Below are 61,473 nucleotides of genomic sequence, written 5' to 3'. Positions count from 1 at the left end.
GCATCCTACAGATGCAGGAAGGGTCAGACAAACCCCATGAGCTGTATAAGTTCGGATGTTTCTCCCACAGTATGCTGTCGGGCTGAGATAAAACTGAAATATTGTTAAAAGCAGGTAAAACCAAAAACCCCTCGTCCATAACCCCCAGTCATGTGTACTTGTGGATTCCTAACTTACATGTAGTTGTCTTTACTCCACTGCTTGTCTCGCTGACATGTTGTCTTTGTTTAAATCATTAGTCTAACGAATATTTTAAAGTTGAGTAGAGGTGACCGCAACGTTAACATCATCGCGTGAAAGTGCAACAGAGTACGGCAACAATATGAACACAAATATGGCATGTGTGTGACACAAGGTACGGCAACAATATGAACACAAATACGACAACACCATGGCAGCCCACTGAACACCATGACGCAGGTACGGTAACAATATGAACACTCAGACACGGCATACTGACTCTGATCCGTACAGGCAACAATATAAACATAAATATCAAGCACCATGACAAGGTAACGGCAACAATATGAACATAAATACGGCAACACCATGGCAAGGTACGGCAACAATATGAACACAAATACGGCAACACGGCGACTGGTACGGCAACAATATGACAAACGGCAACAATATAAACATAAATACGGCAACACCATGGCAAGGTACGGCAACAATGTGAACATAAATACGGCAACACCATGACAAGGTACGGCAACAATATGAACACAAATACGGCAACACCATGACATGGTACGGCAACAATATGACAAGGTACGGCAACAATATAAACATAAATACGTCAACACCATGACAAGGTACGGCAACAATATGAACATAAATACGGCAACACCATGGCAAGGTACGGCAACAATATGAACATAAATACGGCAACACCATAGCAAGGTACGGCAACAATATGAACATAAATACGGCAACACCATGACAAGGTACGGCAACAATATGAACACAAATACGGCAACACCATGACAAGGTACGGCAACAATATGAACACAAATACGGCAACACCATGACAAGGTACGGCAACAATATGAACACAAATACGGCAACACCATGACAAGGTACGGCAACAATATGAACACAAATACGGCAACACCATGACAAGGTACGGCAACAATATGAACACAAATACGGCAACACCATGACAAGGTATATATAACTGACAAACTGATAAGAAACATTCAAATTTAACGTTATATCGTATATCCGTAAGCGGAGCCGATATAACGTTAAATTTGCGGCTATATAACCACCGGTATACGTCCCCAATTCGTCAAACACATTACAGTTAGCCCCATTCTAATTCAACTCGGTTTACGCTGTTTTTCGTGAAAGAAATTCATTATTTAAACCAGGTCAAAGTTCCTCTAGGTCAAAGGTTAATCATATCACTCCTTGAACTTACACCATCGCCAGAAAAAGTAGTTCCCTATTCAAACTTCAACACGTTTATTATGTGCACACTGTCTAAATCTGATAATGATGAATAAATCATAGTGTTATAGATAAAATGGACGGAATTATGATGAAACCACTCTCTACGGGCCTTTATCAGTTGTGTTGTGAAATGACGTCACAGCAGGTGACGGCATGCTCCATAATGACGTCATAATCTTGTTACTAACAGTGTTGTTCAACAGCCCGTTGCGAGTAAGTTGTTTGAACTTAAAATTAAATTTATGATACTGTTTTGTCTTTTCTAAACACACATTCCACCCATTTTAGCTGGATAGGGAGTTAATTGGCAAAGGGCTTCTGCAAAATGACAATGCCCTGAAAACAGCGTTCCCAATTGTGTAGGAATACAATCTAAGATTTGGGTGAATCGGTTTTCAAATTGCGACCGTATATGCTGATTATACGGTCGGAAATGTATAGTATTGACCAATCAGAACTCGTGTTACATTCTAAGTTGAATTAGACATTAACATTTAAGGGACTATATGTAATACGTTTATTTAAGCGCTAAGAGTGCCATACAATATTAACTTACGACTATCTTAGCGCTAAGAGAGCCAGTATCGCAATACAGTTACAGTAATTTTTAGCCACTGGTTTGTGAGTAGAGTTCCTTTGTGTATTCACATTTCAAGGCTATTTTTATTATAAAGGAAACTACAGTCAACTACGTTTATGAAGAACACGCTTATAACGAACTGTCGGATATAACGAACTGTTTTAGTTGTCTCGAGCACTCTGCGATATATTTTAGTCGTCTAACGAACTACGGTTACTGAATGCCGAAGTAGTATCAGTGCTCCCTTTAGGACAAGTTACCTGGCCCCCTTACCTACTCTACCGTAGTTTTACAATTTGAAACATGCCTCAACTGAATTTTTTAGTCTCTTCCCAATGTGTTCTTAGTCTCTTTCAATGTATTAGGACAATCATTTACCTGCGGACTCTATCAGAGAAGCAGACTTAAGTTTGTTTGAAATGACTAAAACTATGTGAATGACTGAATACTCTCAACTGTCTAAGATCAACACGACGAAAATCCCTATATCTGTGTTATTAGTGTCCATCTGTTTGCACATTTGGACGGGAAGCCCTAGCGGTGGTCTCAACGTCATGGTATTTCAAGCCCGAGTCGACAACATGGCTTAAACAACCTACCATACTTGTACTTAAGCTTATACGTAATGGGCACTTTGGCCTGGCACGTGGCATTCTATACTAATATGTAGATGGCTGCATCCAAGGTTGTGGACGCTTTCATGCTGTCAATAATAAAGGAAGTCTGAGTCTGTTGATATGATGATAACGAGAATATTGACATATTCCTTTATATTTCTTGGTTTCTATTTTGACCAGAGACTAACATGGGGTTCTAACATATCTCATGTCTCATTGTTATATATCTGCTGAAATGTACTGCCACAAAGTTGCAATTGGATGCTAATAAACTATCTCTGTTGTTGCCTTTTAAAACATTAATACTATCGAGGCTTGACTATACCTGCCAAATGTCATCTCTCCAAACTTGGCCGTTTCTATCAAAGGCTTTGCGAATCTGGGCGGTGCCTTTGCAACTACTCAGTTTTAGCTCTCCAGGTTGAAAACTTAGAAATGCTGCTCGGTATTCGTCGTGAACTTATGTCTCTCAAATATTATCTCAAACTAAAATCTGAAAAGTACTATAATTCAGCTACTGATGCGGATAGTCTAGTGGTTAAAGCGTTCGCTCGTCAACCGGGGACCTGGGTTCGATTCCCCATATTTCTGGTGTCTCCCTATTGCTGGAATATTGCTAAAAGCGGCGTAAAACCCAAGTCACTCACTCACTCAAATGATTCGGCCTTGGTTCGAACTACTGAATCATACTGAATTTCAGAATTTGACACCTCAACTGTGGTCAGTCTAAATGACCATCTCTCAGCTGAACTAATAGCTATTCTTCAATCTATAAAGGTGGGTTAATGAACATGATACACTGAGGATTGGTGGTTACAGCAGTGTCACTGATACACTATGGATTAATGTTTACAGCAGTGTCACTGATACACTGTAGATTGAAGGTTACAGCAGTGTCATTGATACACTGTGGATTGATGGTTACAGCAGTGTCATTGATACACTGTGGATTAATGGTTACAGCAGTGTCATTGATACACTGTGGATTAATGGTTACAGCAGTGTCACTGATACACTGTAGATTGATGGTTACAGCAGTGTCATTGATACACTGTGGATTAATGGTTACAGCAGTGTCATTGATACACTGTGGATTAATGGTTACAGCAGTGTCATTGATACACTGTGGATTAATGGTTACAGCAGTGTCAGTGATACACTGTGGATTAATGGTTACAGCAGTGTCATCGGTACACTGTGATTGATTGTCAATGGTTACAGCAGTGTCATTGATACACTGTGGATTGATGGTTACAGCAGTGTCATTGATACGTTGTGGATTGATGGTTACAGCAGTGTCATTGATACACTGTGGATTGATGGTTACAGCAGTGTCAGCAAGTGATACACTGTGGATTGATGGTTACAGCAGTGTCATTGATACGCTGTGGATTGATGGTTACAGCAGTGTCATTGATACACTGTGGATTAATGGTTACAGCAGTGTCATCGGATACACTGTGGATTGATGGTTACAGCAGTGTCATTGATACACTGTGGATTAATGGTTACGTTGGCAGCAGTGTCATTGATACGCTGTGGATTAATGGCTACAGCAGTGTCATTGATACACTGTGGATTGATGGTTACAGCAGTGTCATTGATACACTGTGGATTGATGGCTACAGCAGTGTCATTGATACACTGTGGATTGATGGTTACAGCAGTGTCAGTGATACACTGTGGATTGATGGTTACAGCAGTGTCATTGATACACTGTGGATTGATGGTTACAGCAGTGTCATTGATACACTGTGGATTGATGGTTACAGCAGTGTCATTGATACACTGTGGATTGATGGTTACAGCAGTGTCATTGATACACTGTGGATTAATGGTTACAGCAGTGTCATTGATACACTGTGGATTAATGGTTACAGCAGTGTCATTGATACACTGTGGATTAATGGTTACAGCAGTGTCATTGATACACTGTGGATTGATGGTTACAAGCAGTGTCATTGATACACTGTGGATTAATGGTTACAGCAGTATCATTGATGGCAGTGGATTAATGGTTACAGCAGTGTCAGTGATACACTGTGGATTGATGGTTACAGCAGTGTCATTGATACGCTGTGGATTGATGGTTACAGCAGTGTCAGTGATACACTGTGGATTGATGGTTACAGCAGTATCATTGATACGCTGTGGATTAATGGTTACAGCAGTGTCATTGATTAACACTGTGGATTAATGGTTACAGCAGTGTCAGTGATACACTGTGGATTAATGGTTACAGCAGTGTCATTGACACACTGTGGATTAATGGTTTTAGCGTTATGTCAGTGATACACTGTGGATTAATGGTTTCAGCAGTGTCATTAATACACTGTGGATTAATGGTTACAGCAGTGTCAATGATACACCGTGGATTGATGGTTACGTTAAGTGTCATTGATACGTTGTGGATTAATGGGTTTACAGCAGTGTCATTGATACACTGTGGATTGATGGCTACATCAGTGTCATTGATACACCGTGGATTGATGGTTACAGCAGTGTCACCGATACACTTTGGATAAATGGTTACAGCAGTGTCATTGACACACTGTGGATTGATGGCTACACCAGTGTCATTGATACACTGTGGATTGATGGTTACAGCAGTGTCATTGATACACTGTGGATTAATGGTTACAACAGTGTCATTGATACACTGTGGATTAATGGTTACAGCAGTGTCATCGGTACACTGTGTATTGATGGTTACAGCAGTGTCATGGATACACTGTGGATTAATGGTTACAGCAGTGTCATTGATACACTGTGGATTAATGGTTACAGCAGTGTCAGTGATACACTGTGGATTGATGGTTACAGCAGTGTCATTGATACACTGTGGATTAATGGTTACAGCAGTGTCATCGGTACACTGTGGATTGATGGTTACAGCAGTGTCATGATACACTGTGGATTAATGGTTACAGCAGTGTCAGTGATACACTGTGGATTAATCGGTTACAACAGTGTCATTGATACACCGTGGATTAATGGTCACAGCAGTGTCAGTGATACACTGTGTGGATTAATCGGTTACAACAGTGTCAGTGATACACCGTAGATTAATGGTTACAGCAGTGAGTGATACACCGTGGATCATCGGTTACAGCAGTGTCATTGATACACTGGATCAATGGTCACAGTTTGGTGTCAATCGGTACAACTGTGTATTGATGGTTACAGGAGGTGTCATGGATACACTGTGGATTGATGGATTTACAGCAGTGTCATTGATACACTGTGTATAAATGGTTACAACAGTGCGATTGATACTCTGTGGATTAATGGTTACAGCAGTGTCATCGGTACACCGTGTATTGATGGTTACAGGAGTGTCATGGATACACTGTGGATTGATGGTACAGCAGTGTCAGTGATACACTTAATCGCGGATTATCGGTTACAACAGCGTCACTGATACACTGTGATCAATGGTTACAGCAGTGTCATCGGTACACTGTGTATTGATGGTTACAGAATTGTCATGGATACACTGTGGATTGATGGTTACAGCAGCGTCAGTGATACAACTGTGGATTAATGGTTACAACAGCGTCATTGATACGCTGTGGATTAATGGTTACAGCTATGTCAATCGGTACACCGTGTATCGATGGTCAGCAGTGTCATTGATACACTGTGGATTAATGGTCACACAACAGTGTCATTGGTACACCGTGCATTGATGGTTAGCTTGTTAAGTGTCAGTGATACACTGTGGATTAACGGTTACAACAGTGTCATCGGTACACTGTGTACGGTGATGGTTATGATGTTAGTGATACACCGCGTACTGATGGTTACAGCAGTGTCAGTGATACACGTGGATTAATGGCTACAACAGTGTCATTGATACATTGTCAGATTAATGGTTACAGCAGTGTCATCGGTACACTGTGTATTGATGGATTACAAGCAGTGTCAGTGATACACTGTGGATTAATGGTTACAACAGTGTCATTGATACACCGTGGATTAATGGATTACAGGTGGTCATCGGTACTGATGTGTCATTGATAGTTACGGTCAGTGTCATGGATTAACTGTGGATTGATGGTTACAACAGTGTCATGGATTACCATGTGGATTGATGGTCACATGATTGTCATTGACAATAATCGATTGATCGATTTACAGCAGTGTCATCGATACACTGTGGATTGATGGTCACAATTATGTCATGGACGTACACTGTGGAGCAGTGTCTATGATCATGCGATTTTATCAGTCACCGTCATTGACACACTGTGGATTGATGTCGCTGCACCGCATTGTCATCGATACACTGTGAAGGAATGGTTACAGCAGTGTCATTGATACACTGTGGATTAATGGTTACAGCAGTGTCATTGATTAATACACTGTGGATTATCGCTTATATCAGCGTCATCATTGACACACTGTGGATTGATGGCGTACAGCAGTGTCATTGATACACTGTGGATTTTTAGTTACAGCAGTGTCAGTGATACCATGGATTGATCGGTTACAACAGTGTCATTGATTACACCGTGGATCAACGGTCAGCAGTGTCATCGGTACAACTGTGTATTGATGGTCACGGCTAAGTGTCATGGATACACTGTGGATCGATGGATTACAACAGTGTCATTGATTACCGCTGTGGATTGATTTGGCTACAAGAGTGTCATTGATACACTGTGGATTGATGGTCACAGCTAGTGTCGATGATACGCGTGGATTGATGGTTACAGCAGTGTCAGTGATACACTGTGGATTAATGGTCACAACAGTGTCATTGATACTCTGTGGATTAATGGTTACAGCAGTGTCATCAGGTACACTGTGTATTGATGGTTACAGCAGTGTCATTGATACACTGTGGATTAATGGTTACAACAGTGTCATTGGTGGCCACTGTGTGATTGATGGTTACAGCAGTGTCACTGATACACTGTGGATTAATGGTTACAGCAGTGTCATCGGTACACTGTGGATTGATGGTTACAGCAGTGTCAGTGATACACTGTGGATTAATGGTTACAGCAGTGTCATTGATACACTGTGGATTAATGGTTACAGCAGTGTCATCGGTACACTGTGTATTGATGGTTACAGCAGTGTCATTGATACACTGTGGATTGATGGTTACAGGATTGTCATTGATACACTGTGGATTAATGGTTACAGGATTGTCATCGGTACACTGTGTATTGATGGTTGCAGCAGTGTCATGGATACACCGTGGATTGATGGTTACAGCAGTGTCATGGATACACTGTGGATTGATGGGTTACAGGATTGTCATTGATACACTGAGGATTGATGATGGTTACAGCAGTGTCATCGATACACTGTGGATTGATGGTTACAGCAGTGTCATACACTGTGGATACACTGTGGATTAATGCTTTATCAGTGTCATTGATTACACTGTGGTTTGATAGTATCGCAGCATTGTCATCGATACACTGTGAAGGAATGGTTACAGCAGTGTCATTGATACACTGTGGATTAATGAATTACAGCAGCGTCATCGGTACACCTGTGTATTGATGGTTACGGCAGTGTCATGGATACACTGTGGATTGATGGTTACAGCAGTGTCATTGATACACTGTGGATTAATCGGTCACGCAGCGTCATTGATACACTGTGGATTATCGCTTGCTTATATCAGTGTCATTGACACACCGTGGATTGATGGCTGCTAAGCGTCATTGATACACTGTGGATTGGTGGTCACAAGCGCTGTCAACCGATACACCTTTGATTGATACGTTACAGCAGTGTCATCGATACACTGAGGATTGATGGTTACAGCAGTGCTGTCATCGATACACCGTGGATCGATGGTTACAGCCGGTGTCATGGATACACCGTGGATTAATGCTTTTATCAGTGTCATTGACACACCGTGGTTTGATGGCTTCAGCATTGTCATCGATACACCGTGAAGGAATGGTTTTAGCAGTGTCATTGATACACCGTGGATTAATGGTTACAGCTATGTCATTGATAACACCGTGGATTAATGCTTCATATCAGCGTCATTGACACACCGTGGATTGATTTACCAGCAGTGTCATTGATTACACTGTGGATTGTTGGTCATTGCTATGTCAACGATACACTTTTGATTGATTTTATCCGTTGCGTCATCGATACACCGAGGATTGATGGCTACTGCAGTGTCATTGATACACTTTTGATCGATTTATACAGCAGTGTCATCGACATCAACTGTGGATTGATGGATTCAGCAGTGTCATCGATACACTAATTGTATTGATGGTTACAACATGTGTCATTGATACACTTTTGATTTTTGGTTACAGCAGTGTCATTGATACGCTGTGGATTGATTTGGATTTACAACAGTGTCATTGATACACCGTGGATCATCGGTCACGTTGCGGTGTCATCGGTACACCGTATTGATGGTTACGGTGTCATGGATACACTGTGGATCGATGGTCACAGCAGTGTCACTGATACGCTGTGGATTGATGGCTACAAGAGTGTCATTGATTAACCGTGGATTGATTTATGCTAAGCGTCACTGATACCGCCGATCGGATTGATTTACAAGGTGTCATTGATTAACCGTGGATTGATGGCCAATGCAGTGTCACGGATAACCGGTGGATCATGGTCACAAGTGTCACTGATTACGCCGTGGATTGATTTTACAAGAGTGTCATTGATACACTCGTGTATTGATTTACCGCTAAGTTGTCACTGACTGATACAACCGTGGATCGATTGTCATAGCAGCGTCAGCGATAACCGTGGATCAACGGTCACAACGCAGTGTCAATTGATTACCACTCGTAGATCAACGGTCACTAAGCTATGTCAACGGCATTACACTGTGTATTGGCGGTCATTATGATGTCACTGATACACCGTGGATCGATTTTGTCACGTTAAGCGTCACTGATTAACTGTGGATCATCGGTCACAACAGCGTCATTGATACACCGTAGATTAATCTACATCAACGGCGCCCGTTCAACCGCATATCATGGTCACGTTAAGCGTCACCGGATACACTGTGGATCGATGGTGCGTTCAGCGTCACTGATTACGCCGGACTGATGGCTACAAGATGTCATTGATAACTGTGGATTGATTATACAAGAGTGTCATTGATTACACTGTGGATTAATGGTTGCAGCAAGTCATTGATACACTGTGGATTGATGGGTTACAGCAGTGTCACGGATACACTGTGGATTGGTGGTTACAGCAGCAAGTCATTGATACGCTTTGTGGATTGATTGGCTACAAGAGTGTCATTGAATTACACTGTGGGTTGATTTACTACAGCTGGTGTCACAATGATACACTGTGGACTGATTGGTCATATAAGCGTCAGCGATACACCGCATGTGATTAATCGGTTACAACAGTGTCATTGATACACTGTAGATTAATGGTTACAGCAGTGTCATCGGTACACTGTGTATTGAATGGTTACAGGAGTGTCATTGACAACACCGTGGATTGATTGGTTACAGCAGTGTCATGATAATAACCGTGGATCAATTGGTCACAAACAGTGTCACCGATACACCGTAGATTAATGGTCAGCTGCTAGTGTCATCGGCGTACACTGTGGATCATCGGTTACAGCAGTGTGTCACCGATACGCAATCGTGGATTAACGGTTACAGCAGTGTCATTGATACACTGTGGATTAACGTCTTATATCAGTGACCATTGAACCGTGATCGATTGATGGCACGTTAAGTCAGTGATTGATGCACCGTGGATCGATTGGTCAGCAGTTGGCGTCAATGATAACTCCTGGACTGATGGTTAGCGTCAATCGATACACCTGAGGATTGATTTACCGACAGCAGTGTCATTGATACACTTTGGATTGATGGATGTTACAGCAGTGTCATCGATACACTGTGTAATTGATGGTTACAGCAGTGTCATTGATACACTGTGGATTTTGGTTACAGCAGTGTCAGTGATACACTGTGGATTGATGAGGTTACAACAGTGTCATTGATACACTGTGGATTAATGGTTACAGCAGTGTCATCGGTACACTGTGGATTGATGGTTACGGCAGTGTCATGGATACACTGTGGATTGATGGTTACAGCAGTGTCATTGATACGCTGTGGATTGATGGCTTACAAGAGTGTCATTGATACACTGTGGATTGATGGTTACATGTCATCCGGTCATTGATACACTGTGGATTGATGGATTTACAGCAGTGTCATTGATACACTGTGGATTGATGGCTACAGCAGTGTCATTGATACACTGTGGATTAATGGCTTACAGCAGTGTCGGATGGTACACTGTGGATTGATGGTTACAGCAGTGTCATTGATACACTGTGGATTGATGGTTACAAGATTGTCATTGATACACTGTGGATTGATGGTACAGCAGTAGTGTCATTGATACACTGTGGATTGATGGTTACAACAGTGTCATTGATACACTGTGGATTGATGGTTACAGGATTGTCATTGATACACTGAGGATTAATGGTTACAGCAGTGTCATCGATACACTGTGGATTGATGGTTACAGCAGTGTCATTGACACACTGTGGATTGTTGGTTACAGCAGTGTCATTGATACGCTGTGGATTGATGGTTACAACAGTGTCATTGATACACTGTGGATTAATGGTTACAGCAGTGTCATCGGTACACTGTGTATTGATGGTTACAGCAGTGTCATGGATACACTGTGGATTGATGGTTACAGCAGTGTCATTGATACACTGTGGATTGATGGCTACAAGAGTGTCATTGATACACTGTGGATTGATGGCTACAAGAGTGTCATTGATACACTGTGGATTGATGGTTACAGCAGTGTCATTGATACACTGTGGATTGATGGTTACAGCAGTGTAATGGATAAACAGGGACCCGTTATATGTACATATTGTTATGAAATACAACCGAGACAGTGACACGGTATTTAATTGAATGTCCAGGCTACAATTATATCAGAACAGCAACACTTGGGAAAGAAAGCATATGTTCTTACTTTGGGACCCAAACATTTCTTATGGATCAATTCATATTAGACTTTGTGACTGCATTGAGAATTGAATATGTTATACATATCTAATATGGACATAAACTTGTATTGCATTTAAACCATTTTAATGTTTTTCCCCTTTTTCATTGTCTGATCTGCTTTTTATGGAGATTTAGTTATTTTTCAGAAATTGCTCGCGGTTTTAAAATATAAACTGAATTATGGAGCAAATTGGTTAATCGTGTCATTTCCATTACTCACTTTGCCCTTGTTTAAATTTATTTGATGTGTTGTGAGCAAATATTTAATAGCCTTCAATAGTCCATGTCGCCCTAAAACCCAAGTACCAAACCACAGTGTATTCACACTATCCTGTCAAAAGCACAAGAAGCGTACTAAAATCACCTTCCTTGTACCTCGCGGGTATCAACCGGTGCGTGCAATGGGTTATCTGAGTTTCCTGGATAAGAGGATGAAGAACCGCAGTGGTGTTACACCGTACGTATACATGCTGGTATAAAACAGAACTTTCAGAATTGGTATATATTTATCTTAAAGGCTGAGTATGTGTTCATATCACCTCTGACATTCCAGCCAAAACATTATCATAAAATCATAAAACTTATATTTCGGTAAACTTACCCCGCCCAGGTATTTAAGCAGGTATGCAACTCAACACACCCTCTCCCAGAAGGGAATAGTCTGATACGCGAACCATTCCAGTTGAAAAAACTCATCCTGTTTAAGACCATTTTGTCTCTATCTAATCATCCAGAAGGAAAAAACCACTCGTATTTCCATTTCATGGGCAGAAGTACTTCGGAGATGTCAATATGTTATCATTTTCAATCAAATATTTCTTCAGAAATCAGGCAATTACGTCATTGCGCTTCTTTCGTGTCCTAAATGATTGAAATGTTTAGATATAGTTTCGTACAGTGGCCGACTGATTGAGATGACACAGCAAATGTTGCACGTCATGGTGTGAAAAGTTATCGGTTTGGATAGGATGGTGTTTCTGTGCTTATTTCATGAAGCTATCGGAATGCAAAAACAACAACTCGGTGATGGAATTAATAAAAAACACAGGCATCTTTCTTCGAGTCTGGTATCGGTGAAATGTCTTCTTGTAATCAAAATTGCCAGTTTATAAACACGCTATCGTCACTGCGACTCATCTGCACACTTTTTTGTTTGATATTATGTAATGGATTCAAGATTTGACACGTTTCGAAAAGCTAAATTCCGAACACTGTTTTTACAAACTAGTCTCCCACACGTGGGCTGCGTGCATGTTTTATGAAAATGTATGGACGTCTTGAGATATGTACTTAGTGCAATTAGTGCAATATGCAATGCTATTTCATATTGGGCTTGAGAGATCATTAAGGATTCATAAAGCTTATATTGACTATGTTGCAAATAACTGACGGTTGTAAATAATGTCAATACAAAGGAGTACCAAATTGATGACCCCCTACCTCCCCAGAACCAAATGGGTGACCCCCTCTTAAATTCATCAACAACAACAAAACAACACTTCTCCCCAGCCATGAATTATGAACGGTTCCATATGAGACAAAGAGACGTCTTAGTCTGACTCGGACAAAAATATGTGGTCATTTTACATAAATATGGGTGCACGGGTGTCTCCCCGTCTTGGCGTGCCAATAACATATAGATCGTGTGTTGGACCCCAGACTGATTGTATTTCTAGGTTTGTAAACACCTTTTGGATGTCTCCACACACACGTCCCAATCTGACTTGCCAAATCGTGATGTAATTGAACTACTTTCAGAACCCAACCCACTGTGTTTGTAATCGTAGAGCTTGTTAGGTCTAATGAATACGCGACATAAACAACATTGGAAATATCGGTTAATGACGCTTGATCTGTCGATATGAATTCTAAATATAACGTCACCTTCCTTTTATGGATGATGATAATATTCCTCATATTATCTCGTATATCACGTAAGGAAGCCACAGGGCAGGGAATGGCTTCTTTGCCACCAGTGTTGTGCTATAATACTGTGTTTTTATCGCGTTTAAAATAATCCTTTCGGATTGTCTCACATAAAAATAGTCGCAAATAGTTGTACATATAATTTGTTCCACTGATAACCTGCTTATAGTCATATGTCAGCATCGAGCCATATTTAATTGGGGTAGCGTTTATTTGTCACGAAGATTGGCAAACAAGTTGCTTTTTTATTATTTTTTGACACGACAGTTGGCTTGTCGACGTGTGTGTTTTCGACGTGACTAACGCATAAAAAAGGCTTCCTCACCGCAATTACATTGACGATGGGATTTCACCTGAAACGACTTGATAAACCACAGGATTTTTCACTGGCTGTGAAGCGGTAACGGTAACATTAATGATAGGCATTTAGGTATTATGGTTAAACAATATTGTGCGATGTTAGTCCAGCGTGCTGAATATGCATTTATGACAAGTGCAACTGTGACTTCAAGAGGCCTTTGCACGCAGGGCACGTGCGCAATCTACACACCTGGCAGCCACGTGCTGTTGTTGATACAGCGCTATTCCGACCGTGCACGTAGCGCACGTGGGTAAAATACATGTGCACGCCCGGCAGTCACGATGCTTATTGTGACAGCGCCATTCTTAGCGTGCACGCAGGGCACGTGGGTAAGATACATGTACATATCTGACAGCCATGTGTACGATGCTGATATTGGTGACAGCACCATTCTCAAAGTTTACACAGTGCACGTGCTTAATTTACACGCCTGTCATTGGGTGACATCTACATTCTGATGCAAGGATTGCTCTGACCGCATTCCCTCGGATTACTGACTCTTGTCATGTTTAAAACTCGGGTAGCAGTATTTATTCAGTAATAGAATGGCATTTATATCAACGGAATATGAAAAGATCGTTTTGTACATAAAACACGTCACTTCTTTGCGAGCAATTCAACAGATACACTTATAAGCACTGAATATCAGTCACATGGGTTAATCTCTTCCACATTTTTTTAGGGTCATTGAGGAATTCTTGGCAAACTGATCATTTGGATTTTGACTTATTAAGTGACATTGTACATCTCACACAACAAAACTGCTGTATATGCCCTTTGATTACAAATGCAGTGTATGAGGGAATATTGTGGTTGAGTTTAATGACCTTTTTATATTTAATAATAAATTAAATTAATGATTAAATATTGAACGTATTTAAACTGACTTACGTCGTAGATGTCTATATCGGTGAAATAAAAAGCACAGCTATTATAATTATATTAGACTCATATCCAGGACAAGGCTTGATATTCGCATCCTTAATCACCGGATCCTTGTACGACAAGGGAGATGTAACTCTGTATAGTGAGTTGCAGACAACTAATAACTCCACGTCACTGCGGCATCGCAGACCCAGTCCAGTTGACAAGATTCTTCCGCTGCGCACGGAACGCCTAAACATTCTATACTTGTCAGCATGTATATCGGGGATGCATTTGGCAGCAATCAACGTCAGTGAATCGACAGCAGCGTTAGGGAAAAATACGACACCGACGTTAGACATAATCTTGATCAGATACACCGTAACATTAAGCCTTTAATTATAGATAATCGCTACTCAACAAAATATTTGGCAGTTTTATAGTTATGCGAGCAAATTATGCAAGCTAATCTTACAAATTAACGTTGTAATGCTTGTAGAGCGACAGACAACACCTACAAAACACGCTATATACGTGATGACTACCGACAGCGGGGATTTATAGGTGCGTTCTGATTGTGCTCTTTCACATCAGATACTGCCTGCAGAATGTCGCATATCAACTAATATTTAAAACAGTGCACAATAAATTATTTCTGTTGATGTTATATTCCCTCAAGCGGGTGGGAACAGTTTGGAACAGCGAATTTGGCTTTAATGTAGTTCGTGACAGCATCGTTTATTTATATTTTTTTATGTGAGGAGGGGTCTTTTCAGCATGTAAATACCAGGGATTTGTACATGAATTGTAGATGGCGATGCATTCACTCGCTGCAATGGTGTTAGCAAACAACAATCCCTAAACATTTATTGCTAACATCTAGATTTCATATTGTGAATAGCTTGTTGAAAAATCATATGATAGTAATGATATATATTAACGTTTAATTATTATTATTATTAGTAGTAGTAGTAAACGTATTACTGTTGTAGATTTCGTAGATGTTTCTCCTGTTATGTATTTACAGCGGGGTGGTGGGGTAGCCTAGTGGTTAAAGCGACCACTCGTCACGCCGAGGACCGGGTTCGATTCCCTACATGGGTACAATGTGTGAAGCCCATTTCTGGTGTTCCCCGCCGTGATGTTGCTTGAATATTGCTAAAAACGGCGTAAAACCAAACTCAGTCAGTCCTTTCCAAATGAATTCATGCCATAAACGTAGGTTATAGAATAGTTTTACAATCATCTTACTATTGTTACGTACTCCCACAGAAATCCGAAAAGGGAGGTGGGGTAGCCTAGTGGTTAAGCATTTGCTCGTCACGCAGAAGGTCCGGGTTCGATTCCCCACCCATATGGGAACAACGAGTGTGTGAAGCCCATTTCTAGTGTCCCCGCCGTGATATTGCTGGAATATTGCTAAAAGCTACGTAAAATTCACTCACTCACCAATTCCGAAAATGGAGAAAAGCGAAAATACATTTTCTGTACATAATAAAAATTCATTGATATAGTGAAAGAAGGAAATCCATAACAGCTTAAAACATTTTATGAAAAAACCCCTAATAATTGTCAATATTAAATTAGGACAAGTGATAATTTGTAAAATTAAACGTACATATACTCCATTCTGTGAACGGCTCAAGTATGCATCTGAACAGCTCGGTCATAACGTTCCATGTCCCGAGATTCTAAGATCCCCCGCGGCCGTGGTAAAACATGATTCTTGCTGTACGCCCTACATGTCTAATGGGAGCCTATGGTCACTAACAGACCCCCACTAAAGACGTGTTTGTTTACTCTATATAGGAAACCAGAGAATGCTTCTGGAATATTTGGTGCGCATGTTTGTAGACCAACCGGCGCTAAAGGTTTCTAGGTCAAGGGTGTGTTATATTTCAAACTTAGCTGTTTTCACATTCTGTAAATACACTATGGTCTCTTCGTACCTGATGCCAATCGGTTTGCAACTGCGGAACGAAATCTCCCCATTCAAGTATAAAAACGTTATACGGTTTCCCGGAGGTGCAAACATTATAATAAGAAAAGTGAACTCGTATATCGTCAATGGGAAGATAAAATCTGAGAGGATGTGGACATACTATAAGAGAATTATAATGAACAAAAACCTTTAAGGAACAACAACAACTACAACAACCCATTCCACAAAACAACAACAACAACAACAACTACAACAACCCATTCCACAAAGGTCACCTGTAGCGTAGTGATCTTAAGCGCCAAACTTCGCTGTGCAAAGTTATTTTGCCTTTGGCATGGCCGATTCTGGATTTCATTAGTTCGATTATGATTCCAAACTTTTCTAAAAAAATGAAAAACACAGACACTGAATCATACTTCATTATTTTACACAATATAATTTAACTCAAAGTTACATTAAACCCATCTCACGCACTCACTTAATAATTGACAGATGGAAGAACAAGGTTAGAAATGGTTTTCAGCCCGCCATGCTTGTCGTAAGAGGCGACCAGCGGGATCGGGTGGTCAGGCTCGCTGACATGGGTGATGCAAGTCATCGTATCCAAACTGTGTAAATCGATGCTCATAATGTCAATCACTGGATTGTCTGGTCAGACTCGAATTATTTACAGACCGCCGCTATATAGCAGGAATACTGCTGAGTGCGGCGTTAACTCAACAGAAGGGTTGCCGTTCTCGACTGCAGCTATGTACACCGGCATCACAGATGTAGGTCAAAGAGTAAGAAGTTAAATTTTGTATAAACATCACACGCTTGAGGCGTGAAGTGCTTAAACTTATGCGGAGGTTCGGTTAACCTATCTGATGTAGACATGGCTTTTCTTATGTGGTTTGACGTAACATATACATGTTTAACGTCACGCCAGATTGACAAGAACATATTAATTACATCAAAAAAAACAATATTTAAGAGATGCTTCACGGTTTCTTTCCAAAACAGTTTCTTTCCAACCTCTTCTTCGATCGGCCGTGTGTAGAGAGTGTTTCTTCGTTGTTTAACGTCGCACTGAGCAATACTCAAGATGTTTAGCACTGAACCTAGTGATTGACATTATGAACATCGATTCGATGACACGCATTGTTGAAAGAAATGGTTTCATTTCTGTGTTTAGACTGACTGACTGAGTTTGGCTTTACGCCGCTTTTAACAATATTCCAGCAACATCACGGCGGGGGACACCAGAAATGGGCTTCACACGTTGTACCGTCGGCGTGACGACCCAACGCTTTAACCACTAGACTACTCCACCGCCCCCTGTGTTTAGAACTGAGGTGTCACTTTTTGGCAACGTTTTAGAGTTTAGCCCCGGCTGCTCCAAAGGATTTAGATGTTTCACAGAATAGAAACAAACCTGGCCGAGGGAAACACTTAGGATGAGGACACCAACTGATTGTCTAATTGATCCATCCCAAAATTTGATATTATTGTCTGGGTTGTTTGTTTGTTTGTTTGTTGTTTAACGCCGCTGTATGGCGGCGGTGTGTGAATAATCGAGGCTGGACCAGATAATCCAGTGATCAACATCATGAGCATCAATCTATGCAATTGGGAACCGATGACATGTGTCAACCAAGTCAGCGAGCCTGACCACCCAATCCCGTTAGTCGCCTCTAACGACAAGCATGGGTTGATGAAGACCAATTCTAATCCGGATCTTCACGGGTTTACATATTGTCTGCTAGGAAGTCCAGTGACTTATATTAAATATCAAACTTCCACACCCTTATTGCAAAACGTATCACGAAGGATAGTTGTGGTATGAAGCACATTTCTCAACTTGAATATGTTTTCCTGTAAAACTTATAAAATGTTCAAGAAGCACGTGAAGAAATAATCATATATAAATACTCAGAATTTTGTGTTGCAATTTTTGTTGTTGTAGTTTTAGCCGAGTTTGAGGATTTTGTACATTTTCTGGTCTCTGAATTTTGCTCTTTTATTCATTATTAAGACGATAAATATTATTATTGTTATATGCCATTTGAAATGTTATTGCAAAACAACTAAGAGGATAGTGACTTAGATTGTTCAGACGCTTTGTTTTTCTTTGCTCTTCAACGCCGTACAGTATTCCAGCCCAACAGGGGCGTCCTGTAAACAACTGAATTTCGACCAGACAATGCAGTGACTGATATCGCAAAATAACGCATATTTCGAGAGTTCTCATCTACATGTTACAATATACTAAATTGAATTAAATTCACTCTCTCTTGAATTCGTGGCAAATTCATCTCTCACATATATATTTTGCAATGACGTAAGGGAAATCTGGCTTCACTCAGACCTGTTAGTTTCATTTCTTTCACACGCTACATGCACTGTACTTCTCGAAGCAACTCTGTAACCCGCGTATTGTGAAATATTAGAATATAACTCCTGTGTTGCGTCCCTTAGCTGTGCCGGGTTCGACTGATCGTGGGTTCGAATCCAATTGTGGTCCCTAGACTGTGAACGAAGCACGCTGGTTTCCATGGTAGAATAATTACTTGTCACTCACTATTACTACTCCTATTATTAAGATCACTCGGAGTTTTTTTTTGCTGAACAACACAAAATGCTGCAATATTACAGCTGTAAAACAGCGGCATGTTAATAATCGCGTCTAAACCAGACAATCAAGTGACTGACTGAACATCGATCTACGCGATTTAGATACGATGACCTGCATCCAACAAGTCGGCGAGTCTGACCACCCGATCCCGTTAGTCGCCTCTCAGGCCAAACATATATATATATAGAACTTAATTAAGCACCCTTGTATTTTTGTAATGATGGGTTTTCAAGACGTATATAAAACCATGAATGGTTAAGATCGGGGCTCATTCAATCGTGAGATATGTCAGGGGGTGCTTAATTAAGTTCTTTGTGTTATAGATTGCTGATGACCAGTTCTAACCCGGATCTTCACGGGCTACGATCACGAACGTAGCCACTGTGCCACAATATCACCAGATGGCTACCTGCTCAGGTCCTCAAATCTTTCATCAAAGGTTCCCCTCTAACTTCCCATCTCCACTCGTTCCTCCGTTACTACTAAACATTCCTTTCAGTACGTGAAATTCCCCAAACATTTGTACCAGAACACTGGGCCGAAAACGTTTAAGACTTACCAGCCCCACTGTAAAGCGACCTGCCCTATCAACGTTGACTAAAAGTATTCAATAATGAGATGTAACAAAAAAAAAGGTGCATCTGATAAATCTTATCCGCAACCTTCACAAGCTGCTAACCTTTAACATATTAGACCCACATCAATGTCACCAATAACCTCATCACCGTGTCACTGAAGGCCACGTCCAGAGATATTATTGTTTAAATATTAACCGGGGCCCCGTTCCTCTAAGCGATCGTAGCGCTACGACTGCCGCAAGTCTATGTTAAAGTGTGGGAATTTAGAGGAACGGGGCCCTCTCCGTCGACCAGGAAACGTTAAACTTTTGCACAAGCTTAACTCGTCTCGGGTGTGTTTGGGCGGATGGCTATTTCGAACTCTGGGTCCATGTGTATAAACACAACGTATTGCAACATCACAACTCTTGCAGGAAACGACTGTTTTAGAAAATTATGTAACGATTTTATTCACCAATGATAACTTTTTACAACATGAAGAGAAGTACATGTATATGTATATGTATACATTTCAACATCAATATAAAATGGTATAAAACAAATATTACATAAAACAAATGTTACATAAACATGATTTGTGCATTTTTCTCCCTTCTGCATACATACTAATTCATATTTAACAGAATATAACAAACAAGTCATTTCCTAAAATGTCAAAACAAAATTTACTCCAAAAAACAAAATTGTTTTAACTATATTCGAGCCTTGTTCGTAAAGCAAATTTTACCGATATCCGGCTTGGCATGTTGAGCTCCACAACAGGGCATCATACTAAGCGACGCACAAACACGGACTGGGTTCTGTCTACAGCACCTTAGAGAATGATTGGCTCAAGCGTTTGCTTTCCCCAGTAAAGAAACCAGTTACATAATGGCGGCCAAATAGGTTGTGTTTCTAATGGGTTTGCCAAGGCATATGATACTGACGCTATGCACGACTGACATTCTTGATTGTGTTGTGTCTACTAGTTCCGTCATCATTGACGTCATAATTGAAAGGCATCCCTCACACGTACAATCAATTACCAGTCCCGTTTGTTCACGAACCGTTAAAGAATAACACTGCCAACAGACGTCTCAGTTGTCCAAACTAATTTTCAGCATCCTTCATCTCCATAAACAGATCACTAAGATGCCATCGAAACATGACCTCAAACACTCATTATACATACAGCTCAACTTTTGGTAGGGACATTACTACGCGTCCAGATGGTGGTTGATTACGACTGAATGCTAACAGTTGTTTTGCGAGGAGTATGTACCAACGTCATGACACGATTACAGCTTCAATGACATAGACATAAGTACTCTAAACAAACTTAAAAGAAACACGACCCGGACGTGCATATTCAACGCGATCGACAGCATTGGTGGACTGACTGAGTGAGTTTGGTTTTACGCCGCTTTTAGCAATATTCCAGCAACATCACGGCGGGGGACACCAGAAATAGGCTTCACACGTTGTACCCATGTGGGGATTCGAACCCGTGTCTTCGGCGTGACGAGCCAACGCTTTAACCATTAGGCTACCCCACCGCCCCAGCACTGGTGGAAGGTTACGCATCACATAATAGTGAATAAATCCCTTGACCCAATTTTCCAATTTAGAGTTTCACATTTATATTAAATTATTATTTAAACCTACCCAAATAATCCTTTAATATTAATCCATAACGTAAGAAATGACCGTGCATGAGTCTGTACACGCCGGGGAGTTTCCTATTCAAAGGCAATGGTTTGATTCCACTGAATGTCCACACCAAAGATTCTTACACAGGCTGAGCAGTAAACATATGCGTACGTACAAATTCAGGCTGGTACCATCAGATACCAGAATCCCTATCGATTGTTGAATAGTATGTCGATCTACAATTTAGCGATCCAGTCACAGCGAAGACGGTTCCCAGTTTGTTTTATTCATCCGATTCAAGATTGATACCACATCAGTGTAAAACCCTTGACACTCTAAGGAAGTAAAAAAACACTCCATTTTTTCATTCGACATGACATATTAACCATAGTCATATGAAAACTAATCGAGTGTTCTTAAACTTTTTGAGTTGTGTATATCAGGCATGTTTGGTATGTTTAAAGGAGATGCGACCTCATCCTGGGCACTTCATGTGCATTAATCCTGCATACACATGTGCCCTCAATCGACAACACTCATATACCAACTGCTATTCTCTGTCGTGCACTTAACACATAGCGGCTTAAATAATAGCACCAGCGTATATAACCTAGGTTTATAGGATGAAGTAACGGTGTTACAACAGGGCTGTGAATAGTGTTTTAGTTATATCACGGTGTGCGAACGTAACGTTAGAGGTCCGAAGGAGGCTCTGTCGCTCACTACTTTGGTGATGCTGAGAACCCGAGACCAGTATCAGTTCGAAGCTAGGATTCTATAGCACGATCGGAGGATCATGGCGCATCTAGGGGAGGTAACTCTGGTAAGCGACTTACCAGACACTGCATCAAGACGTATCATCACACACAACTCTTCTCAAGTTCTATATATCTAACCACTCTTCAGTATCCTATAGCAAAGCATTGTACGTTTGCGCTATTGTCAACGTTAACAGCATCCAGATACCTCCATATAACGGGCTCTTGTACTTCTCAATCCTGCTTGATAATACCAGTTGTCTTTGGCACGGTCTACCAGATACGCCAAGGGTAGATTGGGAAAATATCTTAATACGCCATCAAATCGTGTTCATCATCCCCCCAGTTCCTCCGCCATTCTCCCCATCTCACCAGGACTTCCTTCTGGTATGGTGCGTTGTCCGGGAACGTTAACTCCCTCCCCACTCTTCATTACGGTAACGACCACAACGGCAATTATGCGCGGCCGTGGCGAGCTGCTTGTACTTAAAGCATTATGTGACACAGCAAGAATGACGATGAAAATTCCAATGGGCATCAGCAGGCTGAACACCAGGCTACGAGTTACTGATGTTATACCGAGGTCAGCCAGGCATTATGTATATGGTATATACATCTACAGCTGATGCGAGATGATTCAAGGTGAGGTGATGATTCATGATTCAGCTTCAGATCATCGGAGTTTATGAGGTAAATCCTATCATCCAGCGTCTCAGTCGAGGTCGTTGGTCTACCTTTCTGGTAGCTTCGTTTCAGATATGGCTATAGCGTTCGCAAGGTCCCTGCTGAGTGATGACGTTGTCCTCAGTTGTTGGTGTAGTTGTAGTTGGCGATGGTGTCTTCGATCCAGTCTTTGTAGTGGGCCACCTTGGTGTAGACGCCGGGGTATTGAAGGTCACCGCAGATGTAGCCGAGGGAGACTATACCCACCTGGTACCATTGGTCGTCCTTCTCACAGATGAACGGTCCCCCCGAATCTCCCTAAACAGAAAATAATATGATAGTGAGTGAGTGAGTTTAGTTTTACGCCGCACTCAGCAATATTCCAGCTATATGGTGTAAATAATCGAATCTGGACCTGACAATCCAGGGATCAACATCATCAACATTGACCTACGCAATTGAGAACCGATGACATGTGTCAACAAAGTCAGCGAGCCTGACCATTCGATCCCGTTAGTCGCCTCTTACGACAAGCATAGTCGCCTTTTGTGGCAAGCATGGGTTGCTGAAGACCTATTCTACCCCGGATCTTTACGGGTCGAAAATATAATACTAGTACGTCAACACAGGTGATAGGTTTGGCTTTGTTTAGACCTTCTCAGAGGCCGATATCCGAGAAGACCTCACAACATTCACTATTCATTTATCAAAAGATTACAATGTTTTACAGCTGTGATTTCTATTTCACTGACTTCTTTAAAAGAAGCTTTAATGTTTGAGTTTATATAAATTATTACATTGAATGTAATGTATAAATTTGATGTACAAACACCTCTGAATTTAAGAAAATACTTCACATAAAGCCCAATTTCGAACAACGTAAAATTATCTCCAGTTTACCTGGCAAGTTCACATCGAATTTCATAAAACATCCTGTATCAGTAGCGATTTGTTTGCTTGTTTTCTTTTAAGAATATATAATTGTAGCTTGTATATAACCCATGCCCAAGAGACCATACGATCCAAAGAGTCGTTTTTTCAGACTGGTATAGATAGGAAGTGATAGATGCTGACCCAGAATGTTTGTTTGTGTGCTTGTTGTTTTATGCCGCACTCATCAATCCAGTGATCAACAGCATGAGCATCGACCTTCGCATTAGTGATACTATGACATGTGTCAACCAAGTCAGCGAGTCTGACCACCCGATCCCGTTTGTCGCCTTTTACGACAAGCATGTGTTGCTGAAGACCAATTCTAACCTGGACCTTCGCGGGTTAACGCAGAAAAGCCAAAGATGTAAACTTAACTCATTTATTCATTTTAATGTGCTTCTAAAAAGCCCTTAACCGTGTTTTTTTTTGAAGAGGTATAACATATCAATTTACGCCCTACATCCATTGAATATGCAAATGGTCTGTGAGTGCGCCTAATATTTTGTCAAATACTTTCATGAAAATCCACTCACATAGCATGCATCTTGGCCTCCCGTCTCGGTTGCTGCACAAAACACCGAGTCGTCCACCCGCACTACCGTTCGTGCCATATGATCCTCCGGAAGTGCGTTGTACTTGTCCCGGCATGCATCAGCGTCCATGATTGGCAGGAAAGTCATAAATGGCAGTTTTGTTCCCGGCGTTTCTGAAATTCCGAATACAGGGACCCATTTAATCAGAAATTCTACTGCGTGCGCGATACAAAAACATCCGAACATATTTTTTTACGATCTTCACATAACGTCGTCTCATTTATGGCGAATTTTGTACTATTGTGTTATTTTCCTTTTGAAATTATGGATAATTTAAGTGCTCCTACATCCGGTTTGCGGGAGTGCCGTCCCCCTCTAAATTCTCACATTATACTAACACGTGGATGTGCCAAGGGTAATCAACACCCCTCTCCTCACCTGTCGTGTCCTGTCCCCACCCCGAGACGATGCACCTTGAGCCCGTGGGGAAGTCCCCGATCCTGTCGAGGCACACGAGGTTGACGTAGTCTGACAACACTGCCGGTCGCTTCAGTTTCAACAGCGCTATGTCGAACAGGATGGGGTCATTGCCAGAAACTGTAACAGCATAAAAGGGGTAGGTTTTCTTACACTCAGATAGTCGTTGTTTTCTATACAGCACTCATCTGTTAGCGCTCTTTTGCAAAGAGTGAGTGAGTGAGTGATTGAGTGAGTGAGGTCTTACGCCTTTCAGCAATACTTCAGCAATATCAGGGCGGGGGACTCCAGAAATGGTTTTCATACATTGTATTCACTTGGGGAATCGAACCCAGATTTGCGGCGTGACGAGCTTCTAGGCTATCCCGTCGCCCCACTTTCGCAAAGAGCAAAGTAGCCTAGTGGTAAAAGCTAGATTCGTCACACTGGGCTCGAGCTTGCTCTTTGTCGAGTGCCTAAAATGATGTTCTCTTGCATTCCGTATATAAAATCGCAGACTGTCTCACATTAACGGTGTTTGGCGTACAAAATCACGACCTGTTCCATTGTAGGGGTGGGTTTTTAGGAAGGAATATAAGAAGGTGGAGCCTATTTCTTAAATAACTTGACCTACTTCTGTTACTTTTCATTTCCCATTGTTGCCAAAATCGGTATTCCATATTGCATTAATCCAGAGGACAATTTCGACCCGTGACTATGTTAACCATTTACGTTGTTAGATAACTGATGGGATAGACTCCTGACAAAACCTTATTGCTACTGCAAGTATGGCTGCCTGACACGAGCGTTTTTGGTTTTGTTTTGTTTTGTTTATTGATCAAGGAGGTACACAGCAATTTCCCAGCTATATGACGTCGGTCTGTAAATAATCGAGTCTGGACCAGACAATCCAGTGTTCAACATCATGAGCATCGATTAACGTATTTTGGATACGATGACATGTGTCAACAAGTCAGCGAGTCTGACCACCCGATCCCGTTAGTCGCCTCATACGACAAGCATCGGTTACTGAAGATCATTTATAAGTGTAAGTGTGTATATCTAATTTTTATTATGTTCTGAAACTGTTTTAATCATGTGGAAAAATGCTCTTGTTGAAACTATACAATAGTACTCGACATCGGCAGATTTGGTATATGCACAGGACATCTTCAAATTATTTTTTTTTCCGTAAAAGGAGGTTTAATTTTCAGGCATCGTATGGTGTGGACTTACTTGTAAAGTTTGGATGCTTCGTGATACTTTCTACCTCCATCAGCTGTTCTGTGCCGTCGGCAGAGCTCTGGTCATGCTCTCCCAGAGCCACGCGCCAGTTGGCGGGGTCATCCAAACCGCTGAACACATGCGGGCTGCAGATAGTAAGAGGGATATCTTACTACATTTGTCATCTATCGACAAACATTTTGCAGCAAATCAAATAGACAGAAAATGAAAAGAAGAAAAGAAGCTACAACGGCTTTAACCAGTGTCCCCACACCATCGGTGTCAGCTTACAAAACCAACAGGGGCGATGGGGTAGCTCGTCACGCGGAAGACCCGGGTTCGATTCCTTACATGGGTACAATGTGAAAAGCCCATTTCTGGTGCCCCCGCAAAGATATTGCTGCAATATTGCTGAAAGCGACATAAAACTAAACTCACCCACTATAAAACCAACCACAGATAATTCTGCATACTGGAGTCTCAAATAATGGCACGGTAACAAGCCGTACAATGTACAACCCCTTCAAAAGAACCTGCGAAATAGGTCGGTGCAACTGAATAGCCAGTCTGGTTCCCTGGGTCTGTTGCGCCTGCGCTAACGCTCCGACACGTTAGAGCAGGCACAACAGACCCACGGAACCAGGCTGCTGAATGGCCCGTGGAATGTGACGATGACGAAAGATGCCTCTGTTTCTACGTACTCAAAACAGTGAGCGGCAGACAGGATCCACTCCCGTCCGATGAGGCTGGCACCGCACAGATGTTTAAGTCCCGAGGAGTTGGTGAAGTTGTGCCACTTGAGGAAGTGCATGGACACCAACCAAGGCCAATCACCAGGGGTCACAGGGTTACCGCCGACCACGCGCTTCCGGCGGATGCCCGACGTCTTCCTCGTTCGTCCGCACTCTGCGAATGTCCCTGTGACAGAAATATACAACATACAGGCCTGCGGTATATACCAGTAAGAAGTGAAACTGATCACAATATTCAATATTAATTCAATGTTCATGCGAGTAGCCCAGTCGTCTGTGAGGCGTGCCAGAAACCAATGGTCATGAGTTCGAATCCCAGATTCCAGATTATGTTTGAAGGTGGTTGTCGGAAATCGAACTTGCGACAAGCTGATAAAGGACTCAACTCTGGGATAGCCTTGTGGTTAAAGTGTTCGCTCGTAACGCCGAAAACCCGGGTTCGATTCCCCATGGTTACAGTGTGTGAATCCATTTCTGATGTCCCCGTTGTGATATTGCTGGAATATTGTTAAAAGCGGGGTAAATCTAAACTCACTCACTCACTCATAACTCTAAACGTCATAGTCCACTGGGCTATCCATGTACCCATCAGCAATTGGAACGTCGAGTGATGGAGTACACATGCATTATTGAGCCACCTGCTATAGGACGTGCAGAACACACTATAAATCCATCTCTTTTCTGCTTCGTGCATACAAATACAAACTTTAGTTGTGTTTGTTTTCCTATGTGTAACGCAGTCGCGTTCACGAATAAACAATATTCAAAATTCATACACCTGATTTAATATAACAATATTTAACTACTCATATATGTTCCATCGTGTCCGATAAACAGAGCATGAATCATAAATCTGGAGTAAACACACTAAGGTAAACAGAGTATGTTGGCTGCGTGTGTTGTGAAGCAACATGACGTTTCGCGGGTGTATGTGGAAACCGGTGATACACCATCTGGTTAATTGTCTAGTCTGCTGTCTAGTGGCGTACAGACACAACACTCACAGTTCTCTCTGTGGTCGGTCATAGGGAACGTAATTAAACGAGAGCCAAACTTTAACTTCAACACATTCAAAACAAAATCGTTGGTTCATCTGGCGAGCTCTACAGCGTTCTGTGACTTTGCCTTGGTGTGTGTTCTTACAGCTCTTGTAGCAACACATCAACAGCTTGTTTTGCAGACATTACCTGAATCAGACTATTTCACCTTTTACCGTATACTCGATTTACAGAATTCCAGATTGTTTTTCGCAAAAGAACCCAAACCAATAAAGAATTATTGCTTTCTTTCAGAGTGTTTTCGGAACAGAACGCATGGCAGTGAAATGATGTTTTGTTTTCTTCCATTGAATGCCTTAAAAAATAGTTATGTTTTTGAATAAAATGGAATGTAAATTAAGCAACTGAGCGTAGTTTTAGAAAATATGCTTTAACAGGGGATAGATAATATTGGACAACAATGAGTGAGTGAACTTAGTTTTGCCGCTTGTAGCAATATTCCAGCATTGTGTCCATGTGGGGAATCGAACCCGTTTCTTCGGTGTGACGAGCGAACGCGTTAACCACAAGTCTACCTACCGCTCCTTGACAACCGTGAACACGTATGGTTCGAGGTCGCTTTACCAGTACAGCACACAAACAGCATTTGGAAATGAAGCATTCAATGAGTAACACATGCTGTTTAATATGGCTTATCAATATTCAAGCAACACCAAGGCCAAAACATATCTAACTTGGCACACCCTCATTTTCCATTTTCTCCTGTTTCACCGCATCTTTTATCAATATCCGTGTGTTGTCAGTATTTTACACCACAAGCCTACATCTCTGACAGTTCATTACAGATACCAGTCATTAAGATGAAAAAGAGTCAACGAACTGATTCTGAATGGGCTGTAGTATGAAGCACAAGGAGACACCTAATCAGTTTGTTTTTTCTAAAACGCTTAAGTTTTCAAAAGTCGCGCAAATAGATCATACAAACTCTTGCGAAGCTGTCGGTTTACACAGGTCGTTTTCCTAACAGTCACTGCAGGAAGAACAGCATGTAATTATATGTACGGTACAGAATGCTCCCGGTCTTATAGGATTCCTTTAATGTCCCTATATTAGTAATATGATCGGCTGACAGTCTCCCATCAACATTCCCTACGTTAAGCCACCGCATGTCATGCTGTCAGTCTAGCGCACTCGTCAAGGCTACGGGAAACCAGTTTTGATTGCGCTTCTTCGTAACAATTAAACCGAAAAGGTCATTACTTCAACTCACAGACATTGCAAGGTCCAAATTTGCTACAGCAGTACAAATCGGCATGTTGGCTGTCAGATTATGGGAAAGGGTTTTTAACTGAAGACGTCCTTCAGAGGAACATTGTCAATCTCCAGCTCCGAAGACATCCGACTGCCATTATTATCAAATGAAATAAGCAAGGGCGCGTTGCCCTTGAAGTACTTTATACCATATGTCTACAATTAAGCATTTCTTGAGATGTTGCTGTAGTTTGGAAACGAACTGAATCTAGCACAGTGCACGAACGTAAAGCAAGGTTGAGACCTCAGCTACGAAAGTATGTGTACATATACATGGTGTTAGGGTGCTCTGGTGAATGGCGCACTAGTTCAGGCTATGATGGCGGGGAACAAAGCCATGTGTTATCGAGATAAATATCCTGGGCTTATGGCAATATACCTATTTACAACATCGTACACGTTCTACACAGGCCAATTTACCGTAATTCATCAAATAGCGAGATACTGCAGGAATTCCGGTACGTTGGGAATTAATCGGACTCCGCAGAATGTGGGGTTAAGGAGAGTGGGATATATAAATACGGGCTTACCTTCTGTTATTGTGGCATCTGAAAAGTAAAATAGTAAAACAACTGATGTGATGAAAAGTAAAATAGTAAAACAACAAATGTGATGCTAGAATCTGGATTCTGAGCATTTACATGTTGAAAATTGAACTGAACTGGGTATTTGAATATACGGACCAATTGAAAACATTTTGAGACACATTTTGCGCCGCGACCTTACTTTTGACGTATCTATCGTATGAACATTTCGTTTCTGTTATCGTCCTGAATAATTCCAACGGGTGGTTTAAAGGTTTAAAGAATGACAATGAAACTATTCTTACCACATCCGTATGGTTTGACGGATTCCAGGACCGTTAGGCCGACAGGTGTCACCCTGACACACTGCGCCCGGACAGGTGTGTAGAAGGCTATCACAGACACTTGGCGCGGGGCATCCTCCGGGCTTCGGTACAACTGAAAGAAAAGGACGCCATTAATGGCAGCTCTGGGGCTAATTTTTGTCATCCAACCAGATCCTGCTTAAGTCGAAGTCGAAGAAACATGGTCATGCAGACTGGACACTGTCAACTTCGAGTCACCCGTGTTTATGTTAGATTTTAAAGTTATGGCAGATACGGACATGTAATGGACGCAAACAATTATACCTAGGCTCGGGTGTCTGAAAATTGGGATGTGGGTACACCTCTTCTCCTTAAAATTGTCTGTGTATTAGTTTCAAATTAAAAACTCAAGCTTCAAAAACCTCTTCTCTCTGCTCTTGGGCAAAAAGAACCGTACGTATTGCAGTTTCGTCTAGTATGCTTTATAGAAGTGGGCATGGCCCCCATCGACCTTGTAAACGCCCGGGAACTGCATGGCTCTCCTCCAACGTTAGGGGGAGTGAGTTCAATTTAAGTCATATTGTTACTCCAACATTATACTGGCACACTGCGACATAACTTGAATAGCGTTAAATGAGGTACTAGACTCAACTCATTCACTCATTCCAGCATGAGTACGTAAGGAAACATTACCAATTAGCACTGTTGAAGGAGGTGATCACACAATGTAGACAAGAGTATGTAAGTAACATGCACATATTAAACCATGTCACATGCAACAACATCCCTAAACAGAGAACATGGTGATGCTATTGTACATGTCAAAACATTAATGTTAGTGCAGTGATGCTGAATTCCTGAGCAGCGACAATTGGTCATGTGCCATGCACGACTAGCACAGATCCTAGTCATCAAACGGATGATCGGGGAGGCTAGGGGGAAGGTGGGTGGTGGAGTGGTTTGGGAGGCTCATGGTTCCACCTTCAGACTAACATGCCCATAAATTTCGAGTTCTTTAAACAACACGTTTCCCTCCGCCAACTCAAATATGGCTCAATAGATATGTGGTTCAGTGCAGAGTGAGTGAGTGTGTTTAAAGCCACAGTTATATCACGGCGTGTCAGCTTGGCGTGTAGGAGTGAGTGAGTGAGTTTAGTTTTACACCGCACTCAGCACTTTTCCAGCTATATGGCGACGGTCTGTAAATAATCGAGTCTGGACCAGACAATCCAGTGATCAACAGCATGAGCATCGATCTGCGCAATTGGGAACCGATGACATATGTCGACCAAGTCAGCGAGCCTGACCACCCAATCCCGTTAGTTGCCTCTTACGACAAGCACGGGTTACTGAAGGCTCATCATAACCCCGACCTTCACGGGTTGGCATGTAGGAAAGCCGACAGTGATGCTGGTCGCATACGTATACCCCTATGGTGAAACCCACAAGCGCTGGCAAACCTAGAAACAGAATCGAGACGCATCGGGACTCATAGGATTCTGGCGTGACTAGGGGACGCAACTCTGCTTAACGAATAGCGGCGAGTCCGACGATTTGGTTTCAATGATAATGACAGGTGACAATGTTTCAGCTTCAGACACGACACTGATCAGTATGTCCATTGGATGACCATGGGCATCAGGCAAGGGCATAACACAAAAAGCATGGGCAGACCCTAGCAAACCTCCCTTTAAGATGTCCAAAGGTATTTCAGTGAAGAGGATACTTCGAGAAGGCCAATTATTATCACAAATGTCATTTGTATACATGTCTGCAATAATACAATAGGTGCTTGGAATTGAAGGAGGGTGGTGTGGGATTGGATAATTTTGTAATTTTTGTGAGGCAGTAAGGCACGTGCTTGCATGTAATGGTGAAATGCATCCGTGCGCATGCGTGCCCCACTCACTCACGTTAAGCCCGTGCAAAGGAGCGGCGGACTGGGGGTAGTTGCCCGCTCACCTGCACCCGACCCACGAGGATGGTGCCCCCCACACGTGCCGGGCTCCTGCAAACTTTTAGGGGAGACTGGCACGACCAACACTCTCAGGGTCTTTGGTGGGAGGAATCGCCGGAGCTAGAAAACGGTAAATGTCTAAGGCATCCTCGGTCATCCATGGAATGAACTTTCCATTCTATTACGATAACGAAACCTATTCGCTACAATAGTGTAGTTTACAGCTCGATTTAATTGCATAGATATAAAATTCGCCGACTAATCAATTTACACTCATGAAGGAGATAAATTCTATGTTGTTTTGTTTGTTGTTTAACGCCTCACTCAGCAATATTCCAGTTATATGGAGGCGGTCTGTAAATAATCGAGTCTGGACCAGACAGTTGTCATTTAACTGATGGGATAGACTCCTGACAAAACCTTATTGCTATTGGAAGTATGGCTGCCTGACACGAGCGTTTTTGTTTTTGTTTTGTTTTGTTTATTAATCAAGGAGGCACTCAGCAATGTTCCAGCAATATGACGCCGGTCTGTAAATAATCGAGTCTGGACCAGACAGTCCAGTGGTCAACAGCATGAGCATCGATCTACGTAATTTGGATACGATGATATGTGTCAACCAAGTCAGCGAGCCTGACCACCCGATCCCGTTAGTCGCCTCCTCCGACAAGCATGGGTTGCTGAAGGCCCAAAACTAAGATGGTGATATTGGTTCCGAATAGAGGATCTGCTGAGGATGGCTTCAGGTAATTTATGATAATAGAATAGATCACAATATACACTTGATAAACGAGGATGGTGTCTACATAGATGCTATCAGTTATTGCTGAATCTGTTACGATTCTGTGACATCACGAAACGATAAAAAAATATAGAGAAAAAACATACACAACATACATTATCTGTACACAACATCACAGATTGTAATAACGAGGACCAGAAAATATATCAACTATGTGAACAGCGATATCAAATGAACCTAAACAATCGCAACTTTCCCAAAAGCACTTTTTAATTTCTACTCCCTGTCATTACTAAAGAGTTACGATAGTTTTGTGGGTGTCAATATCAAGCTGATGGAACGCAATAAAATGTCCAATATGTTTTATTATATCATATATTTTGGAAAGTCAGTGCTATCAAAACATGCGCCAGAACGTTCAAACACAAAAATAAACAAACGCATTGTAACAAAGAACACCACAACGTGCCATTTGACAAACAGGGACTCATTCAGCACTTGATTAATTGAAGCGTGTACTGAGTTAAGAAATTGACAACATCAGCTGGCTGTACTTCCGTTCGTGGAAGCGTTTACAGAAAAGCCGGGAGCAACATGACGTTTGTGTACTTCCGCACCTGCTGGTAAGGGGAGGTAGTCGGAAGGCTCTGCGACACATTGTGATTAACACGTTATATACCGTTATCATACCGTTATTACCACAATCACCGAGTACAGAACACCATCACTGAAGCCTCGCTGGTTGGTTAGTTGTTTAACGCCGCACTAACACTCTCATCCCACATAAGTCTCGCGCGATTGGTCTATCACGTGACTCAGGCTCTTCCAACCACTCTCGTGAAAACATCAGAGAAAGACTGATATCGACGACATAGTTGGTTAGTTTGTTGTTTAACGCCGCACTCAGCAATATTCCAGCTATATGGCGACGGTCTGTAAATAATCGAGTCTGGACCAGACAATCCAGTGATCAACAGCATGAGCGTCGATCTACGCAATTGGGATACGATGACATATGTCAACCAAGTCAGGGAGCCTGGCCACCCGATCCCATTAGTCGCCTTTTACGACAAGCATGGGTTACTGAAGATCAATTCTAACCCGGATCTTCACGGGTCGCTGGAGCCTCGTAGACTGTGACACAATTATGTACCACAGTAATTGCAAGCAGGAGGCGGTGGGGTAGCTTAGTGGTAAAAAACGTTCACTCGTCAAGCCGAAGGTTGGATTCCCTAGATGGGTACGATGTATGAAACCCATTTCTGTTGTCCCACGCCGTGATATTTCTAGAATGTTGCTTAAAGCGGCGTAAAAAAGCTAAGCTCACTCAAGTGGAACTGCTGAATATGGAAACAATGGGTCGAACTGAACTTGAAGTCACTTACAAAGCAGTTACATCTTGTGAGGAAATTCCGGATTATTCCATGTGGTTCTTTACTTAACCAAATTATTCACCCTCATGAGAATTGCATGATTGATGGATATGTATTTCAAAGCTGCGGGGACAGAGATCGGGGGGAAAATGTATATTTTTCCTCCAGTAATACCTTAAGGGAACAATGGGGGAAACGTAATGAAGATAAAACGTGCCAACTGAAACATTAATTTATATTAAAAGTGTCGCTGACTTCCCATATTTCTCTAAATCTGAAGGGTTTGACATTTTGCTCACAGATTGGGAGAAAAAATCCCTGATTTATAAATCATACCCCAAAGGACAATTAGTGACGTAAAACGTTTGTAGAATTTAAAAAGTAAGGAAATAAGTACACTTTTTATGAACGAGGTACAGTTCTTTCTTCAGATATAATATACAACAGAAGCAAGTCTTCGATCGTAGTTGTTTCCCAGCGGGTTAGTTGGTAAAGATAGTGAAGATATAAAAAAAACTATCCAGAGTCATGGGGGCGGTGGGGGCCTCGTGGTTAAAGTGTTCGCTCGTCACGCTGAAGACCCGGGTTCGATTCCCTACTTGGACCAATGCGTGGAGCCCATTGCTGGTGTCCCTAACCGCAATATTAGTGAACTATTGCCAAAAGCGGCGTAAAACCATAGTCATTCACTCTAGGGTCATGGACTTCATTATAAGTTTCTCTCAATCATTATATATATGTAGAAACGTATGAAAAAGAAAAACAATATGGCTCGGTGAAATGGCCATGGCTGATAATTCAATAGTTTCCGTAGTATGCAAGTAAAACATTTCCAGTGGACCGCAGTGGACCCCTTTCCCGCAAAATGTTAGAACGGCTAATATATTTAATCAAATGAAAACAACATAAAGTCTAGTCATAGCAAACGATGCCTAGTTATAAACTGGCCAAGAGGCCATACTTTGACTGATTCAACTGTCCAGCAAGGTTGTAGCTATTTTACACAGCCGCCATAAACTGATACACATCTGTAACATATCCGGTCACAGGTGCGCAATCCCCTTTATTCCCAAATGTATATGTAAATGAACGCTATGACATGTTGAAATCTCGACAGTTTGTTTTGGGTGGTACAAATGGTACCAAATTACTCTGCTGGTGTTATTTTACAACTTTCCTCAGACTGCAATTTGTTTCATGCGATACGGAGGACCAATGAAAACCATGTTTACATTTGTCCAATCATCGCCTACAAGACATCGATCACCGGTTGTCTATCCTATATCTATAGGATAGACAGACGCCCAGTCAAGCAATTTTCATTGAAACATAGAGATGCCCGTTTGGAGAGGCCAGAGGTCAGTAACTTTCCTACCTGTGTGACCTGGCTGTTGACCACTGCAGTATAGTTGACACATGACCGACTGTACTCTAGATCCAGCTGAACTTCCTCGTGAGCACGTGCTTCATACGTCACGGCTAGTGACGTCAAAATTGTTTCTGAAGTAAGCTTGATTTGAATGCCAGGCTGGTTTCCAATCTCTGGCGGTATAACTTCGCTTGCATAAACGTTTAACTTAGCTGTACATTCTTCTATATCTGTGAAAAGAAGGAAATGAAATTTCAAATAGTCAAATAAACTTGATAACTGCTATGACAGAAAGAGCGAGTGGGTGTGATGAAGGGTTTCGAAACTCGACCATCGGCGTGAAGAGAAAATCTTTATCCACTTGGCGCTTCCCCCAGCCAACCTTGGTAATTGTAATATCTGCTTGTTCTCAGCATTTAATTATCACGACCCCAAAAGAATACATTTTTAAGTGAGAGAAACACTATCAACCCGTGAACAGTGGTGAAGATCCTGGCTAGAATTGGTTATCAGCAGCCCATGCATGTCGTAAGAGCCGACTAACGGGATCGGGTGGGGTGATTGGTTGACACATGTCATCATATTCCCATTGCGTAGATCGATCCTGATGATGTTGGTCACAGTCAACGAGGCTTCAGCGACCCGTGTAGATCCAGATTGATCTTCATGCTGGTCGTATGAGGCGACTAACGGGATCGGGTGGTCAGGCTCCCTGACTTGGTTGACATATGTCATCGGTTCCCAATTGCGTAGATATCGATGCTCATGATGTTGATAATTGGATTGTCTGGCCCAGATTTGATTATTTACAGACCGCCGCCATATGGCTGGGATATTGCTGAGTGCGGCGTTAAACAACAAACAAACAAACAAGATAAAGTATTGAGACATAATATCGTAGTGAGACTTACCACAGCCGAGCAGTTCAAGTCGGAGGGCAGAGAAGGGGCCCTCAAAATGGGTTGGGAAAATCCGCATACATTTGGCCAGTGTCAGGTTGTGGAAGAAATGTGTCAACGTTGTGCTGTTGTTGATGTTTGCCCAGTACGACTGTGAAGATACAGATGGAGGAAGGTATTATACAAAGTGAGACACTACGAGTGCATGGTCCCGGATGTGGGACAAAATATGTTCAGCATTATATATACTATTCACACTTTGCTAAGGATCAAATCATGGATTCAACAGAAAACTATGATGTGGGGTCAAATTGGGTTTAAATACGTAAGCTTATTGTAAACATGGATCCTAGGTATCAGTTTGTCATTTCGTCTTGTGGATCCCATACCTGTTGTTGACAGGTGTTGTGTACTTGTCAATGACGCGTTCCATGATTTGCAAAATGGTTGATTGGTGCCATGAAAACAATTTCCGTGGTTACTCATCTATCAAGTGCATAAGGCTAGATTAAAGTGACTGTTGGCCCAAAGAGGGGTTACCATATTATTATTTATCCAATTTAAAATGGATACAATTTCAAATTATAAATCTACGTTTAAGTAAAATTGTGATGTTTTGTGATCCTTAGCAAAGTGTGAGTAGCATATATACATCTAAACATACCGAGACACAGAAGCACAGAAGCAAGGATTGTGTTGAAGAAGAACAAGAAGCTATTGGAAAGGATTGTGTTGAAGAAGAACAAGTTATGCATCTATTGGAATGGAAGAGAGAAGTTGTCAGCCCATGTAACTTGTTCCTACCGAGACACAGAAGCAAGGATTGTGTTGAAAAGAACAAGTTATGCATCTATTGGAAGAGAGAAGTTGTCAGCCCATGTAACTTGTTCCTACCGAGACACAGAAGCAAGGATTGTGTTGAAGAAGAACAAGTTATGCATCTATTGCAATAGAGAAGTTGTCAGCCAATGTAACTTGTTCCTACCGAGACACAGAAGCAAAGGATTGTGTTGAAGAAAAACAAGTTATGCATCTATTGCAAGAGAGAAGTTGTCAGCCCATGTAACTTGTTCCTACCGAGATACAGAAGCAAGGATTGTGTTGAAGAAGAACAAGTTATGCATCTATTGCAAGAGAGAAGTTGTCAATGTAACATGTTCCTCTTCATCATATCAACTTCTAAAATGCCCCCTTAAGACGAAAATGATTGTGTGATTCGTAAATGAAACAGTAATGTGTTAGTCTAGTAGATAACAGATATGCCACCATTGGCTTCAAACATTAGACGAGACTATACAAGCCGATTATTTTCGAGTATTGTTTCGAGAAATCATTATCAACTGTTTACTTTGCACATGCCGAAGTGTATTTACTGTGACAATCATAAATTTGTCTTCACCCTTCGATCCACAGAGAGAGAGAGAGACGGAGGCGTACATACATACATACATACATACATACATACATACATACATACATACATACATACATACATACATACATACATACATACATACATACATACATACATACGAAAGAATATATTGGAAGTGTTCAGGCGTTACTTGACGTTTATTGAACAACGCGCCATCTTACATTTTGTTCCAAGGAACAGCCTAGAAACGGTGGTTAAAAGAAGCACATCGTCCGACAGAACCAATCAAAGACCTCATTTGTTTCATCTAGGTGAGTGAGAGACATTTCCTCACCAGATTAACGCTGTTTCTCTGTCTGGCAAATTTAATGAAAATAACCACGTGTATTTTGCCGAGTGTATACCCCGCCCGTGGTTCATTAGACGTAGAGCAAACACCATCACTGATGACGAGATCACCTGTGTGGGTCATGATTGAGCGTCTTACGTAGAGTTGTATTCAATGTGACATATTTCTATAAATCCCAATCTAATCATATCGGGGACCTGCCGTTTATAGAAGCCATGTTAAATGTTAGAGGTTATTATAGTTGCAGCCTTGTTATTAATATTAGCTGCCGTTGGGCAGTTCGAGGTGATGCTTTCTCGAGGGAGACAGAGCTAACAATAGGGCCTATTTGACATTTTCTTAGACTGGTTAATTCAGAAACCTAGCGTAATAGCTGACGAACTTGGTTTTGTCTCAGGGGCACAGTCAAAGAGTTTGGTTTTACGTATATACTTGTTGAAATGTGGCCCAATATCACAGCCTCGTTAATGAGAAACCTCGTTATTCCGAACAAAGTCCTGTCCTTATCACCTGATTAACGAGTAATTGGTTTCGAGTCAGTTTTTGTAAATGTCTGCTTCATATTCCAAACAGAGCCATTCGGATTTCTCTACTAAGACCTAAAAAGCCATGTGTTGCTCATTTGCCTATAGATTCAAATCCGAAGCTGGAGGTCTTGACACTTACCATTTTCTTCTCGTTTTGTCGAGTAGCACCATAGATCCTAGCACGGTCTCGGTAGCGCTCGTATGTTATGCCACTAGAATAATTGGTTGCGTTTCACAATCGATTCACCATCATTAAAAGAAACATAAATATGTTAGCCCCTACCCCCTTCCCTTCCAAAAAACCCAAACATAATGACCTACTTATCGTATTTTGGGGTGGGCTGAAAGAGAAAAACTTTCTTTTTTGCCTAACAGCGTTTCGCTGTACCTGTAATGAACACATCTTGTTTTGCTGTATAAAACAATTGTTAATGGCAAGAGCCAATTGCCATGATGCAATGGTTTTATCGATTGGTTTGCGAGACTGCGACTGGTAGCCCCAGACTAAACCATCAATCGTGATTAGACAGGTTCATTGTCTTTTAACTAGACCCGTGTCTTGCAATAAATAACAGTAAATTGACTGGCGCGGAATCTAATGGATTTTCAAAAATAAACATTAACCAGAATCTAAATGATCGAAGTTAAATATCCAAATCGTTGTTCATTTGTACGTTTTTTCAAGACAAATTCATCTGGTCGAAGTCTGTTGAAATTAAACTATATTAGTGAAGTCATTTATTTATTCATCTTGTTTTAACGAAATTACTTTAATTAGACTCATGTCTAGGAAACAAACGTTAAGATCTAAATTTGGATTTTAAATAATAATGTTTGACGTCATGTTTTCTCATTGTCAGTATCCTTGGGTTGAAATGAAAGGAAAGGGAGACATGATTTCTAGTCTTCAAGATTCCTACCTTTCGACCAGCCAAAACAAAACAATCTCAAACTCACACAAGCTTCAGAATCTGATCTGGAATAACTGTCACCGATGTAACAATGCTTTAACGATAATCCGCCCACAACATAAAGAAGGTAGCCTCGATCTAGAGACTTAAGTGTGCATTTCTTGACTTTAACCCCTAAGCAACCCTACCAGCCCTTCCAATTAGAAAATATACAAAGGAAACAAAAAATACAACAAAATAATAAAGGGATGTTGGCAGTTTAATCATTGCTATAAACATAGGTTTATAAAGACTTGTTATAAAGATAGGTTTATAAAGACTTGTTTCTCAATTAAAGATTTGTCATGTACTTTAGACTAAGATATACATGTACCTTCCAAAATGTAATATAATCCATTCGAGATAACTTCATAATTGGAAGGTTTGGTTTTAACTTTTTCCTAGAAATATTTATCTACAAAGTGCGGATGTTATTATATTATGTTTCATTGTGAAAATAAGGGACGTCATTGATTCCGTCATATACACTGAACAAACTACATTATACAGTCATCTCGTCAGCCCGGACACTGATAACTCGCAAACCGTGGGCAATGTCTATACTGAGTTAATGAACATGACTTCGTTTGTTGGGACAGGTGAAGGTCCGGGTCAGGGTTAGAATTGGTCTTCAGCAACCCATGCTTGTCGTTGGAACCGTAGGAATCGATTGACTCATGTCATCGTATCCCAGTTGCGTAAATCGATCTTCATGCTGTGGATCATTGGATTGTCTGGTCCAGACTCGATTATTTTCAGACCGCCGCCATATAGCTGGATTACTACTGTGTGCGGCGTTAAACAACAAACAAACAACGTCGTAAACAACGTCGTAACTTTGATATTTTAATCCGGACTGAATTTGAATGTAAATGTACCGTCCATATTATGGGCGTTTCAGCGTGTTTCTGGACACATGAGAGGGGGTTTAATAAGCACGAGAGTCTCATACATTGTTTACAACTACACGTGAAGGTTAGAATATTGATCTTCAGTAGCCCATGCTTGTCGTAAGAGGCGACTAACGGGATCGGGTGGTCAGGCTCGCCGACTTGGTTGACACATGTCATCGGTTCCCAATTGCGCAGATCGATGCTCATGCTGTTGATGACTGGATTGTCTTGTCCAGACTCGATTATTTACAGACCGCCGCTATATAGCTGGAATATTGCTGAGTGCGGCGTAAAACTAAACTCACTCACTCACTCAATTGTTTATAACTTACCGAGTCTCCGCTTGTGTAGGCTTCACAATCCCTGCTGTAGGCGACCCGGAACTGCACCACCCAGGCACCTTCATCCGGGTCTCCCTGGGTCTGGATGCCTGTGATCAACATTGGTTTAGAAAGTGTCACCTGAAAAAAGGCATGAGAGTAAACCAATATAAGGAAAATGGCCGTGTCGTGTCAGGCTAATGATACAAGCATTAAAACAGGTTAAAGAACTCATGAACTGCGGGTGGTCAACTTTGTCGAGTACAATTTCGGCGGTGGGGTAGCCTAGTGGATAAGGCGCTCGCTCGTCAAGACCCGGGTGCGACTCCCGACATGGGTTCAAAGTGTGAAGCCCATTTCTGATGTAACCCGTCTTGATATTGGTGGATTATTTTTTAAAGGGGAGTAAAACCATTCTCACTCAATTGAACTCGTGGGTGAGTATTGTTAATCACCGTATTAACAGTATTCCAGTTACAGGGCCCCTAAGTAGGTCACGGCACTTCGCGAGACCTTCCGTTGTTTGTACTTCCGGTGACAAACAACATTTCATACCTTTCAGACTGGTCTCATGGTTGTTTGTTGACAGTAAGGAACCGATCCTTGCAGAAATAACACATTTCCGATCTAACCACCCCCAAATTAGCCAACTATTACGACTGTCAACAGCTGTAAAGAGTATTTGGCGGTCGCGCAATTTTGAACCAGAACTGGTTCTTGAATATACGCTTGTCACCGGAAATCTGGAACCGGAAGTAGCGCCTCGCGATTTACGGGCCCTATATCATCAAAATATGGGAGGAAATTCCCAAGTGATGCAGTTCTTAGACAATTTGGTGCAATCCACGAGCATATGCATAATGTAGACGAACCGAGAAGGGGATCGGAGCGTGCAAGGATTTGAAGCATGGACCATAGGTTTGTGACACACCAAAGGAAGCCACAACGGAGAGTGTCGCTTTTAACAACTGGGTCGATCGTTTACCCTCAGCCCCTGAGTGTTTGAAGTAAATTATCACATTAACGTAGTCTCAACATGTAGATAACTCCTATATACATGTAACGAGTGACGAGGATTAGATGGCTAATAATTAACGATTACTGATGACATGGCTTGTTGCTTCTACTACCGCCTTCGCTGTGCCTGTGGCTTTGACTTCGAGGTCCATCCATGGTACGACCCTGAACATGTCCAGGGCGTCATGGAAAATGACAGCTTTAAACCTCTTTGGAATCGGCCCATATACAGTCTCAGAAGAATTTCAGCCAACAAACCTGATCTTGTCCTTTTTGATAAAGCCAAATTGAATGAATTTATTTATATCATTGAATTTTCTGTCTCTTTTGACAGCAACGTGATTGGCAAGATTCAGGAAAAGCATTCCCACTGGCTCCCCACTGTTCTCGGTGCCATGGGTTTGGTACCTCCTGGTCAGGAGAGCACAGCCCTTCTCACACTCTGGGTAATGCAGAAGGCTGCAGTGTTAGGGAGTCTACATACTCTCCGGAAAGTTCTTGATGGGTTTGACTCGGCAGCGTTTCCTGGGAGAAGTCCCATTCGCTGTCTGGGCTGCGTGTAGAGGGGGCAATGGCCCTGAGCTGATGATGAGCCTTACCAAGGCTGACTGTGCTAGGATCACCCGAACCCTCTATTTTTGTGTACAATGATTACTAATTTTATTGTTGTTACTGTATATATTCTGTCTGTGAAAGGAGATTTTCATGAACTGTAAAACATACATCATTGCTTTTGTTTCTAAAATGGCCACAGTTATAACAAACGATTGGTATTGGTATCCCAGGAAAAGTCTACTGTGTCGCAAACAGCCGTAGCGTGTAAATATGGAAGCCTGTCAGCGCCACAATCTGAAAAGATTTTATCAAGCACGTAGAAGATACATCTTCGTAGTTGATACTTACATCATCTACATAGATAATACTTTCCTTACTTTTCATCAAATGATACTCATATCTCCATGCATGATATTATATGTGCATATCGTTATTCAGACACACAAATATATATTTGTATTATCATATATCTAAATGTTTTGTAGCCTGTTCATCATCTTTTTGCAACTGACCATCTCTGTATTTTCACACTTTTCTAAAATATTTTTTTCAAACCATTAGCGTTAAAATAAAACCAACAACAGCCAACTATATTCATTAAACACAACTTCGACACATTTGTAACGAGGGGTTACTTCATGGCCTGTAATGATGGTAACTCAAAAAGAAATATCACGGGTGATACTGAAAACATCGGTCATTATCAGACCCGGAACTGTTGGCGATTTCTCTGTAAAATATTATTGCCAAAGTCGTTATTTCACCTGCAGATGATACCTTTATCTTTAAGTAGAGTATATTATATAATAATTATTATAATGGGTTTAACGTCGTGCTTGAGAATATTTCGCTCATATGACGACGTGCATGCGTGTGTATGTGTATGTGCGGCTGCTTGTACTAGCCCAGACTTAAGCTGGTTTTATAGTGCTAGCCCACTGAGATACTATGCCGCAGTGAAGCATGAATATCCCACTCAGACACATTATTCTGACTCCGAGCCGACCAGTCCTTGTTGTACCCATTAATGCCGAGCGCCAGGCAGGGACCAACAAGTACTTTATTTTAACGTCTTTTGGTATGACGCGGTCGGGGATCGAACCCGCGACCTTCCGCTCTCCCGGGCGGACGCTCTAACCACTACACCACGGAGGCGGTCTATTATGTAAGTATAAGCAACATATATATTACGTAGATGGACGTATGTTCTAAGTAAACGTAAAATGGATACGTAGATGAAAGTGTCTTCTACGTAGATGTTAATGTGTTTTATGTGGCAATAATACACTTCCATATAATACCACCAGTGTCAATAATGTTTCTATTAATGCAATGTTCACCGAAGATGAGACATAATTTCAAAATTCACTTAAAACATTATGTGATTTACCTGTACAAATGGCTCGTTGCTGAGACTGTGCACCTTCCACGACGACGGCCCATTCAACCTGACGTTGCTGGCGTTGCCGTCAGAAGCTGCCAGTTCGAAGTCCACTAATGGATCCAAGGCGTCGGAAGCAAGACCTACAGGTGTATGACACGTCTCCTGTGGAAGTAACAACATATATAGAATACCTATTACATACTGACATTTATGTGCATGTACATTGCAATACTTCCCGGACTCGGGGCATAAATGTCAGTGGGTGAGATTTCAAGGACAAGTTACTGAAGTGAAAAACAGGATAGGCTTCATTTTTCTGCTGTTTTTTTGTTTGTTTAACGCCACTACCAGCAAGTTTCTCGGGTTGCTAAATATTATATCGTTATTTTTAAGCATGCTCGTGTGGCTATGTGTGCGTTTTCATGTCGGCATGTTACTTGCAACCAAGGTTGACCAGGTAATGGATAACTTTGTACAATACTGGAAATACATAAACATAAAATGCAAATTTCATTTCGGATATAATATCAAATCGCTGCTAGGAAACGAGAAACAAAACATCCGCGGAATGTGTTGATAACAATATTTAGATTAGCAAGTGCTAAATCCTACATCAAAGTTGCATCATTGAGAATCGACAATCGAATATATATTTTCCCTGGAACGTTCACGAATGAATACTTTCGATTATATATATATATATATTTAACACTGTCAGTGAAATCCCGTTATATATTGGAAAAGCGGCGTATATCTATATTCATAATACTATACTCCATAGTTTGGAATTTGCACTATATATACCTAATTGTTATCAATATATATTTTACGTTCATATATATATATAAATATATGACGAAATCGTATATATATATGGCTAATATATATATATATAGCCGCTTACGTATATATATATATATATATATATATATATATATAACACAAAACATCCGCGGAATGTGTTGATAATATATATATATATATATATATATACACAAAACATCATATATATATATATATTATTATTATATATATTATATTATTATATTATTATTACACCCAGTTAATTATATTCTTTTAACAGTTTTATCCACGATTGAATTACCTATGACTATGACGTCATTTCGAGGTTGTACCACGGTACCACAATCCTGGGATTCTATACGTACGGACTGTTGAGGTTATCCGAAGTTTGACGTCAAGCGGCTGACATGCGTTAACATTAGCCACCACGATTTCGTCACGAGTTTTGAAATCGAACGTAAGCATATATTGTGCTGAATTCGAGGTTTCCGGAGTGCGAATTCCAAACTATGGAGTGAGTGAGTGAATATAGATATACGCCGCTTTTCCAAACTAACGGGATTTCACTGACAGTGTTAAATATTGTGCCAGAAAACACTTTAATGAGAATATAGAACATTTCGCTGTAATGGTAACCGTGACAAATAAAATGATAAATAACATATTCAGTATATAGAGATAATGTTCATAAAATACTTTTTTCCAATGCATTATATTATATTATATTATATTAATATGAGATATGAATGTTTTTAGATACATCCACTGGAATTTCATGGCCCTAACAGGCTACACTGGTCCCTGACGTTGGTTTCTGATAAAGACATGTGCATGTGACCTAGAAACGTCACTCAAAAGTGATTGGTGATATGTGATCTTTGTGGTGAGTTATTGTGTTACAACTAACGGGACTCTCCCAGTAACCTTAGTTCTACATCCATATAACAGTACTTCCAACACATTTACACGTGGGTAGTCGGAGAGACGCTTGGGGAGACGGGTCCCACGAACAGCGGAGACTTGGCACATTGCTGGATAGCTGAGAGTCACCCAGCAGTTACAGTCTCACACTGTATAGACAATAATCTACTCAATTATGGCTGTTATACCGACACTTGTGTGAAATACCAGGACCATTATATGATTTCAGGAAGTACGTCAGTGATAACAGAAACACAACTATAACATTATCTCTTGGTAATTAATGTTTTATGGTTGTATGTTCCAATATCCATTATCGTCTTGTCGCCTTCCATGAAGACTTAACCGCCTCCGTGGTGTAGTGGTTAGAGCGTCCGCCCGGAGTGCGGAAGGTCGCGGGTTCGATCCCCGACCGCGTCATACCAAAAGACGTTAAAATATGGTACTTGTTGGTCCCTGCCTGGCGCTCGGCATTAATGGGTACAACAAGGACTGGTCGGCTCGGAGTCAGTATAATGTGTCTGAGTGGGATATTTATGCTTCACTATGGCATGGTATCTCAGTGGGCTAGCACTATAAAACCAGCTTCAGTCTGGGCTAGTACAAGCAGCCGCACATACACATACACACGCATGCACGTCGTCATATGAGCGAAATATTCTCAAGCACGACGTTAAACCCAATTTCACCACCACCTCCATGAAGACTTAAATACCAACATATGCCCAGTTCGCCATACTTCAATACACAATGTTAAATTATTCCCTGTACATATCTGGAAATATTAGGGGCGGTGGGGTAGCCTTGTGGTTAAAGCGTTCGCTCGTCAAGCCGAAGACCAGGGTTCGATTCCCCACATGGGTACAATGTGTGAAGCCCATTTCTGGTGTCCCCCGTCGTGATATTGCTGGAATATTGCTAAAAGCGCCGTGAAACCAACCTCACTCACTGGAAATTTTCTGTCATCACGGTAATAAATTATGGTGGAGCTCAATTGGGAAACAACCTCCCAGGTTTGTGTTCTGTGGTGATTCCAGCAAAGAATAGATCTTCCTCTCCCCAGGTCTACACTCGTGGTTGGATTCTGACAGAATAAGTGATCAGTGCCGGAAGCGTGTGTCCCTTTAGAAACTGTAGGGACAGAATGGCCCGCGCTTGACTACCTGGGGGAATTCCGTGACAAGATGGGTCCCTTGTTTCACACGTTTGGTTGCCTCGAACAGAACACATATACATGTCTCTCCGTTGAGATTCCGGCAGAGAGTTTGCTCCCGGTGAAGAGGTTTTACTACCTACGGGATTTCCGTCCTAAAATAATGCAGCTGTAATCGAAGGATCCTCCACATTTACAACGACTGAAAACATGCTATATATCACCCTCAGGATGCAAACATTATCCATTCGATACCACGTTGTAACTAAACCCGGCCTTTTTATCCTAGCAATGTACAATATAACCAGGAATTATTTCAAAGAAGTTTAAAAAAATATTCTTGGTTCGAGGTGACCTGAAAGTGTGATACTTCAATAGCAGAAAGAGTGCACAGGAGTGCATTTGAGTGAGTGAGTGAGTTTTACGCCGCTTTTAGCAACATTCCAGCAACATCATGGCGGGGGACACCAGAAATGGGCTTCACACATTGTACCCAAGTAGGGGTTCGAACCCGGGTCTTCGGCGTGACGAGCCAACGCTTTAACCACTAGGCTGCCCCACCGCCCCAATAGAAGAAAGAGTGCACAGGAGTGCATTTGAGTGAGTGAGTTTTACGCCGCTTTTAGCAATATTCCAGCAACATCATGGCGGGGGACACCAGAAATGGGCTTCACACATTGTACCCATGCTGGGAATCGAACTCGGGTCAACAAATGAGCATCATACACATTTACACATGTGGGGAATCAAAGCGAACGCTTAACCACTAGGCTACACCATCGTGAGCGGCATTTGATGCTGTTATCAACCTCGTCTTTGTCATATAGTATTTGTACGTGATAGGAGGATAAAAACTTCAAACACAGGGGTGTCATCGTCCTACAGTGTGTGGTTCCGTATTTCCCCACTCGACCGACATGTGGTGAGACATGTAACTACCCCCCATCTTCTCAGTGCATAGGCTCTATAGTGACCTTGGTATCCAGTTTCCAAAGTACATTTAGGTAAAGCTGGGTAAGTAGGACAAGGAATTAATTAGAAGATAACACCCACGTATACAGTGTACAAGTCCATATACGTGCATACAGACAACCCCATGGCATGTAGAAATAGTATTTTAATATGAATGGTTATTGTCATATTGTGATTCTGTGAAGAATTGGTACTTTGTAATTCTGCGTGTCATGTATCGCCTCTCAAGATCTCATCTTCTTTAGTACAACCCAGTTGAAATACCACAGATTACAAACATACTGCATTCCCTGGCTGGCGTCTATGGTCGAGGTCAGTACAAGTATGGACAATTAAATTAAAAGGTCGGGCGATGAGAAACACAAAATATATAAGTGATGCCCTATCCTTAATCATATTTATGTTCACCAAGGACGTTCCATGTCCAGCTGCCGTTGTGATAAATGACGCAATTTCTCGGGGTCTTGATGACCAGTGCTGTCCCACCATTCCATTGAAATGAGAACAGTCAGTTTAGTTTTACGCCGCTTGTAGCAATATTCCAACAATATGACGGTGGGAGGCCTGGCCCCACCGCCCCTGATAACATGACATCTCGCCAGTACACCCGTATTATAACCTCGGATAGTCGTCTCATGAGTACCAACAACTTTTAAATGAAAGACCCTCGACGGCATACTTGCAATCAAAAACATAGTCTGAGTGAGTGAGTGAGTGAATGAGTGAGTGAGTTTTACGCCGGAATCAGCAACATTCAACCTATATGGCGAGGGAATCCAAAATGTATTTAACACATGTAATGTATTGTACCCATGTGAGTGAGTATGGTTTTACGCCACTATTAGCAACGTTAAAGCAACACAACGGCGGGGGACACCGGAAATGGGCTTCACACATTGTACCCATGTGGGAATCGAACTCGTGTCTTCGGCGTGACGAGCGAACGCTTTAACCACTAGGCTACCCCACAGCTCCTGTACTCATGTGGGGATCGAACCCTGGCCTTCGGCGTGACGAGCGAACGCTTTAACCACTAGGCTACCCCACCACCCCTGCTTGAGGAAAGTGATGAACATCTTAGATGTTTACAACTTTGCTAAGACCCACGAACACGGGAATGGCCCTGACAAACCCAGAATTATAATCACAGCGAATCGGGATTCGAACCGACGATCTAAAGTTTCTCGCATCCTTAAGCGAGGCAACTCCGCCAAACACATTTCATGGCATTAGACCATCGGGCCTCTTGCTTCCTGTACAGGGCAGCATCTCACCACATGTCCACAGAGTGGAAACGGCACGGAACCACTCGCTGTGGGACAATGGCATGACCGCGTTTGAAGTCCTTTGCATCATATTACGTAGAAATTTCTATTTGACAAAGACTAAGTTGATGAAAGCAATTCTCGGACCCAACTGTCAGTCCTGTCGCTTCTGCTATTGAGGTATCAAACTTTCAGGATATCATCAAAGAAAAAATGCTTTTATTCAATTTCGGAGGAAATAACCCTCGGCCATATTGTTCATCGTTGGGATAAATCACGAGAGGTTTAATTTCAACATGGTATTGATTGGGCAAGTTTGTATCCGCTGAGTGATATATAGTGTGTTTTTCCTTCGCTGTAAATGTGATGTACGAGCAATTGAAAAATCACTAAATCACATTTTCACAGTGTGTACTCTGGAATTCACTGTTATTTTCTAGTTCTATATTCAACGGGATGAATGGTGCACAACAATGTCCTTTTGTATTGAGCATTTCAGGTATTTAATGGAGGATTTGTGTTAACCGATAAAAAATTGTAACTATTTCCTGTGAGATTTATTTCACTGACTGAAATTATTCAATCGATATTTTGTTTAACATATTTCACATTGTTTGTTATTCTTATAATCAAAGTAGCAGTGAAAGGAACGGGAGAAAATAAGATACTTGCAAAATTCGAAACGGATCATCTTTACGTGGTGTTCTGCCTAGTACGAAACCTAAATTTGATATGAGACGGTATATAATAGACCAGATGTGAGCTGTATCATACATTTGCGGACATATATACTCTTTGTGAATGTTAGCATGTCTTTGCAAACATTTCAGCCAGGATCTACCGATCAGGTTCGCATCCTACATGCTCAGATTATGATCCTTGGCACTAGCCCATACTCGGGGCCTCTCAGACTTTTTATTTTATGTTTTATTTTTTTATTTGTTTTATATTTCATGAAACCCAAGTTTACCATCATAAACGGTCCTTACATAATGATATATACAAATACAAATGTAACATAGTTAGACCAGTGAAATATCAGCCTGTATAGGGTGTTGCATGCAATGCCACATCCAACATATCATGTTTTATATAGCGCAACATGCAGAATACAGTTTTGTATATAGCGTCATATCAGACATAGAATATTGTATATGGGGTAACATCCAACATACGCTGTATATTGCGCAACATCCAACATATGTTGTATATAGTGTCATATCCGATATATCGTAATGTATATAGCATATCATACGACCTATTATGTTGTATATAGCACCATATCCGACATATCATATTGTATATAGGGCCACATCTGATCTTTCCTGCTGTATATTGCGTCACATTCAACATATCGTATTGTATATCGCGGCACCTCCGACATATCATGCTGTATATAGCACAGTACCAAGCATACAATGTTGTATATAGCGTCATATCCGACATATCGTATAGTATATGGAGTCGCATCCGATATATGTTGTACATAGCGCAACATCCGAAATATCATGCTACCTACAGCGTCATATCACACATATCGTATTGTATATTGCGGCACCCCCGACATATCATGCTGTATATAGCGCAGTACCAAGCATACAATGTTGTATATTGCGCCATATCCGACATATCGTATTGTATATGGAGTCACATCCGACATATGTTGTACATAGCGCAACATGCAGAATACAGTGTTGTATATAGCGTCATATCAGACATAGCATATTGTATATGGGGTCACATCCAACATACGCTGTATATTGCGCAACATCCAACATATGTTGTATATAGCGTCATATCCGACATATCGTATAGTATATGGGGTCACATCCAACATATGTTGTACATAGCGCAACGTCCGAAATATCATGCTACCTATAGCGTCATATCCGACATATCGTATAGTATATGGGGTCACATCCAACATATGTTGTACATAGCGCAACATCCGAAATATCATGCTACCTATAGCGTCATATCCGACATATCGTAGTGTATATGGAGTCACATCCGACATATATTGTACATAGCGCAACATCCGAAATATCATGCTACATATAGCGTCATATCCGACATGTCATATTGTTTAAAGCACCACATCTGACATATCATGCTGTATATTGCATCACATCCCTTCTATCTCATTGTATATTGCATCACATCTGATCTATCATGTTGTATAATGCATACTTCTCTGGCATATTATGTTGTATATAGCGCCACATCCAACTTACCATGTTGTACATAGAGCTACATCTTACATATCATGTTGTATATAGCGCAACACCCGACATACCATGTTGTATATAGAGTCACGTCCGACCTATCGTGTTGTACATAGTTGTCTTATCTGACATATATTGTATATAGGTCTTATCTAACATATGTTGTATATAGGTCTTATCTAACATATGTTGTATATTGTGCCACATCTGGCAGGGGCCTCTCAGACTTGCTGGGGGCGGTAGGGGTAGCCTAGTGGTTAAAGCGTTCGCTCGTCACGCCCAACACCCGAGTTCGATTCCCCTCATGGGTACAATGTGTGAAGGCCATTTCAGGTGTGTCCCGCCGTGATATTGCTGGAATATTGCTAAAAGCGGCGTAAAACTAAACTCACTCACTCAGACTTGCTGCATGTTACACCATGTCTAAGGAATTAAAGAAAATCATTTATTTTAACTACTGTTCGTAATCTTCATCAACTTCATCATATCCCGTTTACTGATGTAGGAAAGAGAAAAAAAGTTAACTTGTCAGCCACATTTTGATAATTTTCATTTCAATCATTTGATTTAAAAGATAAAGCTGAAATTGATCGATTCCTCTTTACAAAGACTTTTTTCTGTGTATCGAAGAATTGACAATAAAAAATACGTCCCTGTCAATACATAGACGGACAGACACACACGCATACAATCACGCACTCAGAATTGTAACTGGAGACTGCCTTCAGACGTCAACAACAACGACTCATCATGTGTAAACGTCCTACCAGTGAGTGAATACTCCCGTCTTTCATGTCCCTTGTCAGAGGTTCATTGCGCCGGAACATCACAAACGTGATGCAAAATGCCTCGCCTTTTCGCTTCTGTCTCCGGACGGAAACGCCGATGGTAACAACCACCTACACTGTTCTGGTAACTACAACGACGTCGATAGCCGTCAACGACAGCGTCATCAGTGTCACGACGTCGCCCTCTGAAGGCTTATGGCAATATGAGGCTTGGGTAATTACCTCCTGTGGGAAAGCATGTGCTTCGGCAATTAGGTGTCGTTGATTCTACAGATTCTACAGTTCCAAATAAATCACTGGGGTACAATGCTCTCGTCAAATGCACTTAATGTGTTTGTGAGTGCCTATTCGAGGAAGTGTTGTTGCAAACATCAATATTCCAACTATATGATGGCATGCTGCACATATTCCAGCATGGGTAAGTTGTACAAGTGGTTAATAGTATGAGTAACAACCAACGCCGTCAGGGTGAGATGTTGACGTTGACCATACAATACCATTAGTTTTGAGACCTGTAATAAAGGAAATATATTACCTTTGAATCCAAGGGTGAGTGAATGCGGTGCGCACGCACACACACACGCACACACACACGCACGCACGCACGCACGCACACACGCACGCACGCACGCACGCACGCACACACACACACACGCACCCACACACACACATGTGAACACACACGCACACGCACATGGTTAAATAATCTCAATTGTCCTGTCTGATGTGAACACACTTAGTTTGGCTTGTCAGATTCCTTGCATGTGTTTGCCTCCCCGAAAACACACACACACACACCTCCACACACACACACACACACACACACACACACACACACACACAAGCACACACACAAGCACACACCCAATCCGACAGAGGTGCCGACGTACAAAAGTCCCAGGTGAGACATTCCACATAGAAGTCTATGACAGTAGACAACAGAGTTCCTTTAAGTCTTTATAAAAAAGGTTATGTGTTGTTTGAACACATTAGCCTCGTAGATTCCATGAAAACTGGCCATTGTGAAAGGTTACATCACCCAGACACCTGGTGTCTGATAATTGAAATCGGTCGCTAAAAGCGGACCGACTTTTAATGGTCCTAATTCTCTAATCTAATGCTCTAATCTTATGCAATGCGTGTCAACAATGTGACAGCGGTCAATGTTTTAATGGCTATTTACACTCAGTACACATTCTGTACGTTTTAACAAATATTTTACTTTCCATTTATTTTGTTTCTGAAGAATGCGTTAACAAATACAATCGACAAAACGTGTTAACACACAACAAACACGATATTTGAGCATGTTATTGCAACTCAACGATATCATGAATCGTTCTGTGTTAAATGTCGCTTGTCTGGGCAAAGAAAACACACCTCTTCCCGTTCCATGCATTGTATGTGACATTCAAAACGACATAACGGTACAACTGCTGTTGCGTATGGGCCACGCATACAGTGGGGCCTGTAGAGGTATAAATTAGTTAACAGTAAAATATGCAATATTTAAACAAGGCTCCGGAGATATGTGTACAGTCCTAAACAAGGGAACACGTGAGTCTCGTTTATCAACAAAAAACGCGTAAGCGAGATGAATGTACTTCACTGATGTATAGTAAAACCCAGTATCTGCTTCACCTCGATGTCCCGTTAACAACAAAACCAGTTTAGGAACTACTCTGATGTCTCGAACTTAGGATAACTCGATACGTAGTCAGTGATCCGAAGCACGCTGAGAAACGGAGTGTCACAATCTTTTCGCAAACAATACTTGTGATTATTCCATTTACTTGTGGATGTGTTCATAAGAAAATTCAAGGTTTGAAATCTCTATTTAAATGTTTGATTGGTATTCTAGAACTTGGTGGTATATAAGGAAACTACAACTTAATGGATAACATGCAATATATAATCCCTAATCCATTAATACCATAAACAGGAAGTTGTCAATATCCACAGAGATATATTTTTCCTCAAACAGTCCTTACATATATATATATATAGTATTAAACAACAAACACATATTAATACACAAATAGTTGAGTGAGTGAGTATGGTTTTTCGCCGCTTTTAGCAATATTCCAGCAATTTCACGGCGGGGGACATCAGAAATGGGCTTCACATATTGTACCCATGTGGGGAATCGAACCCGGGTCTTCGGCGTGTAGAGCCAACGCACAAAAATAGTTGAGGAGTTGATATTAATATGTAATAAATCAGAGGATCCTTTAACAAACTATTGGCATAACTGTAAAACAGTAAAATTCCAGCTTATTAAACACAAACCGTCACTAAATTAGTCGAGCGTAGGGACGTAAGTAACAAAGCCGCTGGAATTCACACTACGTAATCTGTAAGGACAATGGTTGAAATCTAATTAGGACTTGAGGTGAGCTGAAAGTGGAATTAACGTCGTGTTCACGAGTATTGCTACTTGCGCACGTGTATATGTGTGTGTGCGTAGGTACGTACGTGCGTTTGTAGTATCAGCCTACTGAGATACAATGCCTATGTTTCATATGAATACTATGCTCAGATACATTATGCAAATTTGAGCCGACCAATTCTTGTTTTGTATCCTTTATACCGAGTGCTATATAGGTAGATTCACAGGTATTTTATATGACGTGTCCTGGGGCTCGAACCGCCGATAGACGCTCCAGGCAGATGCTCTGTCTGCTACCCCACCGAGACGGTGAAAATGAACGCTTGAAAATCGACATTCATGAAATAATTTAGATAATCGCCTAATCTTTGAGACTGGACGGAACCAAATAATTTGAAACATAAAAGCGAGATGACAGATTTCTGAATCCTTGTAAAATCTACCTGACTCGGCGAAAAAGAAAATAATATGGTTCAGGGACTGCGAGATACTCTAGAAATAACCTAACCTAAATTAATCGTTTTTATTTCTACATATATCTATACTGGTAACATGATCACAAGACTAATGCTTAGTCTCAGAATATATATAATTTTGATAGTAACAAACAAGCCCACTTAAATTGAAAAGGAGCCCCAGGGAGACCAGAACCTGAGGAAATCTAGACTTGCTTTATTTAGGGCTTTGGCACTGCAGAGAGGCTTGGCAGTAGGGAAAATAATGTGGTTCAGGGACTGTGAGACAGACTACATGATCACCAACAGACTGATATCGCAAAGCTAATATCTATATTCACTGGAACGTATTCATAGCAAACATAAAGAGTCACATCCCCATCGCAACTGGTCAAGATTATGGTAACTACGGTAACAGAATTGTTGGCTAAACGTGTATATAAACACCGTAGCTTAAACACAATAAACACCACTTTCAAAGTGGAACTGTTCACTCACTGGTCAATAATTCAAAGAAGTATTTTAAACCTGGACTATAGTGAGTCTATCAGTCAAGTAATGCGGAATCTGACCGAAAAGGTGTAAACGTTTTGGAGGACGGCTGCAGTGGTCTGTATACACCACACATGTATACAAGGCTTGGACGCAGTAAAACACAACCAGACACGCTCCCTCCCGGGTAATTAGCACAAGGAGAGAGGGAAATGGATGTTCAGCAATATTTGATTACTTGACCTTCATCGTGGCAAGGAGCCACGATGCTTGAAGGAACGATGCAGCTTCAGGGATTAAGCATTAATCTCATACAACATGCGTGCATCTGTGTTGATGATTCAGAGCAGATTCAGATTCAGAGATTGACGTAAGAACGTTAATCCTGTAACAGTACGAAGATGCCAATCAAGAAACACGTGGCAGTGGTTTCGTATGGAAATAACAGATGTCCAATCATTCACATGCGAAAAATGATCTTTAATCAGAAACTGTGAAATTATGTGATGTCCTTTCCTTGATTAGTTTGCGTGAGGTAACATTTTTCAGCAAAGGTTTCTCTTTCTATCGTAATAGCGCAAATAATATTCCCTATGCTGCTAAAGTCATCAGCTGTGAATGTAATTATTTCTGAGCCTGTACTTCGTGTTTGTTTCATGAGAGCTCAATCTTGCGGTATTGACACGCATCATCAAATTGCCATTACTTGAATGAGGAACATGTCAACAACACAGCTAGTTTAACACATGTACAAGACTAGTAATGAATAACAGTCACGTGCCTATAAGTTACTCTATACGGAAAAGCTATTTGTAGAGATAGCGATGAATATATGAATAAGGTATTTCACAAACAACGTCTTAATACAAGAACATTAACTCATCTGCGTCCATATCATATTCCAACACAGCCACGTGTCTTAATCAATATACCTCTGTACGCATAGGATCAGTTATAACTATCTTAATATTATGAACTATTAGAAATACGAAACATTAATACACAATTAACGAAATATACAATTGCAACAGATATTTTGGCTGTAAAGATGAAGGAAGAATATTCTTACCTTTTCCCCCACGGGTATAGGTGTGGCCGGGTGTGTTAAAGCAATAAGGGCAGCGACTAGTATGACTACCCTTCCATCCATCGCCCCGTATCGTGTAGTCGTTACCCGCATATTCATAGACCCCGCACGGGAAAGAGAAACTATAGTTCCCCGTAGCGCGATGCGCTGTTTAAGTAGAGCCTTCGCGTCTGTGTGTGATGATGTTCACCTCGTGACGGTGAAGGCGGAGGGAGGAAGGGGGGTAATACTCCACTCCGGGAACCAGGTCAGGTCAGAGCTTCACACAACCAGCCAATCTCGGACTCTTCTGGCATGTTCAAGCGATTCTTACAAACCATCCTTGATGTAATGAGTGGCTTCATAACAGCCCGAGTGATGCTGTGTTTAGAGTCTGACTTGTTCTCTACAGGTTGTTGAGGAAAGAGAACTGAATCTGGTATCCTCTGCGGATGTTATATTAAAGCAAACTTCAACGAACTGGCACACTCGATAGACGTTTAATAAACTTTCAGTCAGATTCGAAATATTGCCTAAATAACAATTCGATCTATAACATAATACATTATGTATTTTCCAGTTTAATTTTTGAACAAAAATGCATTTAAACAATCATGTGTATTAAAACATTTGTAGAGATATTTAACTATTAAAACACATGATTTCATTAGCCCGAACATGACATGTTTTTCTATGTTTTAATTTAATTGTTACTAAACTATAAAAAGAAATCTGCAAGGTACTTGATGAACTTATATCATTACTCCATTGTTGTTGGTCACTGTCGAGAATATGAAAATCGTTTTCTACGATGTAATCTACGGTCTACGGTAAAAAAGCGGTGTAAAACTCACTCACTCACTTACTACTCAGCTGAATACAGCCGGCTATACAAGGTCCTAAATAAAAATATGTATCAAATACATCGCCATTAAATAACAATTTCTTGTTTGTTTTCGTATGAGTGAGTGAGTTTAATTTTACGCCGCTTTTAGCAATATTCCAGCAATATCACGGCGGGGGAAAGCAGAATGGGCTTCACACATTGTACCCATGTGGGGAATTGAACCCGGGTCTTCAGCGTAACGAGCGAACACTTTAACCACTAGGCTACCCACTGTCACTGTTTTCGTATGAACCATCATCAGACATGTATGTGAACATTAGCTTGCATCACATTTTAGTGTAATGGTTTCATGATTTATCATATTATCGATACCATGTTTTGAGTAACTCGTTCATCTGTTGCATCCTTGCTCTCCGTAGACATGTAATTGATACAATTTATCTAAAAACACCCGATAAATATATTTATTGTGCATGCAAAATATACACATGTTTGACAATTCAAAAAGGGAAGCGTTGGTCGGCAGGATTCCGCTCGCTGGTGATTTAATGACGAAATAGTTTAAATGGTGTGGATTTTTCTTGGAAATTTAATTTGAAAAACGGCTGACAAGCCTGATTTATTCCAATAATGATGCGACAGAAAGCAGAACAAGAAGTATGCTCGACATGACCAACATGTTGATAAATGCAATATTGGTTCCGTGGGTGGTTCCATCTTCAAGTGGTCCTGATAGCTGGCAGTGGGCATTTTTGGAGTGACTGACTGAATCGTGGTTTCGCCTCAATCAATCAGCAATGTTTCAGCTATGTCAAAACAGCATGTCAGTAATAGTGTAGGTCGGGCCAGCGACCAGCGACAATATTTGATACAATAAGAAACAAATGAAATCACATGTGATGTGTCAGATCAGTAATGTTTCCTCCCAGATTCTTATTTGACAGATGTTAAAGGTGATAGCGTGTGTGTGTTGTGTTGTGTGTGTTTCGTGTGTGTGTTTTGTGTGTTTGGTGTGCATATATATGTGTGTGTGAGAGAGCGAGACATACAGAGAGAGCATGAGAGAGACAGACAGGCAGTTGAATTACGGCATACATACAGGCATACATACATACATACACACATATACATACATGATGACATCTGAAAGGCACTGTCTGTCTAGTCGTCTTGAGTTGTGACCCTCTTTAACCAGTTTCAAATGATTACGGGGTTCTAATCCCAAATTCGAATATGATATTTTGACTTTTTCTAGTGAGTTTCACGCCACGTATACTATTTGCGGCAGCTCTTTCTTCCAGTATTAAGATACCCGGCCCCGTTGACTGACGCCGTGTGAGAGTAGGTCAAACTCGATGGCTTGACTTATAGGCAGTGTGCGAAATAGTTTCCAAATTTTGCTAGCCAGTCGGGCTAGCTATGCCTGAAAGTTACTAGCCCACAAGATAATTTACTAGTTCGAAATGTGAATGTAGATACGGGTTTCATCATTAAGCTGCTGATATTATGAACATTTTTATCAGGCCATAATCGTGCATGATTTAAAAGTGTGTTATAACTTAACAAGTCGGAACTAGTGATATATTTACAAAATGACCCCATGAAAATTCACTAGCCAGTCGGGCCAGTGACTGTGGAGATTTACTGGCCCGATCATATTTTTACTAGCCACGGGCAAGCGGGCCAGTGGCTATTTCGCACGCTGCTTATAGGGTGTCAGTCAAACTACCCAACGCTGTGGTTTTTCTTGACCATGTCAATCTTTGGTTTGTCTGATCCAGACTCGAACATACATCTACATACCGCCGTCATGTACCGGATTCATTGCTGATTGCGGCGTTCACCAAAGAGCCAACCAACAAACCTCGCGTTGTGCAATAACAGAAATACCGTTTAACAGTTTAAACACCAACTAAATTAGATCCTAAGTGTAAATATCCATTTAGATTGACATACTGTATCTGTTTGCAAGCACATAATCCAAGTAAATTCAGTTTATTAAGTTAATGGTGTGTAGCAGTGATAGAACGAAGTTTTTATTTATTGAGATATGAATTACAGTAAAATTATCACAGCATTACATACATAGACATGAAACATGATCATAACAGTTACCCCGAGGGAGTCTGGACTCTTTGTTGTGGTAACTCTTTCAGTCATTTCACATCTCCGCGTTCTGTTCACTTCACATCTTCGTTATGCTGCGTTTACACTAGGCCACGATTACGCCACGATTATGCCGACCCGACGCGAACCAAATATCGTAGTAGATCTTCATGATCGTCGAACATTTATTTTCCCCTTTCTTGACGCTCTTTCACGGTTTCATACGCTCTGATTGGATCCGTTACGCATTCTTACGATTGGGTATCAGATCAGTTACACTTCAATGGAGATCTGTTGCGAATATTTGACGATCTGTAGCGACTTTTTTACGATCATGACGATTTGAGTATTCGATCTGTTGCGATTTCTTACGTTTTGAGACGTTCATAACGATCTGCTACATTTTGTTACCTTTTGGTTAGACAAAGAAGGGCGATTAAACACGATTGTGACACGATTTTCGGACATCATGAGTTACTTTAGAGCCCTTTCCTTTGCCCTTTACCTATTTCGATCCCATCTCCTATATTCTACAATGAAAATGGTGATAAAATAGTGTGATATGGCTTGCAGTTGGATCACAATGAATTTCGTCTGGCAGCGTGACACAATTTATAGGAAAGCACACCAAACGCAGAAGAACGTGTCGCAGCACAAAGGAGCGTAATAGATCGTGACGGGTCGAGATAGATCGTGGAAGTTATTCGTGGTGCAGCGTGTTAATAAGTTCATAGAAATTCATTGAATCGTATTATATCGAGATAGATTGTGTACAACGTGACACAGCGCAGGATATCTTAATAAAATCGTAATAGATCTTTATAGAATCGCAGTAGATCTTGGTAGAATCGTAGGACACTGGGAACTCATACTCGTTATTACGATGTATGACGATCATCCCGACACGCTCCATTGCGATTTTCACGCTTTCTCACGCTCTTATACGATTTTTCGGATGCCGACACTCTACTACGCAGTACTACGTTCGGAAATGATAGCTAAAAAAATCGGCATGATCGTGGCCAAATATTAAACATGTTTAATATTTTGCCACGATTATCAAGATGCCTCACGATCATGGAGATGTCTTGTGATCACCACGATTTGGATCTGCGATCTCTCACGCTTTACAAGATGAGTTACGATTTTCAAAAAAAATCCGAATCGTGGCCATCGTAGCCTAATCGTGGCCTAGTGTACACGCAACATTACGTCGCACTCATTTTCACGTTGTGATACGGTGCGGTGCGGTGCGGTGCGGTGCGGTGCCGTGCCGTGCCGTGCCGTGCCGTGCCGTGCCGTGCGAAGATTCAATGTACACTTCACATCTTCGCGTTGCGTTGCGTTGCGTTGCGTTGCGTTGCGATGCGATGCGATGCGATGCGATGTTCACTTCACATGCTCGCGACTTCGCACTTTCTTCTTCGCAACAGAACGCAAGGATGAAAAATGGCAGAAATCAGCCACCATACTTGTAGATCCAGTTACAGCGACAGCTTTTTATGAATACGTGTCATTTATGTGACAATAATCCCTTTTCCAGGATGGATACGCTATGAAGTTTAAGTGGTGTCTGACGTACACTGATAATGGACAAACGGCTAGGTTACAGAGGCTGCCGGCACCAATGGTGTTTTGATTTGTTTTTCTATTTAATCATATTGATGCTTTTTCTGGTCGATTGACGTTCTAAATCGTAGAATAAACACTAGGTGACGAATGATATCTTGTAAACAGTGATACTTTCGTGCTTGTTTGAGAACCAATTACGTTTCACTAAGGGTGACAAAATATGACACAGACCAAGGAGATAACCGGTACATTCACACAGCTCCTTTTTTAATATGAGAAGTTCCACTTAACATCAGAATGCCAATGTAATTCACGTTGTGATCATGTGATGTGTCGTTTTGACATATATGACACAGCTTCGTTCTAGTTCATCACAGCTGAGTTTCGGTTCACGTCAAGAACAGATTGGATTTCAAGAAATAAATCGTTAAATGTTTTTAAAACCTGAACAAATCTCCTGATATGACAGTTAGTTGAACATTTGATCATCGTATTGATTTTCGTTATGTTTTTACTACTTCGTTGGCTTGCTGGGATATGTACATTTTGTTTGTTATAACCCGTAACTTCATGTTCGCTTTGAATTTTCATCACATAAAGGATAACTTTTAAATGAACAATTCATCATGGTGAACCGTTTAGTTTGCTGTAGA

The 61,473-nt window shown here is 41.3% G+C and overlaps 1 protein-coding gene across 1 annotated transcript; it reads right to left on the bottom strand.

The window, feature by feature from the left end:
- Positions 1 to 20,392: 20,392 nt before the first annotated feature.
- LOC124289327 (phenoloxidase-activating enzyme-like) lies at positions 20,393 to 56,648 on the bottom strand. The gene is made up of 12 exons (XM_046725941.1): positions 56,299 to 56,648; positions 43,772 to 43,927; positions 40,822 to 40,950; positions 36,408 to 36,546; positions 35,503 to 35,726; positions 30,056 to 30,188; positions 29,757 to 29,774; positions 26,867 to 27,083; positions 26,178 to 26,311; positions 24,924 to 25,082; positions 24,486 to 24,658; positions 20,393 to 23,337 (listed from the first exon to the last, which is right to left on the bottom strand). The coding sequence occupies exons 1-12, from the start codon at positions 56,413 to 56,415 to the stop codon at positions 23,161 to 23,163; spliced, it is 1,776 nt and encodes a 591-aa protein (XP_046581897.1). The 5' UTR covers positions 56,416 to 56,648; the 3' UTR covers positions 20,393 to 23,160.
- Between the last annotated feature and the right edge of the window lie 4,825 nt (positions 56,649 to 61,473).

This window comes from Haliotis rubra, unplaced genomic scaffold (genome assembly GCF_003918875.1).
Source record: "Haliotis rubra isolate DU_JTF1 unplaced genomic scaffold, ASM391887v1 Scf44, whole genome shotgun sequence".
Lineage (NCBI taxonomy): Eukaryota > Metazoa > Mollusca > Gastropoda > Lepetellida > Haliotidae > Haliotis > Haliotis rubra.
Note: the sequence above shows the minus strand (reverse complement) of the source record. Positions and strands in the feature narration are given on the sequence as shown.

What these genes read in the sequence shown, in the direction of transcription:
- LOC124289327 (XM_046725941.1), bottom strand. Translation starts at nt 56,415, where the DNA reads ATGAATATGCGGGTAACGACTACACGATACGGGGCGATGGATGGAAGG. An exon ending in CTATACCCGTGGGGGAAAAG is followed by an intron (nt 43,928 to 56,298) that starts GTAAGAATATTC and finishes TTACTTCCACAG; the next exon opens with GAGACGTGTCATACACCTGT. An exon ending in ACTTGAACTGCTCGGCTGTG is followed by an intron (nt 35,727 to 36,407) that starts GTAAGTCTCACT and finishes TTCTTTTCACAG; the next exon opens with ATATAGAAGAATGTACAGCT.